Here is a 71,358-nt window from a genome sequence, read left to right as displayed (position 1 = left end):
CTTGTCCAATATTAGAATCCTGCGCCATCTGTTGATACAACATAATATTAACATACTCGTCTCTGTTGATGTGTTTGCCTGCTAGAATTGAGATATATTGCGAAGCGAAGCCACATCTACGTACTCCTGTTTCAAAGGATAACAACACTGGAGAAGCGGCTGTACTTCGAAACATGAAAGCTCTCTTATCTCCGTCACCGACGTCTCCATGGAGGTTAGTCGTCACCGACCGTTTCTACACGTCGGTCAAGCTGGCGCTGGAGCTTCTTCATTATCGGATGTATCTAACGGGGACGATACAGACGGATAGATCAGGTTACGCTGCTGGAGTGATCACTACGAAAAAGAAAAAAAGGTGAACAGGCGCGAGGTACTGGTGCCTCCGCAAGGTACCATCAAGCTGGCTCAAAACAAGATGTTTCCGCAACTAACTGCTGCCATGTGGATGGACCGTAACCCGGTGCGCCTGCTCTCAAGTGGGGGCAGCCGCCAAACCGGCACCGTGAGTACGTACTACATGCATTGGGTTCCTATTTGGTTGCTAGCACAAATTGTATTTGTATTCTAGTGAGACGCATCCACGGTGAAATGACACCGGTGCCGGCTCCAGAGCTTGTTCGCGGCTACCACCGCTGGATGGGTGGAGTCGACGTCCATGATCAACTCCGGTTGCAACGTTACAGCGTGCAACTTTGCTACAAAACACGCAAGTACTACAAGACTCTGTTTCTGGGGCTTCTGGATATGGCGCTCGTGAACGCGTTTATCGTTCATCGACACTATCGAAAGGTAAACAGCAGGCGCTCGCCAAAACACTTCTCGTTTTTTGAGGAATTGATGGAGCAGCTACTGGCAGTAGATTCAATCGAAGCGTTTGACGAGATTGAGGTAAGTCAAATGTTGACCAGTCAACATAATCTCATCTGCTTCAGCAGTCTTCCAACATAGCAACTAACTTATGGTGGGCTTGACTGTATTGGAACAGCAAGCGACATCTGCGCAAGATAGAACTGCCCCCTCGCCGGCAAGAGCAGATTCAACACAACTACAAGGAAGCGCATCGTCAGCTATCGACGGACATTGTTTAGAAGAAAACCCAGATACTGTCGATTGCGAGCAGGGTGTGAAGCGACGCCACCGATCATGCAAAGTCTGTGCCATCTACAAGGTCAAGCCTCGCAAGTTTACGAAATACTTCTGCCCGGAGTGCTCGAACGGGAACAAACGGTGCGTAGCTCGCTTGGTACCCTTACCGTAAGCTTTGGCTAACTCGTTTTGATTTAGTAAATACCTATGCAACGTTCCGCGTGAAGGCAGGGTCAGTACGTGCTTCAGCATTTGGCATGCTGATTGGAACAACGGCAACGACATTCCGCGCGACCTACTGCAAGAGCACAGGACACGTGAACGACCGCCAGCGTCGCGGCCAGGCAAGAAGCGGAGACGCAGACAGCAGGTAGGCGAGAGCGGAGCAAGTGCTGGTGCTGGTGCTGGTGAGTCGAGCGAAGAAGATGATGAAGCGGTGGAGGAGGAGGCGTAGTGGTTGCGCCGTCTACGTGAGGTCGTACATGTCTATGCAAGGAGCAATCAACTGATACGGCACTTGATCTTTCTTGTTATTGGCTATAATAAATGAGCTCACCGCTGCTGGACGTATGCAACAACACAAAGATAGGCTAATCAATAAACAGTACATATCTTATGTTTATTTATACAACATAGTTGCATATGATCGTCTCAATGTACTACATAAACCCTCCTTTATGTTGGAGAATCCGTACTATACACACTGGCAAGTCGTTGTAACCACCCCGAACCCGCGCCAAGATATCCGGACTTAATTGTAACCCCATACAAATTTCTTTACATCTGTATATGGGACGAGGTCAAAATATACCCTCATATTTGAGGCCGGGAACTAAGGGGTTAAAGATAAGCCAAATATTAATAATATAAAACATTTTACTATTTTGCTTAATAATAAATACCAGCCTTTTATTACCGTGCTATTGGCTAATATTTGGACGAAAGTAATTGGTTAAAACAATATATTTTGCTAACATACTCACAGTTTGCAAAATGGTGGGCTCTACGTGCAAACAATGCGAGGCGAAGATTGACCCGCTTCTGCTGAACCCGCAGCGGTCTACGACGGATGCACGGGCGCGCTGCGTCGGCTGCGGGAAGCTGTAGTACGGCTACGCATTCCGTACAATCAGCGGGCGGGACATCGTGCGGCGCTGTATTGTCTGCGAGAACGACTCAACAGCGGTTGAGTTCTGGGAGGAAAAGCCCCCACCACCTAATTCGGCCGAAGTGCGCCGCCAGGAAAGCCTGGCAAACGTCAAGAAGGTGATGGGCCCTGACTGGTACCCCAAGAGTAAAAAAAGACACAGCCACCCTCGCAAGCTGACCGCCCGAAACGCCAAGTACATCGAGCGAAAGAAGCAGCAGAAGAGCAGGTGATTTGGAACTATATCCTTATAGCCCTTACCCCGCATAGTTTTGTATACTGGCTGACGGTGCAAGGCTAGGGGTCGCACATACTGTAAGCTGACTGTGGCGCTACCAAGCGTGTTGACGCACCTATAGAGCGTAGCGCGTTTCATATAATAACTAGCACGAGGTATGTACTGTGTACCTATGCAAGTTGGCCGTCTCTATCTGTATACGCGTCACCGTAGATGGTACGTACACTCGCTCACGTGGGCACACGCAAAACCATGGTATCTGTACCATCAGCTCTTATAGCGTATATTGCACTAATTGGCGCTTACAATTTAAACCACAGTATTGAGTGGGAACTACGTGCGACGAATACGTTGCTGTTTACATAGATACTACCACTGCGTGGCAGTGCAAACCGTACAGATGGACGTGGCAAGTCGATGTGTCTGAACGCAATATTGTACTTTGGTGTCCTGTCAGTAATGACCGAAATAAGAGCTCGGTTGAGTCGCGGATGACTATAAGGTGTGCCCGCCTCGCGCGTATATATCGCGTTGGCTACTGCTAGCAGACGCGCGTTCAGCATACCTGTATCGCTGCAGTGTGGCCTGTGTCCAGTTAGTGACCTGCTTGGTCATATAGACTGACACATCAGAAGCGTAAGCACCGTAAGCCAGCACGACGACGCAAATGCACCGAGAAAGCGACAGTGGCCCTATGCATATGTTCTGGCTATCACGAGCACGTGGTATATACACCTTGCGGGATAAGGACCGGACACATAAAAGAGCACGCCGAGTTGATAAGTAGGCAGCGAGAGTACTTCATTTAATGTACATGAGCTACTATTCGATTCAAGTCTAAGATGTATACGATCAGATAATCATCCTACAGTCATCTGGCTTCCCATGTTCGGCATACATATCGGAACCAGTAAATGCCACTCGGAAAGGATCTACGCCACTCTGTCAGTCAGGAGCTACGGAAATAAGCCAGTAAGAACGTCAGCTATGCACGTAAGCTCAATGTATGCGGAAGATAGTGGATTGCCCTTCAGTAATATCATAAAGAGTTCAGCGGAACAATTTCAAGGCATAATATAGGTGTTTGTGGCGACCATCGGCAAATACTACCTGAAAAAAGATACCTCACGCGAGGAGCCGACAAAACCGTGCTCTAATAGACCGTCGCAATCACAGATACGGTGTCGACTGCCTACGTGCAGATGGTAAGATGTTTGAGTAGGATATTTACTCCAGGTAACCTGGGATTCCTCACCGATGTATGCATATTTCGTAGCATCATTGATACTGACCCGTCTTCCGTACAGCATATATTAGCGTTGCAACCACGCGCGCCTCCGATTCGTGTCATTTTGGGAGCAATGCGCTCAAACGAGATTATAGACAAAACCCTCCCGACTAAGATGGTGCTCATCTTGCAGATCACGTTAAACCCTGGTCGTGTCTACCATAATATGTGAGCACTAAGGATACTGTGTGCGGTGTTGTTTTGGAACGTACAGTAATATATGTAGATCACAGTATACATGTACTATATGTTGCCTTGCTTTGAGTAGAAATTCTAAGCCCACCGCAGCGCAGCGGAGGTGGTCGGCCCTCTCTACACCAACCAACCATGCCCTAGCGTCCGCGGACCGGACGCCCAGACCGCTAGTTTACCGCTCCCTAACCTTGCAGCGTGTCTGTCCGTCCGTCCGTCCGTCTGTCAATCAGTCCGTCCGTTTCCTCTCTTGCTGCTTTTGCCTGCCTTTTCGCATGGCTACAGCCGGCCTGGCTAATACAGTTTCGTCCCATCTTACCGACCGCGCCTACCTTTCTGACTCGACCTAGCTATGCATAAATTACAAATATGTCTAAAAGCGTGACACAATTAACTCGCGCCCTGATTGGGCAAAACCTGCCGACCTGCGACACTGACTGGATCTGTCGCACGATCAGACCGCCTCTCGCCCTCGCGATTGGACGTAAGATAAACATTTCTGCCGAGAACGAAACGCATCGATTGGTTGCAAACAGCCAGGCGAGGTGCGCAGATACTTAATTATTGACATTCAGCTACGCAAAACCTATCGTATGTACTGCAAATCGGGCACCGTAACCAGCCCATGCAGTTGATGCTCTGCATTGTTATTTTCACACGTTTTTCAAAGTAGAGACGATATATTCATTTATTAGTATTAATGTTACTTAAGGAGGCTTCACGACCTTTGCGTTATTATAGTTGCACCCGGACACAGCACTGCATGCGCGAATGGTACTTACGTGATGGTGCTATTATTGCTGAAATGTATGTTTGTTTAAAAATAATAATATCATTATTTAAGCGATTGCCAAAAAAAATTAAAACTTTTTTTTGTGTAATAATGAGTACCGGCATTAAATGGCCGTGTATTGGCTAAATATTTTAACGTACTTTATTGGTTAAAATAATTTCATGTTTATGATATAATAATACTATTTAATATTTTGCTAAATATTAAACACCCAGCAGTCAATATCCGTTAGAATACTTAATATTTTTACGCAACGTTTGCAATTATAAAATTTCCTTCACAGTTTGCAACATGGCGAGGCCCACGCGCAAGGCCAATATTGGCCTGCAACTGCTGAATCCGCAGCGGTCTACGACGGATTCCCGGGCGCGCTGCGTCTGCTGCGGGAAGCTGCAGTACGGTTACGCACTCCGTACAATCAGCGGGCGGGACATCGTGCGGCGCTGTATTGCCTGCGAGAACGGCCCAAAAGCGGTTGAGCTTTAGGAGGAAACCCCCCCACCACCTGATTCGGCCGAAGTGCGCCGCCAGGAAAGCCTGGCGAACGTCAAGAAGGCGATGGGTCTTGACTGGTACCCCAAGAAGAAAAAGAGGCGCAGCCGCCCTCGCAAGCTGACCGCCCGAAACGCCAAGAACATCGAGCAAAAGAAGCAGCAGAAGAGCAAGTAATTGGTAAATATACCCTTTTAGGCCCCCATTTTCCTACCTATTTTTGTATTTAGTATACCCGACTACAGTGCGAGGTGTGTAACCGCACATACGGTAAGCTGCCTTTGGCGTTGCCAAACGTTTTGACGCACCTACAGAGCGTAGCGCGTTTCATTTAATAGTTAACACGAGCTATCAGCTGCAAACTGACCGTCTCTATCCACATAGGCGTCACCATAGATGAAAAGTACACTCGCTCACTTGGACACACGCAAATCCGTGCTATGTGTACCATCCACGCTTACGGTGTATGTTCCAGTAGTGTGCGCTCATAAATTAAACTACAGTATGGAGTGAGCTTTACGCGCGACGAATAATTTGCTGTCTACACAGACACGAGCACGTGTGCGTTAATGCAGATCATACAGGTGAATGTGGCAAGTTGATGTGTCTGTACGCAGTACCGTACTTTAGTGCTCTGCTCAAATTGGTCGGGATCAGAGCTGGGAATGGTTATACGTGTACCCGCCGCGCGCGTATATATCTGCGAGCAGACGCGCGGTCAGCTATCATGTATCTCTGCGGTATGGCATGTGCCGAGTTAGTAAAGCGCCTGGTCATATAGACTGGTACATCAGAAACGTAAGCACAGTAAGCCAGCACGACGACGCAAATGTACCGAGAAAGCGACAGTGACCCTATGCATATGTTTTGGTTTTCCCGAGCGCGTGGCATATACACTCATTAACGACCTTGCGATATATGCACGGACACATCAAATAGCACATCGAGCTGATGGGTAGGCAGCGAAAGTACTTCATTTCATAAACATGAGCTACTATTCGACTCAAGTCTAAGATAAATACGATCAGGTAATCAGCCTACAGCCATGTGGCTTCCTATGTTCGTCATACATATCGGAACCAGTAAATACCACTCGGAAAGGATCTGTGCCACTCTGTCATTCAGTAGCTGAGCAAATAAGTCCGTAAGTGCGTCAGCTATGCAAGTAAGATCAATGCATGCGAAAGATAGTGGATTACCCTTCAGTAATATCATAAACAGCTCAGCGGAACAGTTTCAAAGTATAATATTGGTGTTTGTGGCGACCATCGGCGAATACTACCTGTCCTAAAGATACTTCACGCGAGGAGCCAACCCAATCGTGCTCTAATCGACAGTCACAATCAAATATATGATGTCGACTGCCTCACGGCGATGACGTGGCCGATGGTATAATGTTTAAGTAGGCGTGTTTTCTCCAGCTAAACTGGGATCCCCCACCGATCTGTGGCAATTTGGATCATCATTGAAACCGACACGTCTTCTGAACAGCATATATTAGCTTTGCAGCAACGCGCGCCTCCGATTCGTGTCATTTTGGGAGCAATGCGCTCAAACGAGATTATAGACAAAACCTTTCCGGGTAAGATGGTGCTCTTCTTGCAGATCACGTTAAAGCCTGGTCATGTCTACCATAACATGTGAGCATTAAGGATACTGTGTGCGGTGTTGTTTTGGAACGTAGCATAAGTAGATCACAGTATACATGTATTATATGTTGCTTCGCTTTGAGTAGAAATTCTAAGCCCATCGCAGCGCAGCGGAGGTGGTCAGCCCGCACTACACCAACCAACCATGCCCTAGCGTCCGCGGAGCGGGCGCCCAGAGCGCTAGTTTCCCGCTCCCTAACCTTGTAGCGTGTCTGTCTGTCCGTCCGTCAGTCCGTCGCACTCCCTGTCTTCCTGCTTTTGCCTGCCTTTTCGCATGGCTACACCCGGCCTGTCTAATATATTTTCGTCCCATCGTACCGACCGCGCCTACCTTTCTGACTCGACCTAACTATGATAAAACTACAAATATATCCAAAAGCGCGACACAATTAACTCGCGCCCTGATTGGGCAATACCTACCGACCTGCGACACTGACTGGATCTGTCGCACGATCAGACCGCCTCTCTCCCTCGCGATTGGACGTAAGGTAAACATTTCTGCCGAGCACGAAACGCATCGATTGGTTGCAAACAGCCTGGCGAGCTGCGTTGACAATTCTAAATCTACATTTAGCTACGCAAAACCTGTCGTATGTGCGTCAAATCGGGCACGCTAACCACCGCGTTTTGTAGGGGCTTTGCAAATATTATTTTTACTTCTCCTGGCACTCTCCACTGTCAGCGTGCAAGAAGGCGCGCGGCCGCACGGTCATTGCGCTATCTGCTCCCGTGCACCCCAACCCAACGAATGCATGCGCGCACGATACATAGTCTTTTAGTCACTTTTATTGCATGTAAAGTATGTATTTGTTTGGAAATCTGATAATAATATATTAAAGATAAGCCAAATATTAATAATATAAATCATTTTACTATTTTGCTTAATAATAAATAGCAGCCTTTTATTACCGTGCTATTGGCTAATATTTGGACGAAAGTAATTGGTTAAAACAATATATTTTGTGTAACATACTCACAGTTTGCAAAATGGTGGGCCCTACGTGCAAGCAATGCGAGGCGAAGATTGACCCGCTTCTGCTGAACCCGCAGCGGTCTACGACGGATGCACGGGCGCGCTGCGTCGGCTGCGTGAAGCAGCAGTACGGTTACGCGCTCCGTACAATCAGCGGACGGGGCAGCGTGCGGCACTGTATTGCCTGCAAGAACGGCCCAAAAGCGGTTAAGTTCTGGGAGGAAAAGCCTCCACCACCTAATTCGGCCGAAGTGCGCCGCCAGGAAAGCCTGCCAAACGTCGAGAAGGTGATGGGCCCTGACTGATACCTCAAGAAGAAAAAATAGACACAGCCGCCCTCGCAAGCTGACCGCCCGAAATGTCAGGTACATTGAGCAAAAGAAGCAGCAGAAGAGCAAGTAATTGGTAAGTATACCCTTTTAGCCCCTTACCCCGCATAGGTTTGTATACTGGCTGACGGTGCAAGGCTTGGGGTCGCACAAGCGTGTTGACGCACCTATAGAGCGTAGCGCGCTTCAAAAAATTATAAGACATGGAATCAACTGTGCACCGCTGCAAGTTGGTGGTTCCTATCCGCATACGCGTCACCGTAGATGGCACGTACACTCGCTCACGTGGGCACACGCAAAACCATGCTATCTGTACCACCAACGCTCACAGCGTATATTTCATTAATGTGCGCTCACGAATGTAAGCTTCAGTATAGAGTGAGCACTATGCACCGACCAATAAGCTGCTGTCGACATAGACACAAGCACGTCTATGGTAGTGTTGACCATACAGGTGTCGTCGCAAGTCGATGTGCCTGTACGCAGTACTGTATTTTAGTTTCCTGCGTATAATGGTCGAGACGAGAGTCCGGTTGAGTCGCGAATGATTATAAGATGTACCCGCCGCGCGCATATTTCGCGTTGACTACTACCTACATACGCGCGGTCAGCTTGCCTGTATCACCGCGGTTATGGCCTACGTCCAGTTAGTGGCGCGCTTGGGTGATCCATCAGAAGCGTAGGTGCAGAAAGCTAGCACCACGATGCAGAAGTACCGATAAAGAAACAGTGACCCCATGCATAGGTTGAACTATCACGAGCGCGTGGCAAATACACTCATTAACGACCTTGCAATATATGCACGGACACATCAAATAGCACGCCGAGCGGATAAGTAGGCAGCGAAAGTACTCCATCTAATGTACACGAACTATTATTCAAATCAAGCCTAAGCATCACTACGATCTGATACTCTGCCTACAGCCATATATCTTCGTATGTTTGTCGTATGTATCGGACCCAGTATAAAGTCAGTTGGAAAGGATTTACGCCACTCTGTCAGTCAGTAGCTATGCAAATAAGTCAGAAAGTACGTCAGCTATGCAAGTAAGATAAATTCATGCGGAAGATAGTGGAAGTACCCTTCCGTAACATCACAAACAGCTCAGCAGAATAATTTCAAAGCATAATATTGATGTTTTGTGGCGACCATCGGCAAAAACTACTTATCCTAAAAGATACTTCGCGCGAGGAGCTGATTAACATTGCTCTATTAGACCGTCGCAATCGATGATATGTGTCGACTGCCTCACGGCGATGACGTGCAGATGGGTAATATGTTTGAGTAGGCGTTTTTACTCCAGCTACACTGGGATTCCTCACCGATCTACGCATATTTCGTAGCATCATTGATACTGACCCGTCTTCCGTACAGCATATATTAGCGTTGCAACCACGCGCGCCTCCGATTCGTGACATTTTGGGAGCTATGCGCTCAAATGAGATTATAGACAAAACCCTCCCGACTAAGATGGTGCTCATCTTGCAGATCACGATAAACCCTGGTCATGTCTACCATAACATGTAAGCACTATAGATACTGTGTGCGGTGTTGTTTTGGAACGTAGCATAAGTAGATCACAGTATACATGTATTATATGTTGCTTCGCTTTGAGTAGAAATTCTAAGCCCATCGCAGCGCAGCGGAGGTGGTCGGCCCTCTCTACACCAACCAACCATGCCCTAGCGTCCGCGGAGCGGGCGCCCAGAGCGCTAGTTTACCGCTTCCTAACCTTGCAGCGTGTCTGTCCGTCCGTCCGTCCGTCTGTCAATCAGTCCGTCCGTTTCCTCTCTTGCTGCTTTTGCCTGCCTTTTCGCATGGCTACACTAGGCCTTTCAAATATAGTTTCGTCCCATCTTACCGACCGCGCCTACCTTTCTGACTCGACCTAGCTATGATAAAACTACAAATATATCCAAAAGCGTGACACAATTAACTCGCGCCCTGATTGGGCAATACCTACCGACCTGCGACACTGACTGGATCTGTCGCACGATCAGACCGCCTCTCTCCCTCGCGATTGGACGTAAGGTAAACATTTCTGCCGAGCACGAAACGCATCGATTGGTTGCAAACAGCCTGGCGAGCTGCGTTGACAATTCTAAATCTACATTTAGCTACGCAAAACCTGTCGTATGTGCGTCAAATCGGGCACGCTAACCACCGCGTTTTGTAGGGGCTTTGCAAATATTATTTTTACTTCTCCTGGCACTCTCCACTGTCAGCGTGCAAGAAGGCGCGCGGCCGCACGGTCATTGCGCTATCTGCTCCCGTGCACCCCAACCCAACGAATGCATGCGCGCACGATACATAGTCTTTTAGTCACTTTTATTGCATGTAAAGTATGTATTTGTTTGGAAATCTGATAATAATATATTAAAGATAAGCCAAATATTAATAATATAAATCATTTTACTATTTTGCTTAATAATAAATAGCAGCCTTTTATTACCGTGCTATTGGCTAATATTTGGACGAAAGTAATTGGTTAAAACAATATATTTTGTGTAACATACTCACAGTTTGCAAAATGGTGGGCCCTACGTGCAAGCAATGCGAGGCGAAGATTGACCCGCTTCTGCTGAACCCGCAGCGGTCTACGACGGATGCACGGGCGCGCCGCGTCGGCTGCGGGAAGCTGCAGTTCGGTTACGCGTTCCGTACAATCAGCGGACGGGGCAGCGTGCGGCACTGTATTGCCTGCAAGAACGGCCCAAAAGCGGTTAAGTTCTGGGAGGAAAAGCCTCCACCACCTAATTCGGCCGAAGTGCGCCGCCAGGAAAGCCTGCCATCGTCGAGAAGGTGATGGGCCCTGACTGGTACCTCAAGAAGAAAAATAGACACAGCCGCCCTCGCAAGCTGACCGCCCGAAATGTCAGGTACATTGAGCAAAAGAAGCAGCAGAAGAGCAAGTAATTGGTAAGTATACCCTTTTAGCCCCTTACCCCGCATAGGTTTGTATACTGGCTGACGGTGCAAGGCTTGGGGTCGCACAAGCGTGTTGACGCGCCTATAAAGCGTAGCGCGCTTCAAAAAATTATAAGACATGGAATCAACTGTGCACCGCTGCAAGTTGGTGGTTCCTATCCGCATACGCGTCACCGTAGATGGCACGTACACTCGCTCACGTGGGCACACGCAAAACCATGCTATCTGTACCACCAACGCTCACAGCGTATATTTCATTAATGTGCGCTCACGAATGTAAGCTTCAGTATAGAGTGAGCACTATGCACCGACCAATAAGCTGCTGTCGACATAGACACAAGCACGTCTATGGTAGTGTTGACCATACAGGTGTCGTCGCAAGTCGATGTGCCTGTACGCAGTACTGTATTTTAGTTTCCTGCGTATAATGGTCGAGACGAGAGTCCGGTTGAGTCGCGAATGATTATAAGATGTACCCGCCGCGCGCATATTTCGCGTTGACTACTACCTACATACGCGCGGTCAGCTTGCCTGTATCACCGCGGTTATGGCCTACGTCCAGTTAGTGGCGCGCTTGGGTGATCCATCAGAAGCGTAGGTGCAGAAAGCTAGCACCACGATGCAGAAGTACCGATAAAGAAACAGTGACCCCATGCATAGGTTGAACTATCACGAGCGCGTGGCAAATACACTCATTAACGACCTTGCAATATATGCACGGACACATCAAATAGCACGCCGAGCGGATAAGTAGGCAGCGAAAGTACTCCATCTAATGTACACGAACTATTATTCAAATCAAGCCTAAGCATCACTACGATCTGATACTCTGCCTACAGCCATATATCTTCGTATGTTTGTCGTATGTATCGGACCCAGTATAAAGTCAGTTGGAAAGGATTTACGCCACTCTGTCAGTCAGTAGCTATGCAAATAAGTCAGAAAGTACGTCAGCTATGCAAGTAATATAAATTCATGCGGAAGATAGTGGAAGTACCCTTCAGTAACATCACAAACAGCTCAGCAGAATAATTTCAAAGCATAATATTGATGTTTTGTGGCGACCATCGGCAAAAACTACTTATCCTAAAAGATACTTCGCGCGAGGAGCTGATTAACATTGCTCTATTAGACCGTCGCAATCGATGATATGTGTCGACTGCCTCACGGCGATGACGTGCAGATGGGTAATATGTTTGAGTAGGCGTTTTTACTCCAGCTACACTGGGATTCCTCACCGATCTACGCATATTTCGTAGCATCATTGATACTGACCCGTCTTCCGTACAGCATATATTAGCGTTGCAACCACGCGCGCCTCCGATTCGTGACATTTTGGGAGCTATGCGCTCAAATGAGATTATAGACAAAACCCTCCCGACTAAGATGGTGCTCATCTTGCAGATCACGATAAATCCTGGTCATGTCTACCATAACATGTAAGCACTATAGATACTGTGTGCGGTGTTGTTTTGGAACGTAGCATAAGTAGATCACAGTATACATGTATTATATGTTGCTTCGCTTTGAGTAGAAATTCTAAGCCCATCGCAGCGCAGCGGAGGTGGTCGGCCCTCTCTACACCAACCAACCATGCCCTAGCGTCCGCGGAGCGGGCGCCCAGAGCGCTAGTTTACCGCTTCCTAACCTTGCAGCGTGTCTGTCCGTCCGTCCGTCCGTCTGTCAATCAGTCCGTCCGTTTCCTCTCTTGCTGCTTTTGCCTGCCTTTTCGCATGGCTACACTAGGCCTTTCAAATATAGTTTCGTCCCATCTTACCGACCGCGCCTACCTTTCTGACTCGACCTAACTATGATAAAACTACAAATATATCCAAAAGCGTGACACAATTAACTCGCGCCCTGATTGGGCAATACCTACCGACCTGCGACACTGACTGGATCTGTCGCACGATCAGACCGCCTCTCTCCCTCGCGATTGGACGTAAGGTAAACATTTCTGCCGAGCACGAAACGCATCGATTGGTTGCAAACAGCCTGGCGAGCTGCGTTGACAATTCTAAATCTACATTTAGCTACGCAAAACCTGTCGTATGTGCGTCAAATCGGGCACGCTAACCACCGCGTTTTGTAGGGGCTTTGCAAATATTATTTTTACTTCTCCTGGCACTCTCCACTGTCAGCGTGCAAGAAGGCGCGCGGCCGCACGGTCATTGCGCTATCTGCTCCCGTGCACCCCAACCCAACGAATGCATGCGCGCACGATACATAGTCTTTTAGTCACTTTTATTGCATGTAAAGTATGTATTTGTTTGGAAATCTGATAATAATATATTAAAGATAAGCCAAATATTAATAATATAAATCATTTTAATATTTTGCTTAATAATAAATAGCAGCCTTTTATTACCGTGCTATTGGCTAATATTTGGACGAAAGTAATTGGTTAAAACAATATATTTTGTGTAACATACTCACAGTTTGCAAAATGGTGGGCCCTACGTGCAAGCAATGCGAGGCGAAGATTGACCCGCTTCTGCTGAACCCGCAGCGGTCTACGACGGATGCACGGGCGCGCCGCGTCGGCTGCGGGAAGCTGCAGTTCGGTTACGCGTTCCGTACAATCAGCGGACGGGGCAGCGTGCGGCACTGTATTGCCTGCAAGAACGGCCCAAAAGCGGTTAAGTTCTGGGAGGAAAAGCCTCCACCACCTAATTCGGCCGAAGTGCGCCGCCAGGAAAGCCTGCCATCGTCGAGAAGGTGATGGGCCCTGACTGGTACCTCAAGAAGAAAAATAGACACAGCCGCCCTCGCAAGCTGACCGCCCGAAATGTCAGGTACATTGAGCAAAAGAAGCAGCAGAAGAGCAAGTAATTGGTAAGTATACCCTTTTAGCCCCTTACCCCGCATAGGTTTGTATACTGGCTGACGGTGCAAGGCTTGGGGTCGCACAAGCGTGTTGACGCGCCTATAAAGCGTAGCGCGCTTCAAAAAATTATAAGACATGGAATCAACTGTGCACCGCTGCAAGTTGGTGGTTCCTATCCGCATACGCGTCACCGTAGATGGCACGTACACTCGCTCACGTGGGCACACGCAAAACCATGCTATCTGTACCACCAACGCTCACAGCGTATATTTCATTAATGTGCGCTCACGAATGTAAGCTTCAGTATAGAGTGAGCACTATGCACCGACCAATAAGCTGCTGTCGACATAGACACAAGCACGTCTATGGTAGTGTTGACCATACAGGTGTCGTCGCAAGTCGATGTGCCTGTACGCAGTACTGTATTTTAGTTTCCTGCGTATAATGGTCGAGACGAGAGTCCGGTTGAGTCGCGAATGATTATAAGATGTACCCGCCGCGCGCATATTTCGCGTTGACTACTACCTACATACGCGCGGTCAGCTTGCCTGTATCACCGCGGTTATGGCCTACGTCCAGTTAGTGGCGCGCTTGGGTGATCCATCAGAAGCGTAGGTGCAGAAAGCTAGCACCACGATGCAGAAGTACCGATAAAGAAACAGTGACCCCATGCATAGGTTGAACTATCACGAGCGCGTGGCAAATACACTCATTAACGACCTTGCAATATATGCACGGACACATCAAATAGCACGCCGAGCGGATAAGTAGGCAGCGAAAGTACTCCATCTAATGTACACGAACTATTATTCAAATCAAGCCTAAGCATCACTACGATCTGATACTCTGCCTACAGCCATATATCTTCGTATGTTTGTCGTATGTATCGGACCCAGTATAAAGTCAGTTGGAAAGGATTTACGCCACTCTGTCAGTCAGTAGCTATGCAAATAAGTCAGAAAGTACGTCAGCTATGCAAGTAAGATAAATTCATGCGGAAGATAGTGGAAGTACCCTTCAGTAACATCACAAACAGCTCAGCAGAATAATTTCAAAGCATAATATTGATGTTTTGTGGCGACCATCGGCAAAAACTACTTATCCTAAAAGATACTTCGCGCGAGGAGCTGATTAACATTGCTCTATTAGACCGTCGCAATCGATGATATGTGTCGACTGCCTCACGGCGATGACGTGCAGATGGGTAATATGTTTGAGTAGGCGTTTTTACTCCAGCTACACTGGGATTCCTCACCGATCTACGCATATTTCGTAGCATCATTGATACTGACCCGTCTTCCGTACAGCATATATTAGCGTTGCAACCACGCGCGCCTCCGATTCGTGACATTTTGGGAGCTATGCGCTCAAATGAGATTATAGACAAAACCCTCCCGACTAAGATGGTGCTCATCTTGCAGATCACGATAAATCCTGGTCATGTCTACCATAACATGTAAGCACTATAGATACTGTGTGCGGTGTTGTTTTGGAACGTAGCATAAGTAGATCACAGTATACATGTATTATATGTTGCTTCGCTTTGAGTAGAAATTCTAAGCCCATCGCAGCGCAGCGGAGGTGGTCGGCCCTCTCTACACCAACCAACCATGCCCTAGCGTCCGCGGAGCGGGCGCCCAGAGCGCTAGTTTACCGCTTCCTAACCTTGCAGCGTGTCTGTCCGTCCGTCCGTCCGTCTGTCAATCAGTCCGTCCGTTTCCTCTCTTGCTGCTTTTGCCTGCCTTTTCGCATGGCTACACTAGGCCTTTCAAATATAGTTTCGTCCCATCTTACCGACCGCGCCTACCTTTCTGACTCGACCTAACTATGATAAAACTACAAATATATCCAAAAGCGTGACACAATTAACTCGCGCCCTGATTGGGCAATACCTACCGACCTGCGACACTGACTGGATCTGTCGCACGATCAGACCGCCTCTCTCCCTCGCGATTGGACGTAAGGTAAACATTTCTGCCGAGCACGAAACGCATCGATTGGTTGCAAACAGCCTGGCGAGCTGCGTTGACAATTCTAAATCTACATTTAGCTACGCAAAACCTGTCGTATGTGCGTCAAATCGGGCACGCTAACCACCGCGTTTTGTAGGGGCTTTGCAAATATTATTTTTACTTCTCCTGGCACTCTCCACTGTCAGCGTGCAAGAAGGCGCGCGGCCGCACGGTCATTGTGCTATCTGCTCCCGTGCACCCCACCCGACGAATGCATGCGCGCACGATACATAGTCTTTGAGTCACTTTTATTGCATGTAAAGTATGTATTTGTTTGGAAATCTGATAATAATATATTAAAGATAAGCCAAATATTAATAATATAAAACATTTTACTATTTTGCTTAATAATAAATATCAGCCTTTTATTACCGTGCTATTGGCTAGTATTTGGACGAAAGTAATTGGTTAAAACAATATATTTTGCTAACATACTCACAGTTTGCAAAATGGTGGACCCTACGTGCAAGCAATGCGAGGCGAAGATTGACCCGCTTCTGCTGAACCCGCAGCGGTCTACGACGGATGCACGGGCGCGCTGCGTCTGCTGCGGGAAGCTACAGTACGGTTACGCACTCCGTACAATCATCGGGCGGGAGATCGTGCGGCGCTGTATTGCCTGCGAGAACGGCCCAAAAGCGGTTGAGCTTTGGGAGGAAAAGCCCCCACCACCCGAGTCGGCCGAAGTGCGCCGCCAGAAAAGCCTGGCGAGCGTCAAGAAGGCAATGGGTCCTGAAAGGTACCCCAGAAAAAAAGAGGCGCAGCCGCCTTCGCAAGCTGACCGCCCGAAATGTCAAGTACATCGAGTAAAGAAGCAGCAGAAGAGCAAGTAATTGAAATATATACCCTTTTAGGCCCCCATTTTCCTACCTATTTTTGGCATTTGTATACTGGCTGACGGTACGAGGCTTGGAGACGCACATACGGTAAACTGACTATGGCGCTGCCAATAGTGTTGACGCACCTACAGAGGGTAGCGCGTTTCATATAATAATTAGCGCATGGTATCTACTGTGAGCCCTTGCAAGCTGACCGTCCATTTCTGCTTGCGCGTTACAATAGATAGAATGTACACTCGCTCACTTGGATACATGCAAACCATGATATCTGTGCCATCAGCGCTCACAGCGTACGTTGCATTAATGTGCGCTCACAAATTGAGACTACAGTATCGAGTGAGCACTACACACGACGATTAACTTGCTGTCTACATCGATACGAGCACGTGTGCGGTAGTGCAAACCATACCGGTGGGTGTGGTAAGCAGAACTGTCTGTACGCAGTACTTTAATTTAGCGCCCTGTCCATAATGGGCGAGATAAGAGCTCGGTTGAGTCGCGGGTGGCTATAATGTGTACCTGCCGCGCGCGTATATATTGTTTTTCCTACTGCTAACAGAAGCCTGGTCAGTCGGCCTGTATCAGGCTGCCTGCATTACCGCGGGTATGACCTGTGCCTAATCAGCGACGCGCTTGATCATATAGTCGGATGCATAATAAGCGTAAGTACTGTAAGCGAGCACGACGATGCGAAAGTACCGAGATTGCAGCAGTGACTCAATACATGGGTGTTATTTATCACGACCACACCATTCGCGACATTGCGGAATAAACACGGACATATACAATAGCACGCCGGGCTGCTAGCTAGACACCGAAAGTACTTTATCTAATGTACATAATCTACTTTTAGATTCAAGCCTAAGATATCTATGATCTGATAATTTGTCTACAGCCATGTGGCTTCGTATGTTCGTCATACATATCGGAGCCAGTAAATGCCAATCGGAAAGGATCTACGCCACTCGGTCAAGCAGTAGCTGTGCAAATCAGTCAGAAAATACGTCAGCTATACATGCAAGATTAATACAAGCGGAAGATAGTGGAAAGACTCTTCGGTAATATCATAAAGAGCTCAGCGGGACAATTTCAAGGCATAATATTGGTGTTTGGGGCGATCATTAGCAAATAGTACCTGTCCTAAATGATACTTTGCGCGAGGAGCTGACCAAACCTTGCTCTAATAGACCGTCGCAATCAATGATATGTGTCGACTGCCTCACGGCGATGACGTGCAGATGGTAATATGTGTGAGTAGGCGTATTTACTCTAGCTACACTGGGATTCCTCACCGATCTACGCATATTTCGTAGCATCATTGATACTGACCCGTCTTCCGTACAGCATATATTAGCGTTGCAACCACGCGCGCCTCCGATTGGTGTCATTTTGGGAGCAATGCGCTCAAACGAGATTATAGACAAAACCTTCCCGGGTAAGATGGTGCTCTTCTTGCAGATCACGTTAAACCCTGGTCGTGTCTACCATAACATGTAAGCACTATAGATACTGTGTGCGGTGTTGTTTTGGAACGTAGCATAAGTAGATCACAGTATACATGTATTATATGTTGCTTCGCTTTGAGTAGAAATTCTAAGCCCACCGCAGCGCAGCGGAGGTGGTCGGCCCTCTCTACATTAACCAACCATGCCCTAGCGTCCGCGGAGCGGGCGCCCAGAGCGCTAGTCTTAAACATCTACTGCAGCAACCTGTCTGTCCGTCACACTAACTTGTCGTGCCTGTCACGCTTTTCCGGACAAATCATTGGATAAAATAATTTAAATATTCCTACTGGCTGCCGAGCGCAGCGAAGGTGGCCCCGATTGGCCTAAAAGCTGCCGAGCACAGCGAGGCGGCCCAAAGCGGCACCTTCTGCAACCCTGCGGGCCTTTGGGCCCGCCTGAGTAAAATCTGCCAGCCTACCATGCGAGTAGTGAAGCGAGCCGTAGCGAGCGGAACGGAGGCAAAACACAAGGAACGACATTCATTCTTACCCGTCGCGTAGCGGCGGCACTCGGCTAGTTGAAATCAACATTCATTCTTACCCGTCGCGTAGCGGCGGCACTCGGCTAGTTGAAAGTACTTCGAAGTAGCATCAACTGCAGATAGTTCCCGCTGCTTGACAGCCTCTAGCATCAACTGCAGATAATTCCCGCTGCTTGACAGCCTCTATTAATACATGTACGGGATACGAGAAAAAAGCCATCAAATCGCCGCCACACGCTTAAGAAACGTACAGTTGCATTTGCTCGATAATCTTGATTTTATGTGACTCAATTTGGCAGTTTTGCTATTTTGGACGTCGAAATATTATATGAGCAATTTGCTTTACTCTTCTACTTTTAAGCCTTTAGCTACTTTGAGCGCAAATTTTGCTTTCTAAAAAGCAAATCAACAGGTGTACAGTACGCACGGCTAACTCAGCTGTTTATTTTCAGGCTGTCGTTTAAAGTGCAAGTTGCTATTAAGCGACAGACCAGGCGCGGATGCTCCCGTAACAGCACAAGGTCAGTCTTAGCAGGAGATAGCAACTACCGTAAGGTAGGTTGCCGACATCGCTTTAATTCGTTTGTCGTGTAACCCTCACTAGTTGGCATTCAAATGATCGGGGTATAAACTTAATTAAATGGAGGATAGTCTAAAAACGTCACTTGCTGCTCACATATGTTCGGAGATAAACGAAAATTATAGCCTTCAAAAGTCGACCAAATGCAAGTGCTTTCATGATCTGATGTCAGCTTCACACGCTTAACGTCGCGCGCTTGCCAGGCTGATGTACCATATCGGACTATGGCAAACAAAGTAGATGCTGCTGCGAAGCAGCAACACGCAATCTAATACAATAAACAACAGAAATTTAGAACTACTAATAGCATTTAGTTTTAGAAGATTTTCAAAAGTACAGTGCAAAATATTGCGAAACTGCACACGCTATCTCAGCCTCCACGAAGCTAGAGTAAAATATTGGCCCCACTATTGCGCTGTCGCATTTCTCGTAGAGCTCATAAACATACTTTTTCTAGCCTGTTAAATATACTTTACCCCTTTCAAAGATTTGCGCTTGAGACTGCTTAGATCGTGTCAGATAGATTTTCCTCTGCTTTCAAATTGTTTAATTATAGTAGAGCAACAAATGAAGTAATTGATCGGCATAAAAGATCTTAAATCTGCCAGACGAAAATAAAATGAAGTTAATGAATGCAAATTTCGAAGTTATCACTACTGCATTATGCAAACATGTGCCCGTCAACAGTCACAGTTTTTATGCCGTCGCACTAACAATACTCCGAGTAGCAGGATAATCGTCGGCCACTTCAGCTGACGCTGAGTAAATCATCATACCTCCATATCCTTCTTGCCGACTAAACGTTTCCCACTCTGCAATAACTGTAGTATTTGGTCCAGGGCCGTATGCGCACCCTCCGCCCACGCACAGACCGATCGTAGCCAGTGAGAAGTTCCCACCGAGTTGTGTACCCCACGCAGCGAACGTCGTACTTACAGCAGCAGCATATATCGCTGCAGCAGTGGCATTGTCCAAGTTCACATTGTACGCCATGATGTTGACCCAGTCCACATAGTCCAACACGCCAGACGGGAAGCATCTCGAGTACGCTGCTGTCTCTTCCGCTGAGCACACCGACGCATCCCCTTCATAGAAATACGCATCGTACGTCAACAGAGCCGAGGTGCTACCGGTCGCATCAAGCGCTTCTCGTGTAGCCTTCAGCAATCCCACTGTTCGATTGGCACTAAACTGTGATCCAACAGTCTCGTCATCAAGATCCAGTCCGTCAAACCCGAATTTAGTCATCAAGGCGGCCGCTGATTCGGCAAACAGCGTGGCATTCGCAACCGCCGACATGTTGTCGTTATTTGTGGACCCTCCGATACTTCCCATCGTTAGTATACAGCGTTCACGAAGCTTCTCCACACACTGAGTGATGGTCGCATCGGAGGTCTGGAATGTTGGCACAATGACCCCGTCAGCGACGAGAGCGAAGCCGAAGACGACGTGCGTGACGCCGTCTGGGACGGTATCACAACCGGCCACTTCGCTCTGCCAGAACGCCACCGTCCGGTCTTTCGAATCTACAGGGGAGCAAGACGACGGAAGTGTTGACGAAGCTGAAGTGGAATTTCCTCCACTGTCAGTGTTTGATGCATCGTCGGAATCGGAACTCAAAGTCACTGCCACAATTACGATGACGATACCCAACACTAAAAGACCTGAAGGTGAAAAGAATTCGATATTTTGTGAATGGATGTTGGTGACCCTTTTTGACCACAAATGACACGAACGCACCACAAAGGAGCGGAACCAGTCGACGCATGAGTTTTGAGCGCTCTTTCTTCTTTGGAGCAGTGCGTTGGTTGTACGATGATGACAGGTACGGACCCATATTGTCCGGAGGGTAATAACATGCCGATGTCTCGGATGCGTCTTCGTAGTACCGAGGAGGTGAACGAACCATCGTTTATTGCTGTAAGTGAAGTCGTTCAAAAGCCACACTGAAGTCATATGGAGGCACATGGTGGAAGTCCAGTGTGGCAGAGGAATGGATGCAATCATGTGGCGAGCGCCACGAACATTGGGAGAGACGAACTTCTCTCCCGTGTATTTACCGGTACCGAATACCGTAACCAGTTTGCAATTTTTAAAGTATTAATCCTTTGTATTAGTAGTAAGATGATTCTAATAGATGAAATTTTAGTAAATTAGCACTTAAAATACTACATGTACCAAGTACCCTCCATTGACCTATGGCACGATTAAGTTGAGCAACAGAAAAGAGACAAAACAGAAATAATATTTCTTACTTAAATATTATTTAAAAAAATTAGAAACGAAAGACACGCGAGTAAGCATGTGAATCGAGTATCGTTTTGCAAGTTAAAGTTTTACAATTCCTATAGATCTGTGTACCAAACTCACATGATCACACCCGCTCTCATACAGCGTCTCGGCCTCGCAGCTTTTCGGCACCCAGGTCGCAGAAATGCACCAGCATCATTATAATGAGTCATTATTAATGACAATGTTGATGAATGTGGTTGCGCGACCTTTATGTGTCGACTGAATGTCGTAATAGCTTGCATGTGTGGGCTTGTTGCAGGAATGTACAATTAGCTTCGCAGTTTTTTGATAGTGCATTCAATGACGACATCCATGACTGACTGAGAGATAAATAGCTGTGTTGCTTCATACTGATCCTATTAATTTAGTGCAAGCAGGCTTTAGAACAAGGTGGTAACCTTCGTCATTTAAGCGGGGGGGTTTCCGTCTGCGCCAGACATTTTGTTCAGCTTGAGCAGCAGGGAAGATTCGCGCGAGCATTATACATTTCTGCGAATTACACTAGCAGTATCTTAAAAAAATATTTTCTACTAGCCACTGACACCACGATGCACAATTGAACTTGTTCAGGTAGCAAATAGATATGTATTATAAAAAGTATCCGGTGAGATAGATACTCCTATTTCCAAAGGCAAAATGATAAAAGTCGTCGTCAGATACGAGCTCGCCTACTTTTAGAGCACGGTAGTTCTAGCAAGGCTAGAAGAGTGGTGCAGAGCACACTCCGGCTTTTCCCGCGTTGCGAGAAAGCCGACCCGCCTCACCGCGCCCTTCAACTCACTGCTAAACATGCAACGACTTAAGCAAAAACATCCATCTTAAAGTGGTAACCCGCACCACCAAGACTTTTTATAGGACAGCTTTAATCTACACATTTGAACCCAAGTCTTTCTGTAGACTACTGTACTTCTCGCTCCCTCCCCCAGAATTTTAGGCCAGAAAACGAAAGGCGAAGACCCCCCCCCTCCAGCATTCTCCCAGAAAACGAAAGGCGAAGAAACGAATACACTACGGAATACTGTTATTGGTGCCGCTGGGACCTGTGTGACCGAAATCGCTTTGGTAAGCAACCGCTGGCAGACCCCGAAGTGATACAGCGACTGAGGCCAAATACTTGAGACGTTGATGTTGATAAGGTGGTTTATCACATTTACTATTCTTCAAAGCATGGCTTCTTCGAGAAAAGCCGTGCTATGTCTTTCCTCGCTGTATCCGAGAGCTTATACTAGCAGGATATAAAAAACCTGCGCGCGATTCAAGATCAGCTGACGACGATGAACCTGTGAGCGATCATCATGTGCCTGCTGCTAATATGTCTTCTTCGAGACCTGGTGGTGTAGTGCAGCTTCTGGTATTATGCGATAACGTCTCGAGCTCACTAACCGACGCGGTAGTCGTCCGTCGAATAATAATGATGCTTCAGTGATTAGCATCAAGATGCACCGGGTGCAGGCCTGAGTAGATGTTTGTCAGTGGCGTTCTTGGTGTGGAAGGCCAACCAATAGCCCACATTAGACAGGACAGTGTATAGCGATTTTCACCGAATCACCAGTTGTTTCCAGGCAGAAATCGACGTGATTATTGCTAAGCCAACCGCAACAAAGTGCCGTCAGGCGTACGCTGTTCTTTCCTTGCTGTTGTGATTGCTGCTTGCTGGGATCGTGTGAGGTCAGTGGGGATCACGAATGTATGCATGTAGTGTATTGACCGCATTGATTCCACTGGCAATGAATACTTCGCTCCTAAGGTACACGTCATCGAACTGGACACGATACCTGTCCACTTTCTCCAGCACAAATTTCGAGTTGGGTGTATTTCGTGTCCAAATCACAAGTTGTTCCAGTTTCACAGTAAGTCCCCTTGCATACTTGGGTACAGCAATGCGAGCTGATCCAGTTGCGAGTTTAGTTTGGGAAAGCTGTTTCTTCGTCACTCTGACCTTTCCTCGTTTCGGTTTCGGCATACTTATAGCCTCAACGTGACGAACAGATGCGGCTGACATTTGTGGTTTAGGGGTAACCTCCTTAGCGCTGAACGTGCTGACATTACAGGTGCTTTTGTTTGTCTCAACCTGCGAAGGTGAAGAGATGGGAGAAGGTGCCTCGCAATGCTGCTGCGTTGGTGGCATCTCGTCCTCGGAGTCCGAAATTTTCGGTGGAGCCATCCCGGGGTTGGAATGCAATCTTCGACCTCCTCCATTGGAATTTGGCAGTTTTTTTTTGCTGATGGTATGTTATTTGGGATGTCTAAATATTATATAGACAACTTGCTTTACTCTTTTACTTTTAAACCTTTAGTTTCTTTGAGCGCAATTTTTGCTTACTAAAACGCAAATCAACATACATCGGTAGAATCAATAGACGCAAAAGCATCAGTTCCGCTTCCATCGCAAGCGTCAACGCCACCCCGGCTTGCCGTAGTGCTAGTATTCACCGTAGAACGACTTAAGCCAATCTCAGCTGTTTCCTTCCCTACAGCTAGCTCCGGAAAGAAGTCAGTATCAATAAGCAGGATAGATGTTCGAGAGGAGGTTCAAGCATTGCTTTAGCGTAAGAATACTTTTCTGCCGACGACAATACTACTGGGTTGGCACGTTCCTCGCGCTGACGGCGCAGGATATCTTAAGGCGCTCTGCCGACAAATTTAGGAAGCGCACTATTAAAGGTCCATGGCTACTTATAATTCAGCGAAACTCAACACTACACGATTAAGTTTATATGTGTCAGCGTACGATTTGCTGGTCTAGCTCGCATTCAAAAACGTCTACACTTGCTTTAGAATGGGCAGTTGTCGCGTCATTTAGGGTGATCGGGAAGAAGTCAGCATTTATATACTTATAGCTCTGTAGGAAATCTGGAGCTTTCCTTGAAATGGTGTTTGTCTAAGGGTTAAAGGCGTTTGTCAGGGTTATTTCAAAGCAGCACTGGTAGATACTTAAGCTGTATTATCCCGTTCATCCACTGCCCTCTATAGAAGAATGGTCTGACCACTCCAATGACGCAAAGTGCTCATCGACTACGTAACAAATGTTGCATACCCTCATAGACTTCTAAGATACACAAAATATCACAAGAAAGAATAATAAACCACTCTAGTGCTTTCTAAACTTTTGAGGGGGCCCGAGGATGAGGAGGAGCACTTATGCGGAGAACAGGCCTGGTATCCAGCCGCAGCATCGAGTCGAAGTGTATTGCATTTTATAGAATAATATACCTCCCAAGGTCAACAAATAAATGAATGGAATTCATGCAGCTGAAAAAGGTAAGCAAATGTCCTGCTTTGGAGTAGTGACTAGTATTATCGTAGTCGTTAGAGCAGCTCAATGACTGTAATAAAACCTGACTTTGAAGAAGATAAGCAGTTAGTAGGATTTTTTAATCCTGAAGCTTCTCCAATGGAGAACTACTTGTAATCATTACTGTCATGTTGAAAAATGTAGGTGTGCTGATATTGTGGCAGCTTAATTAAAGCCCAACCTGACAACTATGTTTAAAACACAAAATGCACATCATTTAGCAATTTGGGTTTCTCGAGCTCCTGAAAGAACAATTACCACATCAGAGTGCAAGACTGGCGAAAACAGTTTTATTGTACACGCAACTAGTAGAACTTTGACTAGCGCTACTTTGATATGGCAAACCTAGCATCAATAATGAAGGCATAAAAGCCCATAACGCAGCAGAGCTACGACCCAATTGCTATCAACCCTACGCAGTATTGTGTTACTTGCCTGTTGGCATGATCTCTAATCACATTCCTGGTCGACCTATGCCTATCACGCCATGCCATGGACCAATTTCTAGTGTCATGGCATGGCACGCGTGGAAGTGGTAAGACCTGGTATGATTTCTTGGTGCTGTGGGCTGCAAGCGTTTGGATTGATCAGATGTAGTTTTACCGAATTTTAAGCCAATCAATAACTCAGAATCGCTGTAACTAATTTGTGTTACTTTTTTCTTGTCAAAACGCGTTGTCGGCTACTGCTATTTGATTGGCTTGCTAATTGCGGCGCTTGTCAAAAAATATTTTGAGAAATCATAGCTGATTCCCTATGTGCCTAAGTCGACTTCTTTAATTTCATAAATCTGGGTTTAATTTAGACCATTCGCTACAAAATGCGTTTAGAATCGAACCCAACCTACCGGTAGTGATAAACGACAACAAAAAAAACACAATAAGCAAGAGTTTATTATCCCGGCCAAAAAGGCTTGGACAAAAAAATAAAAAGTCAGGTGGTCTTGATGTGTTCAATCGTAATTAACCAACTATTAATAGTGAGTATTTTAGACGTGTTTGCCCTCCTTTAAAAGCTCGCTATCTAAACAAGCTGGTCAGCTATGCGTATATTGCGGCGGAGCAAGTTAAAAGGTGAGCTCGCTCACTTTCCTATCGACTTGATATACAGACGTTTCGACGGTATAAAAAGAGAGAGAGAGACAGTAAAACAATCTGCGACGTAATTAAATGTTTAAAACGTTATGGTATACAGCAGAGGTGATTGTTATATACTCCTTACGTCATGTGTCTTCGTTGACAGAATAGTACATGTATTGTAGACAATCTAAGTCGAAAACAATTTAGGCTGTGTAAAGTTTGTCACTTTGCGAAGGTAAGCGTAAGGTTGCGGTAATGACTCGCTTCCTATTAACACTCAGGAAACTCTGGATATAAAATCCAGAAAATAATCGTTGCGTGTTGTATACCAGCAGCTCTCTAGTAATCAAAATGCTGTATTACCTTTGGATCAGTTTCCTAAGATGCACGTAAATGTTATCCGTGAAGTCCTGTGAAGTCTTAGATGACTCTTACCAAGTGAATGAAACATCAACATTCCTAGATGACTCTTACCATTATTCGAATAGTTCGAAGAATGACGAGACCAGTTATGAGCATGTACTTCTTGCTCGATATCTTAATCGACGTCTCTGTTTGTTCATCGTTTCCTTTAAGCCCGACACAGACTTACAAGATGGACAGTATCGGTCTCGCTCCTCCCTTCGAGAATCGCTCATTTTCCGTCAAGGAGAAGCTGATTTTCTTTTAGAAGAACTTAAAGATCAGACAGTGAGCTGAAGAAGTACAAGATGGATGAAGAGAGAGCTGTCATCCCAAGGTTGGCTCTGCTCGACGACATAATCTACAAATAGGCTGTGGAGGTGGCCATCGCCCCGACAGATATGTTCGAACGATTACGTTTGGCGGGAGCTGGTGGGAAGCGCGAAGATAGCTCGAAATTAATCCAGTGGCTTCAATACGCAGCGAAATATAGGGCCAAACGTGGAGGAGAGTTCTTGTACAGCCTGTACCAGTACCCTCTTCATCAAGAAGTACATTCCAGTTTTGAAGAACTTCCCCGCCAAGTATTTCTATGAGCCGTGGAAAGCCCCACTAACTCTTCAGCATGTTGCAGGGTGCCGTATCGGCAAAGATTATCCGACACCAATTATTGAGCACAAAACTGCAATGAAACGGTCTTGAAGATGCCGTATACCAACGGCCAGTATAGTATCCCTCCCACCTACATCCCAGACGAGTAAGAAGCACCAGCGTGAGGCCTCGGATGATGAGTCGAAGCAGCAGTATGCTTCAAGGTTGCCATTTATCGTTGCCGAAACAAAAAAGACAAAACAAAATGACAAAAAGGTTATTTTACTGGGCTCCGGAGGCACATGTATTTTAGCTGGCAATAAAAAAAATGCATTTTTCTGCAGCCGGTTGTTGGTTGGCCGTTATAAATTAAAATACTTCACAGTACCTACAATTACCAACTGTCAGTAGTAACAGTCAACTGACCTGTTTACGGACGGAACTAAACATTGACCAGCTGATGGAGTCATCGCACTGTATTAAAATGGAGCGAGCTGATGAGAACTTACTTCAGTAATTCCTTAGCGCAACAGGACTCCTCTTAGAGGAGTACGAAGTATAATTGTCGTCAGGTAATCGAATGGTATAACGAGTTCTGACCAAACCTGAATGTAGCAAAATGCGCTCTACTCACTTGGGTTATTCTGTCATCTCCTCTGCCGCAATCACGGATAAGAGTAATCCCTCACAGCTGGGATATTCTAACGAGCTGTGCTCACGTCTACTTTAATATAATAAAGCTATGTTCCCCTTTTTAAAGCTGGTACGGATATTCCATCAGCTGCGAACGTTATTTGGGACTTTCCAAATGGGCATTGTCAGCTCTGAGGATATCATTATCAAAGCGCTTACGTCTGCCACAAACCAGCTACTTACCTTGAGATGCAGGCAAACAATGAATTGCTTTCCGACGCTGCCTTCTTCGAAGAAGCGGCAGCTTTTTGGACAGGAGCTGCTTCTCACCCACCAGCACCTTGTTCATCGACGTCGACGAAAGAGAAACAAATATAGGTACCGAGATGTTGGCGATTCTGGAGTCGAGCGAGGGAACGTCCAGCAATTTATCATCTTCGACTCCTTCTCCTACTAATAGTGATACCAGTGCCGACGAGCGCGATCTCGCTATCCTTGCGCTAACCATGCACCGTGAAAAAGAAAAACTCCGCCGAAGGAAGCAACGCCTACGCGTCAAAGATGAGCTCGACCAACTGCGGGGGCCGAATGACGAGCTCAGCTTGAAGCTCAACACTATAAAGCTTGCCAAGGAAGCTCGGCGTAATCCCAGTCAACAAAGCTCCATCTGGAAAGAAATAGCTCTCGTGCAGCGGGACGAACGACTAAGGTCCGAGACAGAAAAGAGAAGACTGACTGCAACCGCGAAAGCTCAAGCGACTTACATCAAAGACCTCCGCCGATTGCTTCATCTACATGAAAACTCTGCTGCGCTTGAAATCACCGTGCCGAGGTTTGTCATCACAGACACAACACATCATCGGCTTGAAACGCCCGATGTCGCGGTCTCCTTCTCTTGTCGGGGTCGTGTATCTTGTGAAAGCCGACGTAGGAACTTAGACGTTATTAGATGTGTAAGATATACTTGTTTGCTATTTGTTTTCTTGAGCACTTCTCGTAAAAGAAGGAAATTCACGACTGAGAGCTCCCTCATCAGTTCTCTACCTTGCCAAAGTACCTCCTACCAACACTAGTACCTCGAGTTGTCGTTCGTAAACGGAGTCAGCGTACCACTGTCTGAACTCCTTCGTTCCATTTTAGACGAGGGACGAGGCAGTCGATGACGGGGAACGGGGCTGATCGGGCTTGACACTCTTCTTACGCCGTTCGCTAAATTGCCGTAGGCAGTCGTCCAGAATAGCGAGTCCTTCCTCTAGCCGAAGACCGTGACATTTCTCCCCGACTGCAGCTCGGAGTCCTCGCCGAGCCTCATCCTTTCCAGCAGGTCCAATCGCCGAGTCGACCGGCAGATCTGGAACGATCGACCTCGTTCCAATCGAAGTCGAATCCGAACTTCCTAGCGCCACAGGGGCCGTATCATTAGGACCTGCACGCAAATGGTCGAGGCTAGCTCTCTCTCTCTCTTTTCTCGTAGCTCCTTCCGACTTTCAAGCTTAGCCCAACCCTTCTGTGCGGCCTCAATTCCAGAACCGTCGACAGTCTTCACCCTCGACGCCCAGTAGTACTTCGTAGCGTGGCTATAACAACCCAGTACCAGGACGAACACGTTCCCAATGAGACTCGCGACCGAGAATTTCAGTATCATGTCCACCATGAGAGTAACCAAGGCAACACCCATCCAACCATATAGGGCACCTTCCACGCCTTCGTAGAATACTCTCGGCAGGTAGAACACAAGGGATAACAACAGTTGCCCCACCAGACACACGCCCATCAGGTACTCGCCCACTCGATCGATCGAGGCTACTGTAGCCTCAGCTATCGCCTTCGTGTAACGACAGCACGACGTCCACACCAGTTGCATCACATCGGTAACGAAGAGACAGATCGAGTGGTGCCAAGCCTCACACCATCTGAGACACAACAGTCCAAAAATGCCGAAGCGGGGTTCATACTTTCGTAACACCGCCATGGGAACGAGGAACATCAGCGTGACCAAAGTGCACGCATATTCTCGGGGGAGCAGCTCTTGAGCGTTGGCACCCCGGACGGTAGTGACAAATCGGTCACTACAGGTATACCAAAAGAAACAGATGGTGGAACCACAGTCCACCAGGCTCGCGCTGAAAGCCCATCCCACATTGCGTAAAGGCGTCGTGACCACCCACACTACTATCCCAGCTATGGCACAGACCATCATAGCTCCAGTTTCGATTTCAGGGAACGTCGCGACAGGAGCCACTGCTTCGATTCCATCGACCCAGCTCCTCAGCACTTTCATCATTTCAGACTGGCGCCGCGCCAGTTAGGAAAGGTCATCCTGGCGTCGTCCGTTGACACCCCTTCCTCAGTGGCGTCAGTGTCACCCAAGTCGTTTCCTTTCATCTCGTTCCATTTTTGCACACAGTCGCGAGCGTCCTATTTCCAACGCCCGTCAGCCATCATCCGATCAAATGCGACGTATCTTTCAGTTTCCTACAATCTCCACGTAGCACACCTCCCAGCTACAGCTTCGCAGCTGCCAGCATGTCCAAGCGCCTTACTGTCGCGGAGCGCCAGCGATTCAAGCGATTCTTCAGCGCGGCACTAGAGCACGACGAGCATGGAATTCCAGGAAACGACGCTAAGACCATCAAGCGGGAGTTCTGGGGCGCGCTGAAGGCGCATCTGGGCGGCAACGGCCTCTCCACTGGTCTGGAGCACATGGAGCGATTGGTTGACGATCTCCTGGAAGATCGACCCTCCATCGCATTGCGCGGTCCTGTAGTAGCGATGCCGTCAGCGCCAGGAGTCTTGCCCGAGTCGTCCACGCCTGCTAAATCTTCTACCTCCTCCTCCACTTCGTCGGCAAAGAAGCCTGTTCGAGGCAAGCGGAAGACTCGCAACGGGCCACCCCCAATCAAGTCGTCTAAGAAGCTGCGGAGCAGTGACAAGCCTGACAAGCCGACGTCTTCGCTCGTTCCTTCTGCCGAGTACAAGGCGCTGGTCGACTTGAACCTCGACGCCCCTGACTCTGTAAAGGCGGCAGTCTACTTCATCTTGGCAAAGGCGGAAGCGGCCGGAAAGAAGCCTTGGTGTCTCGCTTATCCTTGGACTGGGCGACCGCAGTGGTACAACCCGCTTCGTTTCCGCGCGATCTACCGGGGTCACTGGCGCTTCTGGATGAGTCACCGCCGTGCGTTCTGGGAATGGGCCTTGTACGCGCCCTTGGCGTCGGAGACGGCGCAGAATAATCGTCGTAAGGCCAAGATGCGCGCCGTACAGGCTCGAGTGGCCTTCATGAGTTTGTGCATCGAAACTTGGGGCTTCTATGGATTCCTCACGCTCCTTGACAAGTGCCTGTTAATGTTCTGGATGGGAGGTCAGCCTGGTCGTGACAGCAAGAAGTGCCTGCACTACGACGGACCTCTCGCGGACACGTTGACTTCTCTCGAAGACAAGGATCCGGATCGATATCAGGCTACCATCGACAACGCTCTAGAGCCCGTGCAGATCGACGCGTACGGGTACCCGAGTATCCGCGCCCTGTTAGAGACGACCGAGGCCTTAGTCCCTACGACCAAGCCGGCCAATCGACTCTCCATGGTGGCGTTGGCACGCATCCGGCTCGATCTAGAGTCCTCCGCGACGCCACGTGACACCTGGGTGGGGTCCACTAGTGACGAGCCCTGGAAAACCCTTATGGACAACGCTCTGGTGAAGCAAACCCAGCTGACTGTCGCGACCGAGTTGGAGAGTGGCTCGTACCAGCTCCCCGAAGTTAAGGGACCGACCAAGACGGAACGCCGACGTGCCGACTGGTCCGATCTCGAAGAGGACGACGAAAACGAGGCCAAAGCGGTCGTTCCAACTTCCACGACCGTGACCGCTACTACAGCTGACTCCCCTAGTGCCGATGACGACGCTGATGACGGCGAGGACGACGATGAAGAAGTTGGGAACGACGACGAAGACGACGACGAAGCCGAGTACAAACCAGAGGAAGACGACGAAGACGATGACGAGGAGGATAAGGCTGAGGCCGCCGACGGGGAAGACGGTGAGAAGGTTGTACCCAAGAAGGGTTCAGCCGACAAGGGAAAGACTACCAAGAAGTAGCCTCTCGTTCGGATTCGTTCCACTCTCTCGCTCCGTTTCTTGTTTCTTCGTCTCAAATATATCCGTTTAGTCTCCGCGTTTCAAGTCTTTACCGTTCTCCGATGTCCAGCTAGTCGACCTTGTTTCTCGTGACAACTTTTCTTCGTTCCAACTTTGTCACTCCCGGGCATAACCATCCCGTCGAAGGGTCTTTAGCTCCGTCGATACCCCATGTCACTTTCCCAGTGTCCCTTTTCGTAGCGTTCCAATATGTAAATGCAGAATACAGTTCCGTGTTTCGAGACTCACTCGTTCTCAAACACCAACAAGAGTGAAGCGGTCCAGCTTCACTCGTTCCAACCGGTCAGGGGACCAGTTAGAACAACACTTCCGCGTCGTTCACATCAGCGTTGGCTTCGACCAACCTGACGCTCCGACGTATTTCCGGTAGACCCTTCTTCTTGCGGTCTGCTTCCTCAAAGACGCTTATCATAGTTCCGAACTCGGGGAACAGCGCCGCTCGAGGTAACCAAAAGGTCTCGTATGTAGCCGTCAGCACTAGGTACTGCAGCTCACCCTTATCCACTCTCTTAGCAACGACGTCCACAATGGGCGACGAGACGCCGGTGAAAGCCGTCTCCTCCCCTCCGATCGACACTCGTTCCACAAAACTCGACTGAGGTAGATCTTTCTCTTGTAGTGGTCCCGGCTCCAATAGCAATCCGTTCCCGGCTTCATCCTCGATGGTCGCGTCACTACTCGTCTCGTTCCCAGTTGCCACAGTCTCGCCGTTATCACTCTTACTGGACACATTCTCGGCTATTCTTCCAGGCACTTCGTCCGCGTACGGTCGACTCCAGCGACCACGGAAGCGTTTCAACCGATTCACGTTCACAGCAACGACCCGGTCGGGGTGTTTAGGGATTGCGATCTTGTAAGCATTCTCCCCGACTTGGCCGACAATACGGTAAGGGCCGTGCCAAGAAAATGCCAACTTCTTCGTCTTGTTTTCGCCAACTTTCGCCCTGAAGAACTGATAGACCCAGACGGGATCGCCTACTTCGTACGTGACCTTGACTTGCTTACCCAATCGCTGCTCGTGACGATCTTGGGCCTTTAATAGCTGTCGTTCCACCAGGCGCCTTGAGTCACGTAGCGACAGATACAACTTCCTTCGTTACGAGGCAATCTCGCTGCTTTTCCAGTCTTTTCCGGTGTTGAGGAAGGCTAAGTCGATCGGCAATATTGGGTCACGACCGTACAAACTGAAAAAGGGAGTATCTCCAAGACCTTCATGATAGGCAGTCCGATAAGCCAATAGGACTCGAGGTAAATAGATATCCCAATCGGTCTGAGTTTCACTCACGAACATCTTAAGCATTCCTAGCAGCGTCCCGTTGAAACGCTCTACCAGTCCCTGGGGGTGGTAGGCGGCTCCAAACAACTTCTTTATCTTTAGCGTCTGGTATAATGATCGTGCCAAATCGGACGTGAATTTTGTTCCTCGGTCACTAAGCAGTCGTTCCGGAACGCCGTGTCGGCAAATGACTCCTTCGAGCATAGCGTCCACAAAGGTGATCGTGTCCAACGACGCCACCGCGAAAGCTTCAGCCCATCTCGTGAAATAATCCACAAACACCAAAATATACTTGTTCCCTCGTGGAGTGACCACCAATGGACCGACGGCGTCAACCACCAGCAACGAGAACGGTCCCGACAACTCCTGGATCGGCATCTTCTGCATTAGACCAGCTCTCCAGGGTCTCCGACCCTTACCACCACTACAAATGGCACACTCTTTCACGTACTCAACCACGTCCTTTCGCCATCCGTGCCAGTAGGCATGGCGCCTTACTTTGTCCAATGTCTTCGTCTTTCCCAAATGAGCAGAGAATATGTCCGCGTGACAATAATGTAGGGCCGTCTCGATAAACGGTAAAGGGACGACAGGTACCGTCACTGTCCGCGCAGGACCGGCACGAGCCCCTAAGTGCACGAGACGCATAAGGACCTCGTTCTTCATCAAGTGGTGCGGTGACATTTTTAGCACCGTCACCCTTAGCTGAGGATCCAAGGCCAGCGCACCAGGCCTTCCGATAATACAACTGCAATGAGATTCTTGCTTTTTAGTGAAATCAGTAATTGCAGGGAAATATTCGATCTTGACAAATACGTAATTGTCTCGATAAGAGCAATATCACGCCACTACTTCCAAGATGCATTGCTTGCGTGGGAAGGGGTTGTCAAAGACATGGTGATTTGAATAATGGGAAGAACCGAGCTGGATACACTCCCAAGGACTTGCCAGCCAACCAAGCAGTGGTTGGTCCTCAGTTTTGCTTTGTTGGGATTGAGTAGTCTTGTGAAGCATGGACTACAAATAATTTATGACGATACTGGAAATATCTTACTGAAATTTTTTATCATAACTAAAAAATAAATAATTCCATACAAATATTGCCATATTATTCTCACTGCAATGTATTATTCGGAAGGCCTGCAGCGCACCGTCCTTCAGAAATGCTCTCATGGCGCGCATCCACGGCACCCGCTCTTGTTCTTTCACAAAGTTGTCGTAGTCCAACCCGAACACATCGATCGTGGAGGGCAAGGAAAGTGGAGCACCAGCTTGTAGTTCTTCCTCTTGTTCCTCCTGGGTGAGCTCGTTGGCAGGGGCCGCCTCTTCGTTCTGCTCCCCGACTGGAACTGAACCGTCGGTCACGTTTGAGCCCTCGTTCTCATTTGAAACGATCGTTCCTAGCCTGTCAGGCAGATCGTTCCTTTCTTCATTCAAGAGATCTTTCATCGTGATGGCCCCTATCGTTCCCTTTCTCGCGCGATGATACAGCCTCGACAAGCCGTCGGCGTGCCCCATGGACGTTCCCGGCTTGTGGTACACTTTAAACCTCAGTTGAGACAACTCCGCAGCCCATCGTGCCAACTTCGCATTCGACGTCCTTGTGTTGTCACTAAAAATCCACGTAAGGGCTTGATGATCCGTAAACAGGTCAAACTCACCGTGGTCGAGATAGCACTTGAACTTTCGCGTCGCCCAGACGATTCCCCAGCACTCAATCTCGGTGGTGCCACAGGTCTTGTTGATCCAATTCCTTTGAGATCCTACCAACATCTTACTCGCGTAGGCAACCGCTCGGTCACGTTTGTCGACTTCCTGCATCAGACAGGCCCCTACTGCCAAATGGGACGAATCCACATAGAGCTTGAACCTCTTGCTGAAGTTAGGATATATCAGAATAGGAGGTTTCACCAAAGCTCTTTGTAGCTGTCGGAACGCCACTTCGCAATCTTCGTTCCATTGGAAGTCCACTTCTTACTGCTTTAGTCGTTCCAAAGGGGCGGCAATAGCAGCAAACCCTGGTATTTAGCGTCGGAAGTAGCTTGTTAGTTCTAGGAAAGCACGAACGGTGTGAAGGTCGTGCGGCCTCTCAATATCCATCACTGCCTTTGCTTTCTCGGGGTTCGGTAGTATACCCGTAGGCGTAACTATGTGTCCCAGGAACGCTACTTGGTCACGTCCCCAGTGGCACTTCTTCATTTTCAGCTTAAAGCCCGCCGAGCGGAATCGTTCCAACACTTGTCTTACTCGAATTAGGTGAGTAGGGAAATCGTCACTAAACACCACACAGTCGTCCAGATAGACGAGGCACGTCCTCCACTTCAGGTCGATTAGGACGTTCTCCATTAGTCGTTCAAACGCAGGAACGGCGTTGCATAACCCCAAGGGCATAACAAGCCATTTGTAAAGGCCAAATTTGCTCGCAAAAGCCGTCTTCTCCATACTGTTCGGTTCCATCGGGACGTTCCAGTATCCTGAAGCAATATCCATAGTGGAAAACAGCTTGGCGTCCCCAAGGACGTCCAAAATGTCGTCGATCAATGGCATCGGGTAGCTGTTCTTGACCGTGACCGCGTTGAGCTTCCGATAATCAATACAGAATCGAATCCCGCCGTCGGGTTTTCGAATCATCAGTACGGGGCTAGGCCAGGGACTTTTTGATGGTCTGATCAGACCAAGCGCGAGATATTCTTGGATCTCCGCTTCCATTACGTCCCCTTCAGCCTTCGAGACTCGATAGGGCGGCTGCTTGATCGGCACACTCGTTCCCGTATCGATGCTGAACTTCAAAAGGTCCGTACGCCCCGGTCTCTTGGACGTCTCTACGAATAAATCCTTCAGACCACCTAGCATCTCGGCAAATAGCCTCCTTTGTTCCGCTCCCAGCGACGAATCTTGGAAATCCACTTCAAAATCGTCGTTTTCTTCGTTCAGCATTGCGGTGGCTATTTCAACGTCAACGGGTCCTACTTCCGTTCATTCGTTGTTGCCAGCGGCACTTATCGCCGCGCTTACTTCATTCGTCGTTCCACTTCGGACCTTCGTTCCAAAAGCAGATTGAGGAACGAGAGCTACAGCTGCCACGTATGCACCCGACGGAATTTCAACTTCTTCGGAGGACGCGTTACAGACTTCCACTAAGGCCATCCCATTCCGCACGGAGCACAGAGTTCGGGCCACTCGCAAGTTCTCATCGGTCCCTGGAACGCCTTCTACCAGTACAGTGGAGCGATCTTTCATCGTTCCACGAATTTTAGACTTGACCAGCGCTAAGTGACCAGGCTTCAAGCGAACTGCTGAAGTCGTTGTGACTGCATAAGTCTCCTCCACTCTCGAGATTCCCAACGGGATCACATCTCCCGTCCCTTTCAGTGTCATCGTTTGGTTTTCGAGATCCATCACTGCTCGGAACGAGCGCAACGAGTCTGTTCCCAATATGGCATCCACAAACAAATGGTCGACTACCACAAACGGAAGAGTCATATCGATCGTTTCGAGTATTATTGGGAGCTCGACCACGTCACGTACTCGTATCTCGTGTCCCGAAACGCTGTCTAGGCTTCCAGTGTAGGGCTTGAGGGGTTCAGACGCCCGACCAAGCCGATTCAGCACTCGCCTGTTCACGAGACTCGCCACAGCTCCCGTGTCCGCCAACATCTCAGCTGGGCAACAGTCGATGAAGCCACCGGTCACAGCCTTCAGTCCTCCCACACTACAAATGACGCGCTTTCCTTCCGGCACAACCCCTGCCCCTTCCTGAGAGGCATCGTCCTCACTCACTGCCCGCAATCCCGGCGACCTTCGCGGCCGCGGAGCCCTTCGCGCGTAGATGGCATAGATGTCGGATTGTTCATCGGCTATTTTCAGCCTCTTCTGGTCCAGCGCTTTGATTGGAATTCCAAACGTCACCTCCTTCAACCGATTTAAACCAACAACATCGGGGACGGGTCCGTCTATTTTAGGAGCTTTTCGTTTGTCGCGCAATTTGTCACGGATGGTAGAAGCCTCGGTCCGGAAATAGGAACGAGCCCATGTCACCGCTCGATTTAGGAACGAAGGAGTCGTCGTTCCACCTACTTTCACTAGGTGATCTCGAAAAGACTCCTCGTCCAACACGTTTTCCTTGGTCTTGTCTCGCAGCGGGGGAACATCAGCCCTCGTTCCGCTTCCTTCCGCCGGGTCAGTTTCTCCCTTCCCACTTTTGCCGTATTCGTCCCTTTCCAGTTTGAGCATGTCGTACACCCTCTTACGAATTTCGGAACGCCACCTAAAAGGTAACGGCACTCCTTCTTCGTCTCCGTCCATCCCAGTAGGGGACTCGTCAAATCCGACGCAGACGTTCCGTATAAACTCACTCTCAGCGGAGTCGTCCTCCGAAGCACTGTCACCGTTTTCTTCTTGGGTGATAGCGCCGGCGGGCGACGCAGTCTCCGTCGTTCCCGTTTCGTCCTTAAAGTTTCGATTAGCACGCCTGGCCACTGCAGAATTCTCCAGTGTCCTCTCGTACCAATCTAGCCAATACTCTGGTTCCCTCATCTCTCCCTTAGAGACTTCTCTTGTGCGCTCTAGCACTTCTTCCGGTATTCCCAGTTGCTCACTCAGCTCTGCAAGTGACGGGTTCCCCTGCTTGCTAGCGTTCTGTGTTACTCGTGACTGAATCTTCTCGTCGTCCAACGGAAACAGCCGCTCTTCCAGCTCCTTGTCGTACTCCTCGGGTTCACTCTCCACTATCGGATCGTCACCGCGCTCGAGCATGTCCAGCTCCTCGTCGGTAAACAGACGATCATAGTCGTTTGATGAGTCCGTCGCCTTGGTATGTTCCGTATTCAGTTCAGCGCTGGGAACTTTAACGCCCTCCTCAGGAGCATCCACTACTCCGATCACGGCCGCAAAACAGGTTAGCTCTGACGCCTACCACGTCTTCCGTCTTTGTCTCGAGTGCCAGCTCAGCCCGTGTATACTTGTCGGACAACCCGTCCGCTTCCGCTTTTCCGTTGCACTCTTCCTGGGTCTTCAACGCATCCTCGGGACGTTCCGCTGTCCCTTGATCGGCATTCTGTGTCCTATGGGAACGATCCTTCGTCCCATCTTCACTCTTCAATGTCACCAAAGAGCTTTCCGCTGCTCCTTTCTGGGTCTTTAACGCATTTTCAGGACGTTCCGTTGTCCCTTGATCGACGTCCTGTGCCCAATCGGAACGATCCGTCGATTCACTCTCACACTTCCTTGCCATCAAGGAGCTTTCCGTTGCTCCCTCCTCTCGTTCATTCTCGTCTTCCGGTCCCCTCGTAGAGACTTCCTCTTCTCCTTCGTACTTCGAACCAGTCCGTTCCTTCAGACGGCTCGTTCCAATCACAACATCTGCATTTTCAATCGTCACGCTCGCAACAGGAACGTTCCGAGCGTTTACTCCAGTATTCACACCAACCTCGGGAGCCTTCTCAGGTCCACCAAATCCACTTAGCTGTGAACCTTCATCTCCTTTTGTGTCGCCAACCCGGCAAGAGGAAAGAGCGACACTTCTTTCCCCTCCCTCTTGCCCCCTTCATTGTCGGGACATTCCGGTCGGTGTAGCCGAACCTTGAGCAGTCGTCGTTCCACTTGCTGCGGCATTCCTCGAGAGACTACGTAGTTTCTCGATCTCGGGACAGTTGGTCACGCCATGACCCGTCTGTCGACAGAAGAAACACTCCGCAGTCCGACGATCTCCAAATTGATTTCCACTCGTTCTCCTAGGCAAGCTACACTCCATGGAGTAGTGACCAAATTGATTTCAGCTATTACACAGGCCTCTCGCACGAGGACACGTCTCTCGACCACACCCTTTTCGTTCGCAGCGTCCGCACACCACTTCTCCTTCTGCGGTACGAGTATCGGGGCCCATACGAATGTTGGGAGGCCTCAGTTCAGCACTCACTCCGCCATTGGAAGGACTAGTCGGTTTTGGATCGTTCGAAGCCACTGCGCCTATGTACCCATCGCTCGTTCCATAATGTTTTTGCACGTTCCGATTTAGCAGTTGCAGCTCTTGAAGCCCCTGTAACTCCGTCGAGGGTACATTCTTCGAGCCCAGGGGTTTCATTCCTTCCTCTGGAAGCTCATCGTCTTCTTCGATAGGTAGGTGGAGATTCTTGAACAACAGAATACGACAGGCTTGCTCAATAGACCCAATCATATTACCGTTCAGCACCGCTCGCATCTGTTTGTTCCTTATTCCTTCCAGGAAGAGCTCGTACCTCATGCGGGGTTCGGGTAAGTTCAGCGCGTCGCATATTGTCTCGAGTCGATCACCCCATTCTTCGGCCGACTCGCCTCGTTTCCTTGCAGCAGTCTTAAGGCGGGTCCAGGTTTGGGCCGGAGTCAGACAAACGAGCCGGTTGTGAAATCTGGAACGAAGGGACTCAAAGTTATGGATCCTCGAGTTGTACCACCATTCTTGTCCCTTCTTGCCTTTCAGACACTGTTCGAAAGCCGTCAAGCGCAGCTGATCGTCCATGCCCATCGCACACTTCTCGAACGAACGCCAAAACGCCGCAGCTCGTTCGCTTGAGGCCGTGTCCGAATAAAACGAAACGATAACTTTGACTGCGTTCCTCAATTCGTTCGGGATTCCCACCATCGGAGCGAGCCCTCGGCCATAGTCATTCGGCTCACGTTCCGCATATTGAGTCATGGGAGCAGTTGGGTGAGGCGTCGAGTATCTCGGGTATCGATCTCGGTCAGACCCCACGTTTCCACTGAGTCTCGGGTCTCCTTCGTGACTTTGGAACGATCTTTCGTCGGTCGGCTTCGCTTCCCAATTCAGCGTCCTCTCCGGTCTCGTTCCGGCCTGCATTGAAGGCGTAGTCATAGGCGCAGACGCGTAAGTAGGAGGCATCTCAATCGGGTTCCAGCCCGGCGGTAACATCGGACCAAACGGATTCGAGGACGAATATTGTCTCGGTGAGCCATACGCTCCACTTCCTTCGTACACTCGATGTGCTCGGTCGGAAGCCTTCTCATACAAAGGGATGGGAGTCGAGGGTCCGCCGGTTCGAACTTCAGGGTTAGATCGATACACGGTTTCTCCTCTCCCGGGACTACGGGTTCCACTCCTCGGGGATTCCAGTAGTCGATCTAACTCGTTTGTCGAGTGTCGAGGTGGAGCCCCCCACTCTCTCGACCCTTGCCCTTTCGACGAAGAGGGTTTGGCCCCTCCGGACACACTTGACATAGCCATTTGCTGCATGGCCTGGCCGATGGTGTTGACGATAAAGGCTTGAAGAGCCGGGTCCACCGTCGTCGTCCCTTCACTCGTAGGCGTCGCTCTGTCCCTTGCAGGGATCGTTCTCGGACTCGTGGGCGTCGTTCCTCGGTTCGTCGGCGTCGCGTTTGGACTAGTAGGTGCCGTCCCACGGCGTACCGTTTTGGTAGGAGCTGGCAAAGTCGCACTTGGCGCCCAGTGACGTTCCACTCTGCTCAACGGTTCAGCTTGCAAGTCAGTCGTACTTCGAAAGCGCGACCAAGATGCAGGAACGTCGCTCTCATACAGTCCTCCAACATCCTCCTCCCGCGGGTACTCAGCGGTCGTCGCCGAGGGCGCCTCCCGCCCAGTCTCGTCCATGTGCGTTAACGACGGTCGGGACGGATCCAGCGAGAACGACACTCCCCTTCGCGCTCCCGAACTTGTCGTCTCGGTCTCTCTTGCCTCTCGTAACCGCGCCTGCTCCTCTCTGGGAGTCGGTCGATCCGCTAGAGTCCCGAGGAACGCTTGGAAGCTGGCTCTGCCCTGGGGTGTCCCCAACATCGTCATGAACACTCTTCGGTTCTCTTCGGCTCGTGGTGACGCTCCAAACAAGCTTTCGTCGTCCTCCGGGGCCGCTCGTTCCCTCAGCCCTTCTGCCGCTCGTTCCGTTCGGACCTCGGCCGTCTCTCCGGATTCACCATGCGTTCTGGGATCCACTTCGCCGCCTTCGCCTTCCTCAGCTGGGGCATCAGCGATCTGGTCCTCGTCAGCATCCGCCAGGATCCGTGCGAGGCGCTGCTCTTCGTTCCCTATAGGATCGTTCCAGTTTAGGGAGCTCATCTCGTCCCGGCTCCCTTGCACCTTCGCTCGAGTACTTCGACACTAAGGTATTCCAAGCGGCTCTCTCCGCTTCTTCTCTTTTACGCTCCTACGAAAATTGGCTAGAAGATACCCTGCTTCTCCACCAAATTGTCGCGGTCTCCCTCTCTTGTCGGGGTCGTGTATCTTGTGAAAGCCGACGAAGGAACTTAGACGTTATTAGATGTGTAAAATATACTTGTTTCTTATTTGTTTTCTTGAGCACTTCTCGTAAAAGAAGGAAATTCACGACTGAGAGCTCCCTCATCAGTTCTCTACCTTGCCAAAGTACCTCCTACCAACACTAGTACCTCGAGTTGTCGTTCGTAAACGGAGTCAGCGTACCACTGTCTGAACTCCTTCGTTCCATTTTAGACGAGGGACGAGGCAGTCGATGACGGGGAACGGGGCTGATCGGGCTTGACACTCTTCTTACGCCGTTCGCTAAATTGCCGTAGGCAGTCGTCCAGAATAGCGAGTCCTTTCTCTAGCCGAAGACCGTGACACCGATGTGTCCATGTTTTCAACGCTACTGCAAAAGATTTGCGCATCCTTTGCCGGAATTGACGACATTCTCACAGGATGCCTGTCTGACATGCCGATGGGAGTGACAAGCTCGATGCATTGGTGTGATGACACCGGTGAGCTGAAGTACCATCAGAGTCTGCAAAAATTCACTCTGCCCTTTGATTTAGATACAGCTGCTAAGAATCTTTTAACTTCCAACACCACCAGCGCGATCGCAAAGATTACGATGGAGTTGAAGATTCTGATAGCACGGTAGCGCTGAAATATCGCGTTATCCGAACGTTGGCATCCGGCACGACTGTTTCCGTGGTGCAGCGACTTGTCGGTCGTCGATTCATCGAGCAAAATCGAGTTGTGGGTATTTGGAAAACATACACGGAAGGCGAGGGGGCGTTTCGCGGCATGCACTCGACCCAAACAGGATGGAGTTGTCTTCGGCCGATGCCAGACGGATCAGGAACAGTAGGTGAAGTGTGTGTTCGTCAGAATCCTGTCCTCTTCAACGCTTCTCCATCAGCAGCCCGTGAGTTTTATCGATTTCTCCAGGCTTCTCTTGATGAGGACAAGCATGAGACGCTTACTGTGATTCATAAAAGTCTGCCGGAACGATTTGTCGCTTTATAGGGCCTCAGGTTTAAATGGTAAAGGAAAGTGTATTATCGTGGTTCGTTCAGTAATCGCTAGGAAGTATTAGTATATTTTTTTTAGGGGCAAAATGATTGGGCTCGACAGCAGATCGTTCAGAATGGATCTTGCCAGAAGTTGTTGAGCGGTAAGTATTCTCTTGAGCAACTTGTTGCTGTGCTCTACGCGCTGTCGGTGCCGTAGTTGAGTAATTGCAATAGGCTTTCAATGTGACGTACAGCGTGCTGCATATATTTGGACACGTCGTCGAGCCTTTTTTCAATCTCAGCGTCAAGTGCCGAGACCTCTCGTCGCAAGTAGTCAGTTTGACGTTCAAGCTGGCGTTGGTTGGAGTTACATGTAGAATTACTGGGATCTCGTGGAATTGCATCTGTTCTGGTTGTTATTGCTGGTGAAATTGAAGAATGGGAGGACGATTTCACTTATACATGTAGAGCGAGGGCTGAGTTAAGACAAAGTCGAGTCTATCGTAATCTTTTTCTCGTACTGTATATGATACAATCCACACTCATATCGTACATGTAGTTGTGCTATTAATACATGTACATGTAGTAGTCTGTGTTGAGTGCAACTGCGACGTCTTGCAGTACCCAGTGAGAGGCAAGTAGATATTTGCTTCGAACACGAGACCGACATCCATGGCATTCCGTCGCGATTGTGTGACATACACTGGCGTCCGGAAGGTGTTTCGAAGCTTGAGTCGACTGGCCTCAATGAGAATGACTAAGCAGCTCTTCCACGAGTTGCTTGGGCTTTTGTGGTGCGAGACACCACGCTCGAGATCCCAGGATGCGCCTTCGAGGAAAAGTCCCTTGACGTAGCACCCGGCGTCGTCTTTCACGCCGCCCAGCACTGGCAGTTGTATCCACGGCATCCAGGTCATCACTCATACCGATTTCACCCACAACAGCCTTCTGGAGATCTCCGAGAGACACGCCCATACGATATGCGAGTAAATTCCAGCGGTCGAGTTCTCGAAGAAGCACAACCTGAGTTGGTGTAGGTGTCGATCCCATTTTCTTTCGAACATGGTCCACGTCGATTGGTTCCGGTACTTTTGACTGAATATCGCTTGCCACGTTGCCAATGGGATCTTCGCGTGAGACACGGATTGAGCCGACCGAGGCTGCAGCGAGTTTTTGACATGTTGGTGTAGTACCCAATCTCGGCATTGGGATGCAGACCAAACACTGTACGACTGTTAGTTAGCGGCAACGTCTCGGCCGTAGAGACGTAGGCTTCCAGCTGCAGTGACAATGTGTTTGAGTTGTCATCCAGTGCACCAGGAAGCACATAAATGAACTTGATCGGCTGAAGTAGAATCGCTGGCAATTGTCGAAGAGGAAGTCGCCCATGTACTCGGATAAGTTTAACCTATATAATCACACCCCATTGTCTACTCAATACGATGCCTGCGAAGATGCTTTTAATCCGCGTCGAAAGCCAAAACGCTACTCGACGTGCGCGACCTCTTTGAAGCGCTTATTGCACCGAAGACCGAAGTCGTCAAGTACCGCCAAGCCGAGGCAGAGATCGTCAAAAGACCTGGCTTTGAGCGACGGGGAGCGCAATTATCTCACAATACTCATTCTCCTTACAAAATCCTATGTATCTCTTGCAATATGGCCAATTATTGCAGTCACCTCTGACTGATAATTTTTTTCGTATTGCTGAATCCTCCTACAAAATAATAACAGAATTTTTCGGAGCCAGTCTTGAGAAATCAACCGGATACGGAATACTGTACCTAGAGCGTCGCCAGTATTTTGGGAGGTATCTTCTGCTCAATCCGCCTCATAGAGCTGGATTTGCAAGTTGGTGGCAAGCGGAGCCAAATCCAGAATGTCCCTGATCGATTGTAAAAAATCTCCATATGCAAACTCTGTTCTCCTTCAATAGGTAGTTACGTGCTTGCGCGTCTGAAAAGGATCGCCTCCAAATAGAGCTCTGAAGAGCTTGATGTAACTGAATAAAAAGGGGATTGCTGTCGATTTAAGAGAGGATATGTTCCATATATCTGGTACACTGCTGGATTTCATTGATTACACTCGATACCGTTCAAAATGATTGTCCATGCCGATTTCACCACATAAGTCACTGTACGGTATTTTAATAGAGTTCAGAGCGGTCAGTGCTCAGCACCTGTCGACTGCTAAGACATCTCAATTCGCCCAATGGCGCTAACAATGTCGTCAAGCTCCGAGGAGGATTTTCTACTGGACGAGTTGTCTGTGTTGGCGTTCCTGGCGGACTGCGAGATGGAGAACGAAGCTATCGCATCCGCTGCAGCGTCAACGCCAACAGAGTGCGACGCACTCGCAACTACGTGGTCCGACAGCTGCAGCTCCGTCAGCTCACCCAACAAACCACCAGTGAAGAAGTCGTGGCGACAGCGACGCAAAGACGAGGTCTTGCATCTGCGTGAGGTCGTCAAGGAGCTCTCTGCCGAATTGGAGCGGCTAAAACTGGCGGCAGGAGTGCAATCCACGCTGCCAAATGCAACTAGAACACCTAAAACAGTACACCAAACACAAGTAGGTCACAAAACAGAGGCATCCTTGATGTGGGAGAAGATCGCGGGGCGGCAATCGACACTGCGACAACGCAGCGAACAAGAGAACGCCAAGCTGCGTGAAGCCGTGACGCGCCACTTGCAACAGGCCAAGAGTCTGCAGCGAGCGATCAAGCGGAAACTTCGAGAAGATCTCACGTCGTCGTCGCTGGATTTTATCCAACGGAATTGTTTGGATGCCAGAGGACTGACGCCACCTCTTGACAGTAAACAGGTCTTCGATAAGCTCCTACAGGGGATGGACAGTGTGTATCAGGGAGTGGATGCGTTCTTTGAGCATACAGGGATGTATACCCTGCCGTGTCCAGGACGGAGGAATAATACCGCCAGCAGTAGAGTCTCTAAGGGCGTCTTTGTGGAGTTTCTAGACAGCTACGCACTGCCATTTGACGTGCAACAGACAACGAATGCGATCTGGACACTTGAGAAGGATCGGACCATCAATGATACGCTCTGCTTTATGCAGGTACGGTATAGCTTCATGGAATCTAAATTGTCGACTTGATTGTAAATCTTTTTTTTAGTCTTTTACAGAAGGGGACAATACTCAGATGCAGAGTATGAATTGGTTCGGTTGTGCGAGAACGCACCATACCCTTATAAGACATCCTTTTGAATAAATACACCGAGAATGGCCGAACGGTGTTCGTTAAGCGGACGTTGATTCAGCCAGTATACGAGGATATGTCCATCTCGCTCATTGAGACAAGTCGCCAGGTCTTGAAGCGTGGAGATCTGTCGACGCTGGGACCCACGACGGTGATGCAGACGCACCGCGAAGCGACACTCCACGGAGATCTTACCGCTCTTGATGTGACGAAATATCCCACATTGGACATTGGCGTTAAGAACTGGGAAGACAACATCACCAAATACAACAACAGAGTCGAGGATCAGCTAGTCCGGGCAATGAGTTAATAATAGTAAGTATCATTTTGTTTGACGCAGTCATATATAATGCATCGACCATTTTACGCTCTTCGTTGTGTATTTTAAAAGTTTGTCATGAGATTTCAGCAAATTTTTTGGAGTTGGTTTTCAAATAATCAGCCAGCCTACGTCTGCGATAGTTTCTTCTGCGTAAACGTGCGTTCTCCACGACATGATTACTCGTAGGTACGCCTTGATTTTCTAGTAGTGTAAACTAAGGTCTACGAAGTCTGTACTTCGTAGTGTGTTTGTGTCTTATACTCAAATCTTGTCCATTCGATCAGCAAAATGGCGATTCGATTTCTGTTATTTGATGTCGCTTAACCTCATCCTACCTAAGACATAGTTTCGAAAATTAGGCGAACTATAATTTACTACTTCGTAGTAGTCATTATTTCAAAATTTAATACTGAATCAGTAATACTGATATAGTATGTATTTTATTTAATGGACCAGTCATTATTAGAAAAATGTAGTACCGAATCAGTTATACTGATACATCACTGATATTTTTGAAACAGAGAGATCCATGTTGGATGGCCATACGGCTTCAAGAAATTGGGGATCCTAGAAAGCAGCCGTCGCTTCGACAGCATGTTACGTTGCATTAGCTTCCTTGTGTGGAGTATACTGCCTGTGCAGTTATCAACAAGAAACATGTTTACCAGCTACATGTAGTCTGTGGCACAGACTGCACAGACTCTGTGCTGAGCTCACCATTTCCCCAAATCCAGTAAGAACCAACCAAACCTGACACTGCCACTTAGGGCCGTTCTTAGCCAAAAAATAACGGTGGATTGTGCTTCCATGGCCCAATCATTTCACTTGGATCCATATGGCAGTGGACGCCGTATGGTCCGTTTGATCCACGTCCACTGTGTGAAATTAGGGTTGGTGGCCGTGGACGGAAGGTGGATGGGAGGAGAGACATACCTGACGGGATAGAACGACACCTTTGGCTGGAGTTTATACAGCTCATTCCATCAAGTCTCCTGAAGCACTCAGTCCACATCAGCAACCAACGGTCCCCTGTCAATCTATAGCCATGTCCTCCTCCTCCGTTATGTCTCCTCGTTTGCCTTCACCTAAGGCATCTCCAACTACCGCTACATCTGACGGCGGCATTCCCGCGACTGCATCGACTATTGGTGATGTCATGTACAACGGCACCATGAATCTAGAGGAAGCCGAATCGTGTCTGATGGCATTTGGAGCTAAACAACTTCGCACAGAGTGTTACCTTCGGCAGCTACGTATCGTTAAAAAAGGCCCGGACGCCAACGACCACAAGTCAGGATATGTTGCGTTATTAATGCAACAGAAGCGCGCGTTCAGCAAGATGCAACGTCTAGGTGTGGAGGAAGGTCCGGCTAAACGCGGTGTAGTGGGTAACAAACGTCGTACTCGCCACTGCATGCTACGGCTTTTGAATGTCATGTTTTCGGATTTATTTGCACACCGGCTTCATGAAATTGACGCTAGAGCAACCAGGGCCGAGTTGGATACAAACATGACTCAAGAAAAAAGCACCTTTTGGACGGATTTTCACTCAGCGTACTTGAGTTCGCGTCCAGAATTCAGCAAGCTTGTTTCACCTCTGGCAGTATTCGAAAAATGCAATCCTGAGTTCACCGTTCCTCACGAAGCTGCAAAATTACGAAATATGTGGAAGGATATTACTGGTCGTTATGCTACTGCTGTGGCGAACTCTCAAATTATAGGCGTGCACGACAATGATTTCTTTTCTTTCTGCTCCGGAAAAATCGACGTCCTGTACATGCGTGAGTGGATGCGTGAAAAACCTGGTTTGTTGGAGTCCGTAGAAGGGAAACTGCCAAAACGTGCTCGTTTACATACCATGGAGGGAGGTAGTGACAGCGACGACGACGAGGTTGGAGGATCTCGTCAATCAAAAAAACAACGTACTCGCTCGAAGAAAGGGAAGTCAAAAGTGAAAGAGATCAATTTGAGCGATATTCTTACGACAATGCAAGCCAATAACGCCTCGGCTCAGGCGCTTGAGCTAGACTGTCGCTTGGCACAGCTGATGAGCTCTTTGAATTCGCTCATGGAGCTTAGAGAGCGGATTCTTCGTGCTCCAGAGGGAATATATACTCATGACGACCTAATGGAGGTAAACGAAGACATTGAACAGGTTCGTGCAAAGAAGAAGGCTCTTATAAGAAAATAACAAATAAAGTGTGTCAAGATCAGTATTTCTATTTAGTTGTTTACACTCCGATTGCGTGAAATGTTGTACTGAGGCCGAACAGTGTTATTAGCGCGAAGGTGCTGAACAATATAGTCTCTCATGTAGCTGTTACCCTCTTCAACAACAAGATCACTTGACATGTAACCCATGAGATTGGCAACGTCATTTAATCTTTGCACTCTTTGCGAGACGCGAATGGGTTGAACCGACTCGTCAAATAAACAATAGTCGGCATCAGATATTATACGTCTGTTAATCACGTAGTTATGCAGCACCATAGCTGTGTAAATTGTAGTGGTAGCATTTAAAAGGTTCCGTGAGATAGGAGATCGAAATACCCGCCATTTTGTAGTCAAAAGACCAAAAGCCATTTCAATTCTGATTCGTATTTGACTAGCATGGAAATTGAATGAGTCGTGGTACTCGTCAACAATTTGATTGCGTGTAAATGGCGTGATCAAATGCTCACTCACAGGATACGCATTGTCGCCGATGATATACATTCCTGTAGGAAATGATTTGAGACTTCTCGCCACACCAGTCCCACGAAAAGCACGTGCATCATTTGTACTTCCTGGATAGCTGGCATCCACAGATATGAAGCGACAATGCGCATCGCACACGGCCTGCACATTGATACCAGGACATGCATAGTGTCCACTATAATAGCGTCCAGTTCCTACGTCTCCAGCGTCTTCAGCTGAAGGCGCCTTAATAACACATAGCCATCCGTCTACGCAGCCGACACAACCGCTTATTATTCCACTGGAGCTGATAGCCTTAAAGTCGTTCATCACAACCTCTCTGTCCGATTCAGAATCAGGAAATACGATTTTCAATTCTCGTAGACCGAGAATCGCGAACATTGTCTCGTTAATGACGCGGTAGTAAGAAGATCCACTAATTCCCACAGTACGGCGAATATCAAGATACGAACCACCAGCTAAATAACGCAGTGTAGTCATGAGCATAAGTGGAGGCGATATTGGTTCTTCCCCGCTCGAGTTGGCAGATTGCTGTCTATTAACCTCAATATTTGGTGTTAAGAGCCCCAACAGGTACGAAAAACTGTCGGCAGTCATTCGAAAGGTTCGCTCGAACATGTTTTCATTCAACAGCATCTCAATTTCGAGATCAACATCGATGCGATGACGCGAGTAGCGCGAGTTCCGTGTTCGTGCTTGCAATAGAACGAACAGCAGCAGTATCGTTTGGACGTTGGCTCGATCGCGAAGACGACGAGTGATCGCTATGATCTCGCTGGGTGTGCGCATTTCGTTGCGATAGTGGAAGAGAACAAATGCAAAGCGATCAAAGTGATACATCGCAGCTATAGGCTAATATTAGATGTCAACCACCCCTCCTTCAACCTTAGCCACTAAGGCCATCCACTAGTTTTAAGTTTGTTCTTAGCCGAATCAAGCACAAAAGGTACCATCCACCTTAACTCTCATCCACTTGCAAGAAATCGGCTAAGAACGGCCCTTATATGGCTTCCATGAGGTTTCGTTAGCGGCCTAATTTGGCATTTTAGAAACAAAGACATACATGTATCTCGCTCAGTTGCGTGGGCAAACGATGGATTCGGGTCTTGCATTACATCTGCTATGCTGTTCGACCATCAAACGGAATGTCGCCAAATCGATTTGCTTTTAGTGCCCGTCGTACTTATATCAATAGCACTTCGTTAAACAATTTACTACTAACAATATCGCTCGCTGCACGAAGATTTAAGCTGTAATAATTTTTCAATGACCACGGTCGCTCATTTTTTCAACTGATGTACGCGGCTTGGAATATATATTTGCTGTTTCCTAGGGAGCCGGAATTGAATCTCCGACTTGTGAACCTGTTATGATTACTATTTTTGCTGAGTATTAATAAGGAATGTTACGCAGTATGATTCGTAATACCTCAAGGTATTAATCTCCCTTTACCTTAGTACTAAAAGTATCATGACAACCTTGTATTAAGGTACTCGTTACATCCCGGAGTGGTTCGTGCAACCTTAACTTAAAGTTGTTTTAGCCAATCTGAGACAAATATGGTTGCTGTATTTCAGTTTCAAAAATTTCAAGGAAACTTATTTCTCTAAATTACCGTATTCGCTTAGATACGAATTTGAAGTGATCACGTTAAGTACGACAGCGGAGGACCTCATATTTCCAGAACTGCACGACGCCAGAAGCATCCAGACCTCGGGCGGCGCGATCGGTAAGCCCTGCACAGCAGGACCGCACACGGAAGCGCGAGGAGAGTTCCATCCGCAGGCCTCCAAGAAGACTCGCTTATGAGTGAGGCAGAGGGTGCGCCGTAGGATGAACTGATCTGCTGCAGATACTGTTTTAGAATTTTCTAACCTTTCTTGTACAAACATTTTAGGGCGGGCCCTGCGAAAGGGAAATCAGACAGAGCTGAACTACATGTATGCCGCTCTTGGCATGGAAAAGGACGACAGCAGCGATGCCAACTTTCTGCCAGACGACAGCGAAGAGACTGAAGACGTCGACCAGTCTTCGGATGACTTGGATGATCCTGCCCAACAGAGTACGATGGAGACGTCATTTTATGTGAAACGTTAATGGTTCTAACAGCGTATATGTTGTGTGCTAGGTCGCAAGGGGAAATCGCAGATAAAGAGGGCCAGAAAGATGCAGCAAAAGCCGTCCAGTACGTTGGATATTGTTGCTTTAACATTATGGTTGCCATTAATTGAGGCACTCACCACATCTTCACCACATCTGTTAATGTTGTTTTTAGCAATCGGGAAGGGGAAAGTGTTTTGCGGCGCAAAACGCCTGCACTCACCGCACGTCTCCACCGAGGAGCGAAGCTTTTCTCCTCACTATTCGCCTCCCCCCTTTAAGAAAGAGAAAACTGTGTCAGAAGCACCCCTTGCAAACATTCCGAGGGACAAGACGGCAAAAGACTGTAAGAAGGACATTGCTATACCGGAGGCGACGCGCCCGGAGTATGTTCCTCGAAAACGGTCAAGCAAACACATTGACGAGTTGAAGTCCATGCAATTGGACCGTGAGGAGATCATCAACGTTGTTCCGCCGTTTCCCTCTCTCCCTATCCACAGCTGGGAAGAGTTTGACAAGGTGCTTGAAACCTACAAGGACCAAAACAATCTCAAGTTCCGGGTTCGAAGCTCGCAAACTACAGTGTGTTACAACAGGTAGTTTTTGCTTTTGCTTTTTACGTGCTAAAACCTAACTCGTGAATGTGTTGCTTTATTGTGTAGTACAAACGACGATCAGATACCCACCGACTTTCAGTGGGCCAGCAGAATCTTTCGCTGTACACACGGGGTTTCACAGAGCTCTCGCTCTAAAGGACACCGCAACCGCAAGATTCGCTATTGCGGGTGCAACGCTCGGTTTACAGCCGTTGTGATCCGGACATCTACGGAGGGTTTTACTATCAAGATTCGCAACGAGGTTTGCTATCGGATATTATGGGTGTTATTATAGTTACCAACCGCTATCTGCTTTGTCCAGAATCACACCCATTCCCACCCTACCACTGCGTCTGAAGCTTCGTCATATCTGACGACTAAGACCTTACCATTGGACGAGCAGGATCGTGAGGACGTGAAAACCTTGGCGGATGCACGTGTTTCTTCGAAGCACATCTCCAGCTTTTTGAATGAGCGGATTGGTATGTAAGCCAGATTTTTTTTTTAATTAACACGTCTGCTACTATGTTCTTCGTATGACTGTAAATCTGTATATGTAAATAATAGGCTGCCAGGTTACTCCACAGCAGACCCGCAACCTCATTCGCAATATCATGGGGAGGGATTCTGCTGAAATCCGATTGAAGGACATGCTGCACGCGCTGCGCCAATTGGATGGCAGTGATGTTCTCGTGATGCAAGACCAAATTGGCATTACAACCGGGATCGTTTTGCAGACAAAAGTGCAGAAGCTAATGTTCGAGCGATGGCGTGAGACGTTAGCGATGGATTTTACCCACGGAACGAATAATCTGGGCTATCATCTGGGTGCGTACAGCTATGGTTGCTGTAACTTTATTCTGATGTATAACAACCTTATCTACTTAAAGTTGCTGTATGATTAACTCAACTTTGTTTTGGTTTTGACCTTTAGGAAGTTTGGTTGTCACCACAGCTACGGGTCGAGGGTTTCCGGTTTTTGATTTTATTTGTCTCAACGAGCAAGCACTGACAATGTCCAGAATTTTGGACTACTTCAAGGAGAAGAACTCGGGCTGGAAGCACATTCAATCGGTGGTGATTGACAAAGATTTTGTTGAGTGGGGCGTATTAAAGGATGCCTTTCCGAGAGCCAAGGTTCTATTATGTCAGTTCCATGCGATTAGTTACTGGAAGAAGGTAATGAAGCGTCCGTTGTATCGCCTAAGAGTTTCGCAATGTGAGGAACTGCTGGTCCAAATGATGAAACTACTTTACAGGTGAGTAAGGTTGCTTTTCACCGTGTATGTGGAGGCTAATTTGTGATTGCCTTTGATTTATGTTAGTACCTCTAGTACCAGATACAACTTCTACTACGATGCAATGCGGCAGTATTGTAAGGACCAGAAGCGCGAAGCCTTTTTTGCGTACTTCGATAAAAACTGGAAGTCGTGCCGTGACATGTGGGCCAATTTTACTAGAGGGAAGGCTTTTACTGCTGGCAATACCACAACGAATAGGATCGAGTCAAACTGGAATCAAGTCAAGATGCTGCTTGGTCACAAAACGAGAATTGACAAGACTATTGCTGGGTTGCTTCAGCATCAAATGACAATTACGCAGAAAATTGTTTTCACTATTGGACATCAGCACTCAACTTCACGTGCTCCTACGACGGTGCCAAAGTTTTTGCGAGCTGTGGCTAATAGACTGTCTGCGGATATATTTTCGACGGTCAAGAAGGAGTGGGAGCGCTTCGTCAACCTTATGGCAGGCGCTTCGTGCAAACGAGTTGCTGGAAGTGTTTCGTTTTGGAAGGTCAACTGTGGGAATGAAACATTTGTGTGCAACGATGGAGAATGGACATGTACCTGCTTATTCTTCAAGAGTCATCATCTACCTTGCCGACACATGATGCATTTGGCAGAATCTGGACTCCGGCTCAATATGTTACCTGTTACTTCGATTGACAAACGATGGAGTTTGTCGGTGGCCTTTGAAACAAAAGAAGACCTTGCTGCGGCGGCCGACTTACTGAAACCTATTGTGCAAATGTCCAAGTTAAGGTCGCCGAAAGTAAAGTTGCCGGAGGATGACAAGGTTGCGGAACAAAGTGATGATCACGGATCCTGTATGACAGCTTCTAAGATACCCAAAGAGATTGCCTACGTTCGCCTTCACAGGAAGGAGCGTGCCAACCAAGTGGTTTTGTCGTCGTATTCATACGCAAAAGCAGTGTTAGAGCATCTGCTGGAACATTTATCGTGTCTATCAAGCGCTGATTTCTATCAAGAACTCTCTGCCTGGAAGGACACGGTGGAGATTGGTCTCAACCGCGAAGTCAATGGTAATCGCGATGACGGTAGTAGTAACGAAGACGATGACGATCAAGACGATTTCTCCTCGCTTGACCCACTTGAGGCAATGGAAACAGCGAAACTTATGGACGAGCTAGAATCCGCTTCGCCCTCTACAGAAGCCTGCACGGATAGTGGAGGTGCATCTGAGTCTGAAGCATCTGAGTCTGAAGGGGACAGTGCAAACCCAGAACGCGTCAATGATACTTCTAATATGTCGCCGCCAGATCCGGAAGTACCAACAATTGCAAGCCGTGCTGTTGATATCATAAGCCTTCCTCGGCCGAAACGTCGCGGTAATTCCAGGGTGACGACGAAGCAGCTCCGCCAAACTACGTTGACATCCGGTCAACCCCGTCTAGCTATTCACAAATACCTAGCTGGGCTTACTGTGACTCTTGATCGCTTTGTACGTTGGGCAAGGAGCACGGAAAACTTGAAATTCGTCATGGATACACTTGCCAAGTATCCAGTTCAGCTTGAAGATCCCTATTTGAGAGCCCGTAGCATCGAGTGTCGGTGGGAAGCAATGCGGCACACGGACTACATGCACGCATTTGCAGTTCCAATTGATATCAGTCGACCACTCCAAGCCGCCGTCACGACAGCATGGAAAGAACAGGACTCGCCGGGTCCACTCGAAGATAGCGCGAAGAATCAAGGGATCGTCCTTGATATTGTCGCCACTATTGATCCGAAACTCTGGAAGTTTAGCAGGTAAGGTTGTTTTATCAATTAGGTTGCCATATTATGATTGCTACAACCGGGTTGCACTAACGGAATGGTTGCTCTACATCTACAACATCTCGCAGCCTTTTGTAGGAGCTTTGACTGGATTCCACGATGTCAAATTAAAGGGACGAACGTGGATTGAAGACCGGAAATGGCTAGAGCAAAACTGGCGAATCATCCCATCAAATGTGAGCCTATTAGCAGAAATGACAAAGATTCAAAGCTTACAAGAAGTTTCTATCTGCAATCGCCATCAAGACTTGGCCAACGAAGTGATTGGAAAGTTTGCATCAAGTCGCTTACTAACGGAATTTCGGACGCTGCAGGGAAATGGATCGATCACTTTCGAAAACATTCTCGGTGGTCTATGTCGGGGATGGCTTAATGACAGTCACATAGACTTCTGTTTACGAACAATTGGAGGGGTTGTTGGTGGCTGCTACGTGATCTCGTCACTGATGTGGGATATCGGGTGGCCTTCTACACCAAAAGTATCTATCGGAGGACTTCACTTTGTCCTCCACGCAGTACACCTGGACGGCAATCATTGGGGAGTCATTATCACGCGTTTTCACACGACGGCAACTAGTGTACGACTATTTGTACACATGTACGAGCCTTTGATTGATGCTTCTTATCACAAGGACATGATGAAGATCTGGGAGGGTGTTACTGAACAAGTGAATCACCCAAAAAGCAAAGCAAAAGAGGGCCTACGCGGGTTCCTCGAGCGGTGGCACGCGTCCTCGATGCCGGATGTGGAATTGGAGATCCAGGACGTTGAGTGGGTGTTTTCACCGCAACAACCAGATGGATCTAGTTGCGGCGTATTAGTTATAGCACAATGCTACAATTACCTTACTGGAAACACCACACAGCAAAGCTACGACGTCACCAAGCACGACATCAAAGTGATGCGCCTACGAATTCTTTGAGCCATTATGCATCTGTCCAAGGAACAACCTATCTCCGAATCCGACGCTGCCACAACAAGCAAGACTCTACAGAAGCTACAAAAAGAACTCGAGTAAGTGTTTTAGCCTCAATTAAGTCTTTAATACAGACCGTGTTCACTGCATTATGCATTCAGCTTGTGAATAGCCATCTCCAATAAAACTCCAAACGAAAGATCGTCATCTTGAGCTGCCCCCTCCTCGAAGAAATCCGCCTTCAGCTGGTAAAGGCAAGCTTCCTCCTCATCAATACGACCCTGAAACTCCATCTGAGCTGCCATGATTTCCTCCATACTGCGTTGTATGTTAACGAGCACCGTCCTCATCTTCTCCAGCTCACTAAGCCTTGCACGAACCAACTCAAGTGGTAAAGCCTTCTGATCCATAGCGATGATCGAGATCTTCCAGCAAATCGAGAAGTCCCAAAGTGTGCGAATACTTGTGTCCCACATAATGTACATGTGGCTCACATCAGTCTAGAACCTCTAAATTTAGACAAACCTATCGACGAAGGCCACGTGGTCTTGGGTAAATTAAAATATAATACCGAGTGCATGCCCCGTTGTGGTTGCGTTTCGCTCTAGAGTTGCCAAAATTCGTGTCGTGGTGTTGTATTTATGGTTGCGGTAACGCCATTCGTTACATCCACCAACTATTTCGACATAAAATGGACAAAATCTAAAAAACACATGTGAGCTTAGGGTTAGAAGATACCGGTATCACTGTCGGTAGGAATCTCTACGAGTTGGTTTTTTCTACAATTGGTCCCCAGCCAACTATAAACCAATTTAAGTCTAGTACATAGGTGACACATAGATGTTATTTTTTTCAACAATGTCAAATGCGTTGTATTCGCTGTGTCGGAATTCCCAACGTTATATTGTACACTGATACACGCAAAAGAAGAAGAAGAAAAAGAAGGACAATAATAATAAGAAAAAAGGTGGGGCAGGTGCTTTAATATATACAAAGCCATTATTTATATAAAGAAGGCATTCGAAAGTAAAACAAATCCATTTTTTAGTAGTTACTTCGAAGTATTCTTGATTTGCATCCCGAAGAGTACATAGCAGAAGATCTTGTAGCGAATTCTCTCCAGCTCGTTCTCTGACAACGGTTCCGTATCAGTAGATACGGTCGTGTCTGGTGACAATATGTAGGTAGACACATAGTAGTCGAACCAGTGAGCCACATATACGCCACAGCTAAATCCATCTTGTTGAATCCACTCGCGAAATTCCCGAATCTCCAATTTGTAGGCCGGGTCGACTAGTTCCAAAATACGTTTACCACCTTCCTTTTCACCTCATCTTCATGTTTCTTCTTGTGAAGTGGGTCGTAGATCCAAATCACGCGTCTCTTAATATCAATTATAACTCCACACCAATGTCCGTAGTCGATATTAATGTAGATTGGACACAACATCGCTAAACCATCGTGACATTTGCTGAAAATATGGTTCTTTGTGTCTAGGAGTCGATTGCGCTGGTCATCATCCTCGAAATACAAAAACGTCGGGTTGATTACATGAATATTCGGAGGGGGATTCCACGATGCCTCTGCTGCAATTCGTTGCGTTGCGCTCATCAGACACTGGTCACTGAGCCATCCGTCGTCGCCAAATCTAGCAAGCTCGGCAACTTCCACGGACACTCCACCAGAATTATTAGACCCGCGTAGAATTAACTCTAAAACAGTCTCCACAATAGCATTTCTCTCTTCCTCATCATCAGAATTCTCAATCTTCACACTTTGAATCCATGATACCAGCGCCTTTGCTCCTCGAACAACGGATGCCATGGAATGCCATTGCTGCATATGAGCAATATCAGTTGCCCGAAACGTCCCCACCTTCAAAATCAGCACGGCAACATCGTCATGGGAGACATCCCTCCCATTGTTTGCTTTCTCGCGGAGTATCACGTTTTCAATTGCAGAGATACACTTCTTAACCAGCGCAGCTACAATTAACAGTTAATATATGTTAGTTTCAATTCACACAATAGTTGGTATCGAGTCGTTGGTAATTGGTGCAGGATTGGTGTTTGGTACACGGAGTCCAATTATATCCCAACTGCTTACCAATTATACCAATTTGGAACCAATTATACCAACTCAAGCACAAGATAGCAAACTTACTAGGCAGAATACCACGGACTTTAGTTTCACATGCGTCACTTGACAAATCGGTGAGTAGCTTCGCCTTGGGACGCTTGAAAACCGCATCTGTATGCATTAGTTGAAGACCACTAAACACGTCTTCAATCTCAGACAGCGTAATTGCCTCGTGCAGCGCAAGCTCGGCAAACTTGGCGAGCGTCACATCCCCGATTGTAGTTAGGCGACCGGCTAGTTCTTGGCTCTCTTTGTACTCTTTCTTCCGTTTAGATTTCTTTACCGCCTGCTGCAACCGTGGCCGTCTAGACGGACGACTAGCTTCGTTCAAGTTAACCGCGGACAGAGGTAACTCTGCCACGTTCTCGTTCGTAGTCGGCGCGTGGTTCCCCTTGTCCGATACTCCATTGTCGTTGGTCACACTCTCCATATCGAGACGGCGTCTAGTTGTACTCACTTCTACAGAACAGTCATTAATCATGTTGCTTTCTCCACAATTATCATCCGCACCAACCGGTACGGGATTCCCATTATCTCTAGCGTTCCGCTCGAGGCACTCAAGATGCGAAAGCCATCGACTATAGTCTGTCGTCCCTTTGTCAGCAACGACTTCTGCGATCCGTTGGCAGACGGCAAATGCGTTCTTGTACTTGGCATTGTGTGAAATCACTTTTGATGACTTCACCCCAGGCACGTCTGCAATCGCAAAGCTAGACACCTCCACTGGGCCCAGGTCAGCATCCTCAGCTTCTTCAAGCAAGCACCATCGTGGCGGGATATTTTCGCAGGGAATAGCCGTAGATTTTGACTGCTGAAGCCGCAGAAATATAATATGGCGACACGGTAACATTTGAGTCTGGTTGAAGACGCAACTGCACGTGTTTGTATCCACGTTCACCTGCAGAATTTGAATTTCCAGAAAATTAAAAAATAAATAAATCAATAAACAACATACCGCGTAGTCTTGCTGAGTTACTTTGCTTCTGAGAGTTTGAAACGTTGACGTCAGTCCATCTGCTACCACTGCATCTGCTACCACTGTGTATTCTGCCTTTTGACAAGCCTTGTACTGCTCCTCCACGAGATTACAGGCATGGTGAGTGGCTATACGAGCTAGCATCTTCATTTCTTGTTCGTAGCCATGATTTACACGGTGACCGATCCGTGTAGTCTTGAACTTGTAAGAGTCGTCAGCTGCCTGCTGTAAAAATAGAAGTGTTTTAATACATTCATCCATTGGCATGTGTCTCGACAATACGTCCTTGGCAGCACCCCAGCTAGCCTCAAGCCTATTGTTGGTGTTATTATCGAGATGTGGCAGCTCACCTCAACGGAATGTACACCATCGATCTTTGCACGAAAGCCAGTTGGTCTCCAAATACTCCACAAATGCCAACTTCCCACGACATAGCTCCTTCAGAGTATTCCGGTAGTGATCAAATAGCTCCTCAGTTGTAGCTCGAACCATAATCGTAATAAAGTTCTTGAGGTGAAGCTTCTCGAAGTCCGTAAAACCGTACTCACGTTTACTGATTTCTCGCTTGAGATAATTAATCACATGAAAGTGACACAGGATAATAGAAGCCTCAGGAAATTCAGCCTCGAGTGTGGATAGCTCGGTAAAATCCTTGTCAATAACTATGACTTGGATTTCCTTCCAGCATTCGTTGTTGATCTTGAACGCCGAAATTGCGTTTTTCATGTTCTGTTCAGTTTCACCATCAATCAGTGAATGCTGCGCAAACGCTCCACACCCGAATTTGTCCGTCACCATGAAGCTAAAAAGCCGATACCTAGAAAGGAATAGTTGAGAATGGTTAGAAAGATATGATAATATAAGCTAAATAAACATGATTGGTAAGTAATTGGTATAGTAGTTGGTATAGTAATTGGTAGCGCAATTGGGTATACAATTATTTCCCAACTATACCAACTATACCAACAAAGTCACCAACCAAACCAATTACGTCATTCTGCTCACCTGTTGATGTTCGAGTCATGAGTAGCATCAATGCAGACCACCTCAGGGAACAGACGCGCCATGCGTCTCATATGACTCGTCTGGAAGGCAATACAGCTCGTTAACTGAGAGTCCGTGTCTCGGTACACCCTCACCACGTTACCGGGGCCCTCGCTGAAGTCCTGTAGTAGCTCCGTAACGCGAATGTTGGCGTCAGGCGAGGTGTAGGACTCACGTCTCATCTCCGCGATCATGTTGTTTACATCTTGCGTTTGAATCGGCTTTCCAGATACATCTTTCAGGTATCGGAGGATTTTTTTTTCTCTTGGCTCCACCTTCATAAAAACAAACTTAGTGATACGTAAATAATAATAAAATTTCCTGGTTGCTTGCGGCGTACCTTGCCACATTGTCCGAACAACACTTCGAGTAGCAGGTGACGTGATCTTCCGCGTCTATGCGTATGTGTTGAACACGTTCTTGCCGATGGCGTGGTTGTGTGGAATCGTGCAGCTTCACGCGCACGCGAAAAGAACCATCCTCGTCGACGAATAACAATGCATTCAGCTTCGCAGGACACTGAATTCGACGTGTTGTGTGGTTCGTACGCTTCCCCTGCCCTTTAGGCTTGAATTGACCTCCGTGAGTGCATGTCCATCCCTTCGTGTAGTACAGAAGTGCTTCATCCCATAACTTTGGCTGCGTTCCACGAGCCTCCGCTTGCCGAGCACGAGTTCGATTGCGATCTCTAATTGAGTTGCTCGTCCGCAGTTTGTAGACTTGGAATGTATCGCGCTGGTAGCTAGGAACAAAACAAAATTATTAATTAAAACAAAATTAATAAATAAAATTAATTGCAAATAATTCTACATACCCGCTGAATGCCGCCTCCATATCATCCCACGAGTCGAATACCCCAGCGAAGGGCTCACACATCACACGAACTTCGGCTTGATCAGCGTCGTCTGGATCGCGGGAGTTTCCGTCAACTGGCGGGATGGCATCAACGCTCCTCTTCGTCTTTTTTGCTGGCCGATGCGTGCTGGCCCCTGGTGACTCTACGCCGCTGCCCCCCGATGTTATCTCGTCCCTTCCCTCAGCAAGCTTCTTGTCATGCGCCGTGTCTCCCTCGCTGCTGCGCTCGCCTCCTGGCGTTGGCGCGCGCTTGACCTTCTTCGCGTCCTTCATATAAGCGAACGGGGGATAAGAAATGAGCGGACAGGAACGGTTTGAAATGTCAAAACTTTAAAAATCGAAAAAAATCAACTGTGTGGTTAGGGTAAAGTCGGTATTTCAGATTGTACTTTTTTTTTTACAAAAATAGTTGGTGGATCTAGGCACTTCCTTGTATTAATATGTCAGCTTGTGGTGGTAATTTGCCTATTCCCTCACCACCCCATTTTATTTTGGCAGTGGCTACGTGGACCAGCTATTTTGACATAGACCGGACGAAGCCATCAAAAGATTTGGTTTTTCAATACCGGTATCACACTGGTACTGCACTTTTTGTATAAATATTATTTTTCACCAACTATTCACCAACACTTCACCAACAATCACCAACTTGCCCTACTTCAGGCTGTTTCTCACCAGACAAGCATAGGCTCCTGTCGTGAACGCGTGAGATGTTAACAAACTATCGGATGAATGCATGAACAACATGTATTAAACTATTTTATCGCCCCTCTTGGCCATACCAAAAATCACATAGCAGCACAGCTTGTAGCGAACTTTCTCCAGCTCTGTTTCGGAAAGAGTCTTGGTCTTGGGTACCACCGCATCTTCAGACAACAGAACGTGGCTGGATAAGGAATGATCAAGCCAATGCGCAGCATACACGCCACAGCTGAAACCATCGCGTTGGCGCCACGCCCGATATAGTCGGATTTCCAATTTATAATCAGGATCTACCGGGGGGGGGGGAGGTACACGTTCTCGACCAGCGTAGTCACTTCGGCTTCGTAGTCTTCTTTGTGAAGTGGGTCGTATATCCACATTAACCGCCGCTTCATGTCAAACACAGCGCCACACCAGTAGGCAACGTCGACATTTATGTGGAGTGGGCACAGAATCACCGTGCTCTCGTCACATTTGCTGATAATAAAGTCATTTGTGTCAACGAGCCTGTTTCTTTGATCTTCATCCTCAAACGTAAGCAGACGTGGGGTTTGCAGCGTATACCTTTGGTGGTGGACTCCATGACGCCTCTGCAGCGATTCGATTTGCTGCAGCAACTATACATTCGTCGCTCAACCAACCTTGGTCACCGAATCGAGCGATTTCTGCGAATTCGACACTTTGCCCGCCTGAATTGATAGAGCTTCTCATGTCCTTAGCCGCGATCTCTTCAGAAGCTGAGCACGTTCTTCTTCTTCTGCGTTATCCAGTTCAGCACTCTTGAGCTATGAAATCAAGGAACTTGCCCTGGCAACAAGTTTTGATACTTGGTGCCAATCGCTCAAAATCTGGATATCTGTGGCGCAAAATGTACCCACGTTCAAGATTGCTACAGCAATGCCCGCGTTGGTGACTGCGGTCTCGCCAGCTGCTGCTCGAATCATCTGGTTCTGATTGCTGTCAAGCATTTCCTCACCAGCGATTCTGTAGCATCAACGACATGGATAAAGCTAGATTCTCTCCATTTCTATACGAAGCAATGCTCAGCAGTTTAAGAATTGGTTAAAGTCGGTAGACGTGCGTTTGTTTGGCTCGAATAGTTGGTATATTAAACCAACACTAAACCAATACCACAAATACCAACTCTCACCAACTACACACCAACTCACGTAGAACATACCTGGTAGAATACCTCGGACATTGGACTCAAGGGTGTCTGCTATTACTGCATCTATGATTCGTGCCTTCGGACGTTTAAGCACTGCATCGTGATGAAAGAGGTGCAATCCATCGCATTTGATCTCCACATCCACACGAGACAATTCTGCGTTTTGCTGAACGGCAGCAAAATCTGCCAAAATCACATCTCCATGCTTTGTAAGTCTCTCGGCGAACTCTTTACTGGCTTCAAATTCGGCTCGTTTCCTAGCTTTTATTTTCTTCACTGGCTGGAGACGTGGCCTTCCCGACGGACGGCTAGCTTTGTTCAGCTCAATTTTTGGCACAGTGTTGGTTCCAGGGACATCCCTTGTTTTCTCCATCGTAGCTTCCCCGGTATAGTTGCCTCCTGAGCAGCCGTTTCGGATATAGCTGGTGATCCTCTTGGTTTCTCCTCGGAGCATGTCATCGTACTGACATTGGTGTTGCTTTCACCCAAATCAAGCTTACGCTTAGCGCTGTTGGTGAGGTTCTGAGTACTTGCTGTCAGCGTTTCTCTAGCCTGGGGCGTCCTCTAGACTGGAATCGTTACGTTGACCCAGCATCTCCACTGATCTAGAATTATGGCTTCTGCTCAAAGTATGATTTTCCCTAGCCCTGGGTTCAAGGACTTTTAAGTGGTCAATCCAGCAGTTGAAGTCAGCCGTCCCCTTGTCGGTAATAACTTTTGGGATGTTTTGGCAGACCTGGAAAGCTGCATTGTACTTTGCATTGTGCGACTTTACTCGTGGTCGCTGAGATAGTCCCGTATCCATAACCGATAAGCTGGATGAGAAGTTGTCGCTTTGATCACAATCTTGATCATTCAGTAGAGCCCAGCGAGGGGGAACGGTACCAGCTGGTATGACAGGAGATCGAGACTGTTTGCGTCGCAGATAAATGGTATGACGGCACGACAGAAGTTTTATTTGGTTGAAGACACAACTGCACGTATTGTTTTCACGACTCGCTGCGTAGCTCTTGTTGGATTCCGGGTTTACCAACGTGTCGTATCCAGGCAGAGCACGTGTTTCTACCGTATACCCCACCGTCGTGCTGACTTTGTATTGGTCCTCTACTAAGTCATATGCGTGACGCGTGACAATGCGAGCAAGCAGCTTTATCTCGTCGTCGTACTCGCTATTGACACAAATTCCAACCCGTTTCTTTTTGAATTTGTAATTTTCCTTCGGCGGATTGCTGCAGAAATAGCAGCATTTCAATGCACTCGTCCATAGGCATGTGCTTTGTCAATACGTCTTTGGTGGCACCCCAGATCGCTTCGAGCCTGTTGTTGGAATTTTTGTCCAAATGAGGTATATGGCTTCGACGAAACGTATACCACCGCTCCTTGCAAGATAGTCAATTTATTTTGAAGTACACCACAAAGCCAACCTTGCCAGCACAAATCTCCTGTAGCGCCCCCAAGTAGTGGTTGAATTCACTCTCATGTGACGTGCGAACCATCATCTGTTTCTGATGTGCAGCTTCTCAAATCCTGTATATCCATAGTCTCGCTTGCCAACTTCACGTTTGAGGTAGTCGATAACATGAAGATGACAAAGGATCACGGTCGCTTCAGGAAATTCTAACTCGAGCGTGGATAGTTCCGTAAAATCCTTGTCAATGACGATCACCTTGACATCACTTCACTTTCCGTTGTTACGCTTTAATGCGGTGATGGAGCTCTTCATGTTTTCTTGTGGCTCCCCATCGATGAGTGCATACTGAGCAAAAGCACCACTACCAAATTTATCCGTCAGCATAAAGCTGAAAAGGCGGTATCTATTCACACAGGCCAAACATGTCAATCTCAAGTTGTTTTCAAGGCTAAATAACAGCAAGCACCAACTAGTACCAACCAGAACCAGCTAGTACCAACCAGAACCAACTAGGCCCATCTAATACCAGCTAGTACCAACTGATATTAAACATCATCAACGCTCACCTGCTGATGTTAGTGCCGTGGGTTGCATCAACACACATCACATCAGGAAATTGTCGCGCCATTCGTCTCATGTGGGCCGTTTGAAATGTGATGCAGCTTGTCAACTTGGTATCGGCATCACGGAACACGTTGACAACGATCCCAGGCTCCTCACTGAAATCTTGCAGTACTTCCGTCACGCGCACATTATCTTCAGGCGACGTATAAGAATTCCGGCGCATTCCGGCGATCATACTGCTCACATCCTTGAGCATAAGCGGCTTGCCCGAAACCTCCTTTAAATAGCAGAGGATCTTCTTTCGTTTAGCTTCACCCGGAAAAATATAAAACGCTAGGATATGTCTGTAAATACTAAAATCGTCGCAGTAACTAGCGTACCTTGCCACATTGTCCGCACAACATTACAGGTCCCCGGAAAAGTAATTTTCCTCGTCTCGGCGTAAGTGTTGAAGATGTTCTCGTCAATCTCGTGATTATGGGTCGACTCGTGCCTCTGAACAGATACACGGTAACCACCACTCCCATATTCAGACAACAACGCATGAAGTTTAGCTGGGCAATCAATGCGGTGAGTGGTGTGGTTTTGCTGGGCTCCTAATCCTCGGAATGCGTAGGATCTAGAATGCGTGCAATTGCATGTCTTCGTGTAGTAACCAAGCGATTTATCCCACAGCGTGGGTTTACTGCCTCGCTTCTTGGCTTGTTTGATCCGGCTCCCGTCCCGATCCTTGATTGAATTCGAGCTTGTACATTTGAAACGTGTCGCTCCGGTAGCTACATAACAAGCGTATATGTTAGATAGATAGAAGCAAAACTCAGGCGTACACACTCCATACCTTGCAAATGCAGAGAAAAATGTCTATACTTGGCTTTACACTTTTTTGTGTGGATAAGATTAAAGAACGATTCTATAAAAATTAAAGACAGCACACCATTAGCTTAACTGAAGTGAAGTGAAAAATCGATGGCACATAGCTTTCAGACTCTGCAAACTGTGGCAAGGCTGCGAGAATTTCCTTGCGCAGCTTCCTAGCCACACGTGGGTTATTGTGGAGAGTATGCATCAACCAGCTCAAGGCATCGGCAGTTGTGTCTCGACCAGCGATCATGCCTGCAAACACAATGTCCCGAATGTCACCCGGTGTGATTCTCTGTCCACTTGTCTCCATCGTGTCGAGTATAATGGACACGATATCTCGTTTAGCCGACCGATCACCGTGTTGATGCCGCTCCATCGCTCCGACGATCGTTCCCATCAAAAACTTATCGATGACTGCCATGGCGTCTCGGAGACGACGCTCGGTGCCAACATTTAAAACTCGTTTGAGTTTCCAAAGCCACACAGGAGCTGTGAAACGGTGGCCACTAATACGGTGTGCTTCATCAAATGCGACTTCAAAAGGGTGGGTGTCTGGAGATGCCAGGCTCCCTAGCTTTCGTCCAAAGCCGATCTCTGTGAATGTCTCGAACGTAAACTTGTGCATCAGCTTGTAGAAGTCGACAAGTTCGTTGGCATCGGAAACACGGTACAGCGCCTCCGTCAGTACTTGGACATTCCTTTGGATAACCGGAGCCATGTGCTCTCGTAAAGCTCGAGCACTGAAGAGATTCGTGAGCACTCTTCGATGATACTTCCAGCGGTCCCCGTTGGTGAGCAAGACGCCTTCCCCCATAAAGTCAGAGTACACTTCGTGTATGGTTGGCCCCTTGTTGAAGTTGCTTGATTGTTGCCTGAGTACCTGCTTAAAGTGTTCGGGTTTAGACATGTAGATGATGTCGTTCTTGCCCAACAATCGAATGGCAAAGGGCTGGCCGTCACGTTCTCGAGAGCGGTCTGAGATCCAGTCCTGGAGGCGAGCCGTGTTGGTTGCGATTTCCAATGTATTCCCCAGTAATGGAGTCGAAGGGAGATATCGTACACATGCTACCTGGTTGGTCTTGTTTTTCTGCTGTTGGATTTCCCACCGATGATCGTGTAAAGAGTGGTAGCTGCAGATATCACCAGTAAACCAAGTAGAATTGGATCACGTTGAAGTAGAGAAGGTGGCAACATCGAACATGTAATTGCTGCTTGAGAGGAAGCCGACAAATTGATTTTTAGAGCTGTAGCGCTGCGCCAATTCGAGTTTTTTTCGTCTTGAATACTGTATTGGCCTTCTTTGTCCAGGATGACTACAATCTCAAATCTAAGTAATCAACTCTTGATGTTTACAAGAAATCCGTTTCAATAAACCGTCGTCTGATAAATTTGCATAGGCAAATCAAAGGGATCTGGTGATTTGTGAGCTGCACCTCCAATCCCATTGATCCGATACCAAGGGGTATATGAAGTGCAATCTACGCTTATTTTCAGCAAGTAGTAATCAGCTCGTGATGTTTGCGAAATCCGTCCACTGTCCCGTACCCGGGAACGGAGGGGTCATTCCAGGAGCTCTGCCTCCCGTCGGGATGACTCGAGACCCTGGAATCACTCCTCACTCCGCCGTCCCGTCAGGGTGGTTCCCGTTGAACTCAACCACGCACGTGCCCCGGACCGAGCCCGTTAGGGTGGCCCTATAAGGGGCCCCAGAACGCCGGAGTCTTGGCGTCGTGGGACCAAAAGCACCTCGCGACATCAAGCCCCTTCCGAGAAGCTCTCCGTTGTCCCACGAAGGCCGACAACAAACGAGGTGAATCCTTCCTTTTTCTAATATGTAGTGTAGTGTATGTAAGGTCGAGAAGGCGTTAGGCCTCTCTTCCGGTTAGCTCTCAGTCTTATATTTCCCTCCTTCTACTCAAGAGGAAGCCAAGCCAATCAACAAACTTTTATTTTCAACTCTCTAGTGTTCCTATCTACCGTTCCTGCAGCCACTGAACAAGACCGTACTCCCTGAACAGCCGCGGACTACCCGACCCTTGAAGGAAGAGGCGGTATACGACATCTGGTGGAGAAGCAGGGTAGTCTGCTAGCTGGAGAAGGTCTTGCTCCAAGTGAAGTCTCGCGGAGAACGTCAGAAGGAAGGACAAGATGTCGGCTACTAGCAACAGAGAAGATGAGAGCGCCACTGTCCGGGAAGAAGAAGGCCCTACCGAGAGTCTGCCTTCGAGAATGCGACCCAGTCTGTCGACTACGCAAGGCCTCCAAAACGTGCAGAATATCATAGACCAAGCGGCTAACCGACTTGGGGGGAACAGCTCTAGTGCTGGTGTCGAGCCACCCGCGGACGCTTTGGGCTCCGGGGTCCCTGCGACCTTCACTTCGGAAGAGTTGGACTCGATGCTGACCCTGAACGGCGGAGGCGGCCGAGGTACGGTGCAAGGCTGGCTTAACTCCCTCAACTGGTTGAGATCCATGGCCCCTCCTGAAATTGCCGCCGCTATGGAGAGAACTGGTGGGAACGGTCTCGTGGGGACTCCCCCTCCTACGACTCGAGTAAGGACTGCAATCCCGTCGTACCAAGGTTTCACAATCCGAACCCCGAATACGTCATATGGGCAGGACTTCAACCCGTTCTTCTCCCTACCAACTGTCCCTGAAAACGGTGGACGTGCTTCCCCGGCAAGTATTCCTCCGAGGACCTCTAACGCTCCTCCTTGGGGTCTCCAGCCCTCGGGTAACTTGCGAGGTGGCGGGGAGAACGCTGCAGCAGTAACCGTTCCCGTTCCTCAGAGGGTTCCTTTCCAGACCTCGTCGCCTACCGTTCAAATTCCTACCCAAGGCCCGGGGTCTCGAACTTCGATTACCAGTGAAGTCGCGTACGGAGTCGACCCTACGAGAACAACCCGAGCTTCACAAGGAAACGGAGGAACTACGGCTTCTGCCGGAACCCATCAGGGTCTTGCGTATGGGGAATATGGAGGTAACTCCTACTACTACTCGCCTACGTATGGTAATACGCCTTCGACTACTAGTGGCCAGTCTGGTATGCCCACTAACATCCGAAACGCTATTCGCATGCTCCAACCCTTTTACTCGGAAGGAGCGTCGGTGGAGAAAGCTAGATCCTTCTGGGAGGCCTTCGAGAACGCCACTATCGGGCTGGACGAGCCCCTGCGTCTTAGCGCTTTCAGGGAGTGCTTGAAAGGCAAGGTCGGCAAAGATTCGTGGATGTACTCGCGCATCAACAGCTTTGAGGCTCTGAGAACTCGGTTCCACAACCAGTTCATCAGTCAGACCCCTTTGCAACTGATTGAGAACCTGAAGAACACTAAACGACCCAGGGGAATGTCCGCCGAAGTGTGGGGCGACATGATTTCAAGTCTCTGCGATGATGCTCAGTGCTACGACACTCAGATGCGTTACCAGTACTTCTTGTCTGGACTTCGGAACCGAGATTGGAGGAACGCTCTCACCACGACAATGATTGACTCCATCCCTGCGGCTGTGGCCATGCTGCTCCTTAAGAATATGCACCGTCCGGTTGAAGACGAGTCCGAGTTCGACAATGTGCCGTCCCCTAAAGCTTCCCAAGAGAACGCTGTCCTCGAACGCATGATGAACATGATGCAGCAGACGCAGAATCTACTCGCTCAGCAACAACAGCAACAACTTCAACAGCAACAGCAGTTGATGGAGCGTCCTCTGACGACCGCCTATGCTTCCCCAGCGATGAATGTAGCTGCTGCCTACTCTCCTCCCGATCCGAACCCCTCTCTGCACTATCAACCTACCGGAACGCTTCCTATTACGCCTATCAGGGGCGTTCGTGTGGGTCCGGACTTGCGAACCCAAGATGGTCTTCTCGTGTGCGGTCGGTGTCACACTCTGGGGTGTAGTCGAATTCACTGTCGCCGCGGCAAAGCCACCTATCCTCACTGTAAGGAAGTGGGTCACATCGGTCCTGAATGTGAGCGTGACCCTCCTAGCGGATTTCGGAACACCCAGCCGAGGAACGGACGCAAGTGCTTCCTGTGTGATGAATCGGGTCATATGTTGGCGGAGTGCCCTCTAAAGACGTCACTGAAGAGACTTGGCGGTCCGACAGGGGCGACTGTGGGACCTGTCCTAGGACAAGCGCCCAACCAGCAATGATGGGGGCGCGAGGGAGGGGAAGGGAGCGTCGCTCCTTCCTCTTGTCTATGGATCGACACAAATGGGAACACTTTGAACTCCGCGGAGGAGTCGACCAAGAGGTATGAAGTGTGTCCTGTTGGAGGTGGGATGAGTTCCGCCTTACCGGAAAGAAATGAAACGAACGTAAGCAATGAACATATGACGAGAACTGAAGAAATACTGCCGTTTGAGCATGAAGGACGTACGGCGCCCGTGTGGAACGGGGTATCAATAGTCTCAAACCCCAACGACTGTTGGAAGACGGAGGGAGAAGCGTCTGTAAAAGAGGTAGGCTCGGGACCCATATGGGACGGTTCCGCTATAGCTGCGCACGTCGACGCACGCTCCAATACGAACCTAAGAATGGTTACGAGAGATGACCACGAGAGCGAAATCGAAACAACGAGCGAAAAACTAAACAAGGAAGGAGAGACGAAAGAGCCCCAACTTCAGGCGTCCTCGACGGAACGAGACTACCCGTCGGCGTCAACGAAACACAGGAGTGTGGTTTCGAGCGTGCTCGATCAAGACGAGGAGAAGGGTGAATCCTATGACGGCCCTATACAGGAGGAGTTACTCCCAGACGTGAAGGGGGTACTCGAAAGCCCAACCCGAGAAGAATACGGGGCTACCGAAGATAGAGTGCCAGTATCAAAAACGGAACCACGCGAGCAGGAGAAAGACGTGACCCCTCCTGAGAGAGACGACGCCTCCGAAAGGGACTCTGAGGACGTCGCCAGTGCTAAGTCTCCAAAGGATGAACTGGAGAAGGAGCCTTCCTTCGCGAGGGTGTTCACCAAAGAAGAACTAGATACGTTGGAAGAAGGTAAGCCATCCGAGCTGGCTGAAGAGAAAGAAGAATATGACAAAGAGCTTGAAGAACGACTGTTTCCTCTCGATGAAGTCGAACTGAAGCGCCGGTTAGTTGAGAATGCGGAACAATCGAAGGAATTGTCTCTTGCCGAGTTGAGTGACTTACTAGGCATTCCCGAAGAACAACTAGTGAGGACCCCAGATTCTTCGCCCGGTCGGCTATCAACTCCTGAGTACTGGTTGGAATGGTTCCAAAAGACACTAGCCTCGTCCGGAGAAGCGAAGCGAGCCAAGTGTAATTTCCAAGAGGAAAAGCCAGTACGGATCAACTCTGTGACGTCGGACGACTCCGATTACCGCGATGAAGGAGGAGGGACCGCGACGAAGAGGTTCTCGTGGCAGGACGCGCCAAAGACGATAGTGCACTTCCCGGAGCTGAGGGTCCCTCCTCTACCAGGAGAAGAGTGTCCCGCGGACCCCTCTGTGGTGGAAGACAATATCGCGCTAACCCTGGGAAGTTCACCCAAAAGGCCCTCCGACCTCGGTGAAACCGAGTACGAGTTGCTGGCCTCTCGCGGTATCGTGCCGGACCCTTGGCGAGCCATGGTGCGACGAGCAGTATACTTCCTCGTTAAGGCAGAAGCTTCAAGTGGGGGTGACTGGTGTGAAGGGTGTATTGGCGAAGGATCACTAGAAGAAGAAAAGAAAGATGACTCCCCGCCCCCCTCTAGGCTCCAAGATCTCCTAAGCCGGATCGAGGGCTGGATCAATAGCCTCACTGTTCCCACTAACTCGCGATCGAAAGAGTTACTGACTAAAAGAATTGCGGACCTTTACGAGGAGGAGGCTGACCAACTCCGCTTGAAGATCCTCGAGAGGAGCTCACCCTGCCGACGCTGTCGTTGGAAAGATCCTTCTCCTAGGGGCTCTCCAGTGCCGAAGATAGTCAGTTTCGACTGCTCCTCTCTATTCGGTAACCGTACCGAAGCCCTCGGACCGAACTGTTCTTCACGAGATAAGGAAAACGGGTTGTACGGCTATGTGAAAGTCGTCGCTGACGCTCCAGAACCTCGCCCCAAGCCAGGCCTGGTGGAAGTACCGAGCTCTACTAATAACTGGTCGACTGACGAGAACGAAGGAATCGTTCCCCTCGGCAAGCGAGTGATCGGATCGGTGGGGGGCGTGGAAGCTCTATCGTGGGGGTTTATCGAGAGCCTCCCGGCCGAACTTCTCATCGACTCCGGAGCCGTAGCGTGCCTAGTGCATAGGCGGGTATTGAAGCGTCTCGGCTTAACTGACTCTCCTCTAATGTCCTACGTTGGCAGTCTGAACGGTGTGTCCGGGTCTGCGCTCGATATAGAAGGAGTAATCTACTTGCCGGTGACATTGGGCTCTGTCGAGAAGAGAATACCGTTTGC

The 71,358-nt window shown here is 48.5% G+C and overlaps 5 protein-coding genes across 5 annotated transcripts; 1 reads left to right on the top strand and 4 right to left on the bottom strand.

The window, feature by feature from the left end:
• Nucleotides 1–20,056: 20,056 nt before the first annotated feature.
• PITG_06476 (carbohydrate-binding protein, putative) lies at nt 20,057–21,269 on the bottom strand (the record flags this gene model as incomplete). The annotated part of the gene is made up of 2 exons (XM_002998539.1): nt 20,057–21,024; nt 21,101–21,269. The coding sequence occupies 2 exons, from the start codon at nt 21,267–21,269 to the stop codon at nt 20,057–20,059; spliced, it is 1,137 nt and encodes a 378-aa protein (XP_002998585.1).
• Nucleotides 21,270–42,850: 21,581 nt separating this feature from the next.
• On the bottom strand, nt 42,851–43,838 carry PITG_06475 (uncharacterized protein; the record flags this gene model as incomplete). Its single annotated transcript, XM_002998538.1, has 2 exons — nt 42,851–43,194; nt 43,235–43,838. The coding sequence occupies 2 exons, from the start codon at nt 43,512–43,514 to the stop codon at nt 42,851–42,853; spliced, it is 624 nt and encodes a 207-aa protein (XP_002998584.1).
• Nucleotides 43,839–44,511: 673 nt separating this feature from the next.
• On the top strand, nt 44,512–45,832 carry PITG_06474 (uncharacterized protein; the record flags this gene model as incomplete). Its single annotated transcript, XM_002998537.1, has 2 exons — nt 44,512–45,380; nt 45,545–45,832. 2 exons carry the CDS (start codon nt 44,529–44,531, stop codon nt 45,830–45,832), a joined length of 1,140 nt encoding a protein of 379 aa, XP_002998583.1.
• A 2,235-nt stretch (nt 45,833–48,067) lies between these two features.
• On the bottom strand, nt 48,068–49,177 carry PITG_06473 (uncharacterized protein; the record flags this gene model as incomplete). Its single annotated transcript, XM_002998536.1, has 3 exons — nt 48,068–48,478; nt 48,530–48,756; nt 48,808–49,177. 3 exons carry the CDS (start codon nt 49,175–49,177, stop codon nt 48,068–48,070), a joined length of 1,008 nt encoding a protein of 335 aa, XP_002998582.1.
• Nucleotides 49,178–63,796: 14,619 nt separating this feature from the next.
• On the bottom strand, nt 63,797–65,768 carry PITG_06471 (uncharacterized protein; the record flags this gene model as incomplete). Its single annotated transcript, XM_002998535.1, has 3 exons — nt 63,797–63,890; nt 64,096–64,370; nt 65,028–65,768. The coding sequence occupies 3 exons, from the start codon at nt 65,766–65,768 to the stop codon at nt 63,797–63,799; spliced, it is 1,110 nt and encodes a 369-aa protein (XP_002998581.1).
• Nucleotides 65,769–71,358: the final 5,590 nt, after the last annotated feature.

Source organism: Phytophthora infestans, genomic scaffold, assembly GCF_000142945.1.
Source record: "Phytophthora infestans T30-4 supercont1.8 genomic scaffold, whole genome shotgun sequence".
NCBI classification, from domain to species: domain Eukaryota; phylum Oomycota; class Peronosporomycetes; order Peronosporales; family Peronosporaceae; genus Phytophthora; species Phytophthora infestans.
This window is presented reverse-complemented; position numbering and strand designations above follow the sequence as displayed.